The 72,089-nt window shown below is 33.0% G+C and overlaps 5 protein-coding genes and 1 long non-coding RNA gene across 9 annotated transcripts; 2 read left to right on the forward strand and 4 right to left on the reverse strand.

Annotated features, from left to right (window-relative positions):
* The first annotated feature begins 1,412 nt into the window (after positions 1-1,412).
* LOC126969782 (uncharacterized) lies at positions 1,413-4,981 on the forward strand. The gene is made up of 3 exons (XM_050815348.1): positions 1,413-1,574; positions 1,688-2,054; positions 2,169-4,981. The coding sequence occupies exons 1-3, from the start codon at positions 1,572-1,574 to the stop codon at positions 2,330-2,332; spliced, it is 534 nt and encodes a 177-aa protein (XP_050671305.1). The 5' UTR covers positions 1,413-1,571; the 3' UTR covers positions 2,333-4,981.
* Positions 3,068-10,458, reverse strand: LOC126969780 (uncharacterized). The gene is made up of 4 exons (XM_050815346.1): positions 10,088-10,458; positions 9,517-9,650; positions 7,544-7,953; positions 3,068-3,203 (listed from the first exon to the last, which is right to left on the reverse strand). The coding sequence occupies exons 1-4, from the start codon at positions 10,183-10,185 to the stop codon at positions 3,150-3,152; spliced, it is 696 nt and encodes a 231-aa protein (XP_050671303.1). The 5' UTR covers positions 10,186-10,458; the 3' UTR covers positions 3,068-3,149.
* On the reverse strand, positions 5,853-6,850 carry LOC126969779 (ribose-5-phosphate isomerase). Its single transcript, XM_050815345.1, has one exon. It carries the CDS (start codon positions 6,704-6,706, stop codon positions 5,915-5,917), a length of 792 nt encoding a protein of 263 aa, XP_050671302.1. The 5' UTR covers positions 6,707-6,850; the 3' UTR covers positions 5,853-5,914.
* A 13,313-nt stretch (positions 10,459-23,771) lies between the features above and the next one.
* LOC126969787 (uncharacterized) lies at positions 23,772-26,702 on the reverse strand. Its single transcript, XR_007730447.1, has 3 exons — positions 26,514-26,702; positions 24,745-24,766; positions 23,772-24,653 (listed from the first exon to the last, which is right to left on the reverse strand). It is a non-coding gene; the product is annotated as an uncharacterized LOC126969787 (long non-coding RNA).
* A 3,965-nt stretch (positions 26,703-30,667) lies between these two features.
* LOC126969778 (uncharacterized PPE family protein PPE40-like) lies at positions 30,668-37,233 on the forward strand. Of its 4 annotated transcripts, XM_050815344.1 has the most exons (6): positions 30,668-30,987; positions 31,309-31,380; positions 31,787-31,835; positions 34,481-34,523; positions 36,510-36,708; positions 36,942-37,233. In XM_050815344.1, the coding sequence occupies exons 1-6, from the start codon at positions 30,906-30,908 to the stop codon at positions 36,950-36,952; spliced, it is 456 nt and encodes a 151-aa protein (XP_050671301.1). In that variant the 5' UTR covers positions 30,668-30,905; the 3' UTR covers positions 36,953-37,233. The 4 variants fall into 4 exon arrangements, with proteins under 4 accessions (XP_050671301.1, XP_050671298.1, XP_050671299.1 ...); XM_050815341.1 differs by having other exon boundaries at positions 30,671-30,987; positions 36,510-37,233; XM_050815342.1 differs by lacking the exon at positions 31,309-31,380 and having other exon boundaries at positions 30,671-30,987; positions 36,510-37,233.
* Positions 37,234-43,517: 6,284 nt separating this feature from the next.
* Positions 43,518-54,245, reverse strand: LOC126969786 (putative uncharacterized protein DDB_G0271974). Its single transcript, XM_050815350.1, has 5 exons — positions 54,109-54,245; positions 50,959-50,989; positions 48,606-48,707; positions 46,984-47,088; positions 43,518-43,682 (listed from the first exon to the last, which is right to left on the reverse strand). The coding sequence occupies exons 1-5, from the start codon at positions 54,177-54,179 to the stop codon at positions 43,626-43,628; spliced, it is 366 nt and encodes a 121-aa protein (XP_050671307.1). The 5' UTR covers positions 54,180-54,245; the 3' UTR covers positions 43,518-43,625.
* Between the last annotated feature and the right edge of the window lie 17,844 nt (positions 54,246-72,089).

Raw genomic sequence — 72,089 nt, forward strand, 5'->3', positions numbered from 1 at the left:
TAGATGTCGCTTGGTGACAGACACAACATTAAAGGCTGACTTGTGCCTTGATGATGATGAATGAGCGTTAGTGATGAGGATTGGTTCATTATTTCTTTATTGTGTGCAGAAGAAGAACCAACTATGGAAGAAGAGAAAAACAACGGTCACTCTTTTCAATCAATAGAGTATTTTACAATGGCTGTATATCCAAAATAAATTAGTTTGTAAGGGTATGCATCCAATATATTAATAAATAAAATAAATAATAAATTAAATTAAACTAAAAATTGAATAAGTAATTAAATTATCTTTATTTAATTAATTAAATTAATATACTTATAAGATTAAATTCAATAATCTTAACAATTAACGGTATTCACACAGTAGCGAAGCGCCGCATGCTGTATCCGCACTGAGCATCTATAATTAATCTAAATAAGCTAATAAATTAATCGTCTAATATTGTCTAGTCCATACAAAATGATTGAAATAATATTTTGATGCTTTGTGCAGAGCTGCGCAGCGTCGCGGTAATGCATTCCGGCCTTTAATGTTTCCAAGTAACCACAACGATAGATGGATTCGTTGCAAGCTTGCAGCTCTAGGCTCTGTGTATCTATATTCGTATGTACATAAAGCAATTTATTTATTGCTTTTGAGTAATTAATTAAAAATACATTACTAAACGATGGTATCGTTCCTTATCGTACTATAACTCCATACTTACAGCTGGCAACATTGATCCCTCTTTTCAGGATAGCTGAATTTATATAACTATGTACATAAATTACATATATATATATATATATATATATATATATATATGTATAATAGTTGAACATATAATATATATAAAAATACTGTAAATTATATATATATAATAGTTGAATAATAAGGTTATCGAAATTTATTTATGTTTTCCCATTAAAGGAAATTCTATACGTAGCTTAACAAATATAATCAACTTGTACACCATTTTAAAATTGCTAGTGTGACACAATTTGATAGTCGATAACTATCGATATATTTTGTTCTGCCAAAACGTGTCAAAACTATACACGTTATTTTTATCGTTACTTAATATCCATGGTTTCTTTAACCATTGCTTTAATCTCTATAACGAAACTAAAATTACAAAACAGACAGCTTTTTTTTATTCATTGAGCAGATTCAAAATTATTGGAGATAGAAGGCTATTTGAGAACAGCGCCTAGCTGTTCTATTTAACTGGACAAGAAGGTGCTGTTCCGATCACGGGAATTTGTAAGCTGTTCAGTGTTTACTGCTATCGTTTTTCATGGCAACTGGTAGTTAGTAGCCTTGTAAAGTATTCTCAATTTTGAATTAAAAATATTGTTATTATTTATACGACACCAAATTGTTGACAAGTAATAGGTAAACCTAAGGCGCAACAAATTGTCAAATGTCAATGTCACATTAAATTAGACCATTTTCCATTAGAAAGCTATAACCGCGGCCCGCGATCAATATAAATATTTAAAATTTTATTGTTCATAAGTTTGTAACTATTGATTGAGAAAATCAATAAGAAGGCACATATTTTCAGAACGCCATTAGAAATAGTTAGCATGGTCGGTAATATATATGATATCTACATATGCTCGCGAATTATATTTATAATATTATGTCTTAAAAAACAAACTATGTTTTCTGTAAATTAAATATGAATGTTAATATTTTTCAGGCTACTGCTATAAGTAACACCACAAAAAAAGTGTCCAACAGCAATACTAATCAAACTGTTCGTAAGAAATCAGGACCCAAATTTGAGCTTTCAGATGAACAAAAAAGAGACATTAAGGAGGCATTTGATCTATTTGATACAGAAAACACGGGGAAAATTGATACCAAGGAGTTGAAAGTTGCAATTAGAGCTTTAGGCTTTGAGCCTAGAAAGGAGGAAATTAAAAAGATGATAGCAGAAATAGATAAAGGAGATGGCAAAGTTTCTTATGAGGACTTTCTTGATTTGATGACAGTAAAAATGGCTGAAAAAGATACTAAGGAGGAAATTATGAAAGCATTTAAATTATTTGATGATGATGGAACAGGTTTGCTAAATAATTTATTGAGCTGATAATATACTAAATAAACTAACAATATATTGTTTTAGCCAATTAATAACTCTCAATATAGGTTTAATATTTTATTATTTGCATTTGCAGGAAAAATATCATTCAAAAATCTAAAAAGGGTTGCTAAAGAGCTTGGTGAAAATTTAACAGATGAAGAATTACATGAAATGATAGACGAAGCAGATAGAGATGGTGATGGAGAAATAAATCAAGAAGAGTTTTTACGTATAATGAAGAAAACTAGTTTGTATTAATTTAATCAACTGATAAAATCACTGCACAACACTATTGAAACTGACTATTATTAAATAATATTTTTTGTATTTAATTAACTATCAGTATATTATGTATACTAAAAAGTAAAACATGTAGACTCAGAAATAAATAAGTCATTCCAGTCTAGCATAAGCTGATAAATGTTTTATTGTAATAAGGGTTATGGGTTAAACTAAAGTACTTCATATATTATCACAGTGAACTGAACTAACAAATTTTATATTCAACAGGGTTTGTATTATATCATTTTGTTTTGTGACTATTTTATACAGTTGGTTCCATAAAACCACTCATTTTCCTCTATTGAAATTATATTATATTTTTACAATATAAAAGTAACTATAACAGGGGTTTATAAAACTCGATTTTAAAACAGGATTAATGAATTAAAAGTTATTAGATTAGTTTTTCGAGGTTTATGATGTTTAAAGTAACAATTCTCTTGAAACTAATAACTAATAAGGTTGTTTTTGTAGAGTTGGTTATGTGTCAATATTTAAATTCATCAAATTTCCATGGATCTCATTATCAATATATCACCATCTGAATCTACTACTATTTTGGAAGTACAAGGTCTCTTGATGTTGGTCCATATTGGTCAGAAAATCTTCTAAAGCGAGTGCTTTAGAGTTTTGTGAGTACAAAAGAGAACAACTTTTGTTCCAGCTCTTTGTTAAGATCATAATTTTATGCAGAGACAATCATTTTTTTATTTCTCCTTATGCCAACCTTGCATTGGCTAAAAGCTGTATATCATTAGAAAGGTGTCTGTACTTTCTTTCTTGAATATAATATTCATGATAGTATGTAACACAACAACCATGGAAGCAGGGTGATTGCAGTAGTGTCCTGTAATATAATATTTATTTACTTTAGCTAAAAGAACAAAAATATGTTTATATATCATTGCAACATTATGGTGGTTTTAGCATGCCGTGCATACAATGCCAAAGATAAAAACATTGTTTTTGGAAGATATTTGTTTTCAAGATATTATGTTTGATTTTGTTCACGTGATTTGTGACACTTAATAGGTTTTTATATTATTATAATGAACAAATGAAATATAATAAGTTTTTAATAATCATAAACTTAGTACACTAGCATAATAGACAAACACTCTCCTAATTATCACGAGACTAAATTTAAAATGTTGCAAGTGTGTAGTATTTTACTTTTGGTCAGTCCCTATGACAATATTGATAAAGAGTGTTATATTCATTAAATTAATATCTTCTAATATATAAAATTTTCGTGTCATGGTGTTAAACTTTGAACTCCTCCGAAGCGGCTTGACCGATTCTCATGAAATTTTGAGTGCATATTGGGTAGGTCTGAGAATCGGACATCTATTTTTCATCCCCCTAAATGCTAAGAGTGGTCCACACGATTTTTTTTTTAATTTGTTTGACTTTTTTTTTATTTGTTTGATTATGAGTCAGCATTAAAAAATACATACAACTTCAAATTTTCACCCATCTACAATCAACAGTTACTTTTGTATCGCGATTTTAATATCAGCAATACAACATTTGTTGGGTCAGCTAGTAATCTATAGAAAATAGACTGTTTACTGCATAAATTTAAAATGTAATTCAAAATATTTTAGTTTATATTATGTTCTATGAAAATAAACACCAAGAAGTATTGAAGAATCAGTATTAACCAATGAAATGTTTCTTTATTTGGATTGTCACTGTAAATTACAATACAATCTAATATGGAACACTACACCATTATATTTATTTATTTATATATCTGTTAAAACACAGTATAGTTAAACACTAAAATTAAATCACGGTCCAATTTGACAGGAGACTAATGGACACGAAATTGTTTAAAAACGGTTTCACTGTCCATCTATTCCATTTGTTTCTCACACTCAGGTTTTGGTGTAGGAGTAGTTATCTCACTCTCACGCAGGGTTTCTCTATTATGCTAGTATACTAAGTTTATGATCATAATTATTGATGTACAGTGATTTGTAATAAGGATACAGTACATAGGAGTCTAATAATTAACTGGTACATTTATGATCTCTGGAAGTAAGCTAGATATTACTTGGTATATTTGTATTTTCTGGATTCTCATGAAAATGCCGCATAATATGTATCCACTATTGCATTCTTTGAATCCATCACACAACACACTTAGTCGCCTGATTCATAAACATCATGGTGCGAATATTTTCTGGGGTTAAGTACATTTTGCACTCACACAATTTTCCAAATGCCATACCATAATTGGATGTAATTCCAGAAAAATATTCCAAACCACAATCATGCCAAAATTGAGTTAAGAACACAAAACTGGTCAAGTGATTCATTATAATGGACTGACAAAAAATGGCAGCTCACTGTCACTCTTTAAATGATATCATAACCTAGTAGCCCACCCCACATGTAAGGAATACACTAATATTTATTAAACTTTAAACAGGAATTCCTTAAAATGTGATGTTTGTGGCTTGGAATGTTTTTCAGGAACTATGTCCCATTACACAAACTAAAATGTAACCTATTTTTGGAGTGTTCCATTTTCAAATTCTGTACTTTTGTAAATAATTGTATTACAAATGGCAAATCAAGTAACTTTCAGCATGGCCTAAATATATTGTCTGCACAAAATAGTATATATTATTTTGTAAATCCTTCCTTATCTTTTCTAATATAGAAAGAAATTTTATCATGAATTACTATAACAGCTTTATAAAAAAATAAGTAAATTAATATTGATGTCTCAGGTACATTACCTAATCAATATAGTTTGAAATAAATGATTAAAGAAAGTTTTTTTCACAAAACCAAGGCCTCAACAAATTTGTAAAATATGTTATTATTTATAAATACTAAATTATTATCTACCCAAAAACAGCTTAGGTTTTGTAAGTAATTAAGGCAAAATACATACCAAAAAAGGGACAGGGCAGGTTTGAATTTGAAAATATATAAACAAGTGTTTGATGAAGGACAGTAGTGAAGACTTTTGTTTTGTACCTTTACATGTCAAACATGTATTTATTAAAACAAAATCAAAAGTAAAGGCAAATAATTTTATTGAAAATGAGAATATCAAGTTGTATTTATAAGTTTTGTTTATAAACTATGTCCTATATGTTTTGTCATAAAAGGCCATCAACACTGTTGCAACAGAGTATGGTGATGACTATTACTAACTAGCAACATCCTATTCCCTTTTTCAATAGCATTCAACCATTACAATATAAAGAAAACGACATGGGTACCTTCAAAAAAAGCGTGTACACCTTCCTTAAAGGCCCGCAACGCTCCTGTGATTCCTCTGGTGCTGCAAGAGAGTATGGGCGGCGGTGATCACTTAACAACAGGTGACCCGTACACTCATTTGTCCTCCTATTCCATAAAAAAAAAAAGAAAAAATGTCTTAATGATTTCTCATTACAATAAGTAGACACAAAAAAATTGTTTAATTAATATTGATTGAATTTATAATCTAGCTACAAGGCTTTAATAAAAGATGTTTTCTATAAAAATACACTATATTTCAACTTAAAAAAGTAACAAAAAATAAATTCATGATAACTAAACAGATCTTTCAATAACAGAACCCTCTGGTTGTCCAAAATATGCTTTATGGCACATATTTACAAACAGTCCAATTTCAACAACACCAGGTATCAACTTTATGATGTTGCTAACTTTCTCCCAGTCCAAATCCTGATTTGTAAACATCCAATCCAATATAAAATTACCATTGTCAGTCACAACTGGGCCTGCTTTCGCAATTGCATTGCGCAGTTTGATGTCCCCTCCATATATAGAGATAATTTTATTCTTTATAGGCATATAAGCCATGGGAATAACTTCTATAGGAATTCCTTTCTTATATCTATCACCTAGTTTCTGTGAATCTTTTGTATAGTCTGCTATAATAATAAGTTTCTTTGAACAAGAAGCAACAATTTTTTCCTGAAGTAAACAACCTCCACCTCCTTTGATTAGTGTCATATTCCTATCAACCTCATCTGCACCATCAATTGTTACATCTATGACCGGGTTAGTTTCAAGTTCGCCTAGGATAAGGTTATGTTTTATGATCAGCTGTTTAGCTTGAAAGGAAGTAGGAATACACACCACTTTTAAATTTTCAGTTTCGACTCTCTCAGCTAATCGCTGCACTGCGTAAACAACCGTTGAACCACTTCCAACACCAAATATGCTATCATTTTTAACAAACTCGTCCACTGCTCTGTACGCAGCCACTTGTTTAGCTTGCTCTAAGGACATTTCGTTGAACTGATGCCGAGCCCTTAATGCAATTTTTTTATTACGACAAAAGTGTTGTTGCACCTTGACCAATGTACTCGATATCATCCAGCAATTATTTATAGAGTTTGTATACGAGCCAAAATACTACTAATACTATCTATAAACAAACTATTTGTATACTCAACTCAAGTCAATACATTCCAATTTTAGCATTGGGCATGCGCGGCACATGTTCATAAATATTGACAATTGACGTTGACAAATGAAAATTTAATTATCATTTGACAGCTGACAAACATTATTCTAAGTTGTAATAATTGTACTATTTATATTTAATACTAGCTGACCCGACAGACGTTGTTACTGTTCATAATAAAAAAAAACTTGGAATTTCGTAAAATCCTTTTCTAGCTGACCTCTACTCGGTGAAAAGGAATAATCCTACCAAATTTCAAGTCTTTAGCTCTAATGGTTCCAGAGATATCGTGATGAGTGACTTTAAAACGTGGAAGTCTCTTTTATATATATATAGATAGATAATATATTCTTTGGCCGTGCATACTTACGTACTTATACGTACTTGTAATTTTGTAAACCAAAAAATTCGTGAAAGATCCAATAAGATATTTCACTTTAATAATTAATCAACTTCCAATATTCTGTACTAAATTGATGATAGTGTGCTGTATTTGACCATTGATATTACAATTTTATCCTTTACTAATTTTGTTTTTCAATTTCACTAGATAACAATTTTAACTCTTTCAGCATTTCTGTTTGGTCTAGTAATAAGGATTGCACGCTGGCCAAATGAGGCTTAAGGTAGTTATTATTACAATCATTGCATCCCACAAATGAAACAGTCATTGTCTGGTCATATTTTATGTATTGTTTTTTGTATTCACTGCAATTATTATGTAGTAATTTCTGTTTTAATATTACCTTTTCATTATTTAATCTATCCCTCTCATTCCGAATACTCTCCAAATTTTTTGTAACATGCTCCAAGCTATTTTCCGTTATTCTTAATTTAGTTGTAAGGAAATTATTCTTCCTTTCGAGATTTTTTATTTTCATATTTTTTTCAAAGATACAAGTACATTTTTCATTACAAATTCTTAGTATTTCATGTAACATTTCCATTTCATTTAATTCTGATGTATTAGCATTGTTCGAAAATAAACTTTTGTATGTTTGACTTATTAGGGTTTTAATATTTTTTAAGCTCATAGCTGATGAACTTTCCAATGATTCCTTGTTGTCCTGTTTAAGCAGTTTACTTTTCGATTGTAACTCTCTCTCTAATTCTTGAATTCTTTCTTCTTTTGCTCTCAAGATATTTTGAGCTAATTCTAAAATGTGACAAACCTAATATGTATTATGTCTATTTAATCTTACTTACATAACAATAAGGTTATGTTATTACTTTTGAATCGCTATGATTTAGTATCGTTTTACACGATCTTTAAAAATTAGTATTGGTAGAACATTTGGAATGTAAGTAATCATTCTATTTTTTGAAGCAAAAACATCTAACTGTAAATTTTAATCGGATCTGTTGACTGAATATACATGGGTATATATTTTTATTGTTAGTTAAATGTTATTATTATTGGCAAATATATAAATTTCAATCCAATATCTTCATTGGCAAATAATAAAACAATTTTAATGTACAACTCAGGCGATTTTTTTTAGTTAATTTAACATCTATTTACATAAGTTATTTTGTGTTAATGGATCGATTCCTGGGAGGTGGGATTCCTAGCCAGTCTCTACCTATCTATAACGTGTTGAATACCTACTAAATTATTATATAGATGTGTACTTGTGCGTGCGTTGATTCAGGCGCTCTAGTTAAAGTACTGTTTTATTACTGTGTAGTCTAGTGGCACTTTCATAAAATATTTAGTATTTCCAAATCGAACTCTCTATCGAGTATATTAGTAGGAAGTATCAATTTGTAATAGACATCACTGATCACAGATCTTGTTGACATTGTTACGTTTGGACGTTTTTTCTTGAATGCTATTTTTAATAGATAACAATGATAGCGATAATTATGATGATGTAGTTATGTATGATCAAGAATATTAGAATTTGATGAAAGTTACGATTCAGCGTGATAGTAAAAATATAACATTTTAACAACAGTAAATAAATAAACCCAACATAAAAAGACGAATAACTAGGTATTTATTTTTGTTTTTTTTTCCTTAATATAAATAAAATGGCTACTAGAAATTTACTACCTATAACCGATACATATATTACGTAATTCAATAATATACATAATAAAGACGTTTAAATTTTTTTTAATATTATTCGTTTTCTGCACACTGTACTTGCATAAATGACATTTCAGTCAGGTGTCATATTGATTCGCCCTAGTTGTACCTACTAAAATTTATCGCGAGATATTTGAACTATTGACATGGCCACTATTTTAGATAGGTACCTACTGTTTTGTGACGTGCGATTCTGACTATGATTTCTGTTCTCTACTGTTTTGGTTGCTAAGTGAATGTTCTCTATTGTGTTTTATATATATCTTCTAACTTTGAGGGTATAATATAAAAGATCCTAACTCGAAACTAAAAGCTTCCTGGGAGTAGAGGTACTTCACTCCCCTTTCCACACCTCACCTGCGTCAAATTCGTGCAAATGGATCCAAAATTAACAAAAGATAACCCAGTTTTGTATTGAAAGATACCTACCCCAGGTACTAACATCTAAGTCACAATAAATAAGTAGCTCGAAATTCGCTTGAACATACATTTCCCATGTAACTGTTATCATTTTACTAGACACCCGTTTTTATTATATTAAAAGAATTATCAGCAAAGTGGGTCATGAATCAATTTTGTTGATGGTACACGACATTGTAATACAAGATAACTCGAGGGTTCACTTACCACAAGCCAGGTTGAGTTTATTCGTTAAAATTTTGATTATATTCTTTTTTGATTTTATATTAATCTTGAATTTTCTTATCTTTCTAAATATTGAATAACTGGTATCTCTCTGCACTGAAGAACCGTCATTAAATCTAAAATAGATTTCCAAAGGTTTATTTTATAATTATACAACCTTGGATTAAGGCTTGGTCTCCGCTGCGCTCAAACTAGATATAGCAGGCGTAGTCGCAAAGTGAACAACTAAGCCACTGGGATTACATATCATCAGTATGTATTTTATATTATATTAATTTCAATGTGAAATAACACGAAGAGTATGTTACAAAATTTAAAAGATGCCATTGAGTGTCTTGACACTCAATGGCATCAATCAAAGGCATCTTGATGCCTTGCACACAAGCATCCAATAGTTGCCGTAGTAAAAAATCTATTGTTCTTCGGTAGTGCGGTATCTAGTTGGAGCTTAACAGAGACCAATCCTAATCCTTCACCGATAGGTAAGGTGAGGAACGTAAGATAAGTAAATATTCACACATAACATAAACATTCATTAATAAAAACAAATTACCGTTCTATTTCTTTGGCAATACAAATTAGTGCGGATTCATTCAGTGTTTCCTGTTTGTCACATACTTGTACTTCTTTATCCGCAGATATGTTATCCATAGCGCTATAATTTTGCTTCGTACAACTATTTGAATTAGTTCAAATATTATAATGCATTAAATACTCAAAGAAGTCTCGTCAAACTACTGTCAAATCTAGGAACATTTAAATATTTTTATAAGTTGTTCAAATATTAAAATTTTGTAAAGAGGTTAGTTAGAAATTTTATTTGGTATGGATATTATATACGTGCGTCAATTTTACACAAAAATGACCCTGCAATACATTTGAAAATAACTACCACGGTACGAAGTAATATAAATGTGTAATACAAATCTAGACGTTCAAAAATTTATTCGATAGATACTTAGATACGTTCGCTTAAATTGAGTCTCAGAGAAACTGTCACATCTTTGTTCAAAATTATGATAAAACTAAAGAACTATTAGTACTATTATATATTTTTTGGTATTGCTGCAAAAAAATAGGTTTTATATTCCGAACTGTGTGTCAATCACCAAGTCTAAGTGAGCCTTAAAAAAAGATGGTGTGACTTATCATCGGTAAGTTTATTTAATTTATATGAGATGGATTGGCAAAAAGCGTAAATAATTTAGTGAAAATGAATATTTTTTCATTAAATACGGTACAATTATATACAAGTATTCACATCCCTTTCTCTCCCGCTTGTCAAAATGAGACACATGAAAGGACGCCACACGCACACAATCAGTAATGAAAACTATAGAGTCGCTTTTTTTAAAGGCCCAGTGAACAATGATTTGCAAAATTATTGTTTTTTGTAAACGGAAAGTTATTACCGATAGGATCGCTTTTTAAGTTCCCGCTTAGAAATTTGAAAATTTCGAAAATCGAGTTTTTATCAGATCTCGACGTTTTAAGGTTCTAGGAAGCTTCCCGGACTATTACCACGATGGTGTCCGTACGTCTGTATGTGTGTGTAAAAACGTAAACCTCTTATATTTTTTGAACGGCTTGACCAATTTCATCGCGGTTGGCACCATTCGAAAGGGCTTGACCAAACTTAGATTTCCAATACAATTTATATCAGTCCGAGCCTGCAGATTTTGAGAAATCTCAAAAAATCTACTAGGTACTACTATTGTGTTTCTTTTTGGATTAATTTTTTAACTACTTCACCGATCGATTCCAAAAACTAATCAGCTCTTAACATTAGAAACCACGTCAATCGGCACCAAGCCGGTCAAATCGGTTGATTCGTCCGTGAGTTATCATTCACGAAAGAAAACCGAAATTCCGAGTTCGATCAATTGAAATTAAAAAAATATGAGACTTAAAAACCTGCGTCGAATACCACCATTTGCGTGAAAATCGTTCATTTATTCAAAAGTTATTGCCGTTCAGAGTCCGTAAGAGCTCAAAATTATCATAAGTACAATTTGAAGGATTTAGGTATGGAATTAGCGGGATGTTGCAGGGCTGTTGTTGGCCTTTTATGGTCAAGCGTTTTACTAAGTCTAAAAGACAAAATTTAACAAATTAAATTTATTGCACGGAACTTAACATTTTAATAACGAATTATTTTATGTAAATAATAATATGATATTTGAGTGGTTCTCTCTCTCATGATTTATTACAGTTAAAGCGTTAAGTTTTAACAAATACACGCACAAACCAATAAATAAACATATGAACTTTATAATATGAGTGTGATTTTTTATTAAAAACGTAAAAAACCTCTGACTGAACAGATCTTAATCAGAAAAAAGGGACAGACTGACAAACGTAAAACTTATAGCAACCCTCGTTTTCGTCAGAGTTTAAGAAATACCAGCTACTCCACTAATGTCACTGTCCAAATCGGGTTCTTAATTCAAAATACGCAGCTTAAACTGAAAAAGTGTTTACATTGCTGCCTATTGACCAAAAATATTTTAAACAACTGGAGTAAACGCAGAAATTAATAGACATAGCAGTTGAACCTTATTATGGTGTCATTTGTGGCATGTATATTTCGGCTTTGATTTTATATGAAGTGCATTATCTATATGTATAGAACGTCATTGGTTACAATTCATGAATGATTTACATGATGAATATATTAGATTTTTGTGTATGTACATTGGTTAGAGCGAGAGAGGAGGAGCCTGCCTACAGCTGCCGTATGCGTGGGAGAAAGGAAAGCCAGACAGATTGGCGCCGTAACGTGTTACGTTTCGAAGTGGTTTACCGTACCATAAGAAGTCAGGAAATCCTAAGATTTACCAGTAAATATTAAAGGTGCAACAATATACAGACTAAAAAAATCGTATTATCACGGACCTATCATCAATGGTAGGTGATATATTATGCACCGAGCATCAAAAACGTTTCAGTAGAAAGGATTTTTTTTCAATTTATCAAAGCCACAGTTTTAGCCGGTCTAGAAACTAATCAGTTTTGTGATTAGGAATTCAATTAGCAGTTGTGTTCAGTTTTGTCCCACTTTGACTAACTACTTAGTGTGGAATAGAAGGCATCACCTATCAAGGAACTGACACTACGAAATGGGCTAGCACTGCTGTTATGAACATTTAATAATTTGATGACTTCCATTTGTTGCACCAGTATTTCTTCAAACTTTGTTTTCAGATTTACTCTAACATGTTTCACCTATGTATTTCTACTAGTTGGTCGCCCAGAGGTCAAAATTCGACCATAATTCATTGAACTTTATTAGGGTTTATTTGTCAAAGACTTATAGGTTATTACCTCTAGTATGTATGTGTGTGTGTATGTTATGTGTCATTTAGGCAATAGTGTGTGTAATATTTATTTTAATTAATTTCGTGTATTTATAAAGCATTTTATATAAGAAAAATCGCTTTATGCATTTCTTCTCCATATTTACCTTATTATGTTAAATTTCACGTTCATCCGTTCACGCAATTATTTATAAAAGGGGTACAAAGTTATCGCTTCACGTATTAATATATAGAAAATAATAATTAAGAACTACCCAAAAATCGAACAATGTTTATGTTATTATAACATGTTTCTCATATACAGAATATTGCCTTACAAATACAGAAATAAAATTATCTTTCTAGAAATAAAGCTCTTTTAGACGACATAAACACGCGTCTCGATAATCCAGGTATATCTACCGCTCAAATAAATAAATATAATATACTCTATATATAAAATTATACCTTTAAAAAACAAGCATTAGTCATTAGATATTTTAATAATTGATGATCCAACAACATATTCCATAAAGGATCCCAATTTTCCTACTTAGCTGTTATCCGCACGGTCGGTTTATTTCAATTTCCTTCATAAAAGACGCTATTCTCGGATTTGAAGTAGATTTATCATGCTCGGATAAAGCGGGCACTTTTTGTGCTTTTCTTCTGCCTGGATCTGACCCGAGATCTGTCCACTTAATGTGAATAATGGTGTGCGATGGAAAACGAATGCGAGCCTCAACACAAAAGACAACAATACGAAACGATTTCAAGATTTGATACAAGGATTTCGAGAAGATAATGTGGGAGACTTCTCTAAGCACGAAATATGTTTTGTGTTTTGGTTTTAGGAGTTAAAAATTAAAAGGTTTTCAAATTAAAAAACAATATGATTTTGTTTATGTAATTTTTAAATTGTTATTTAATTTCCTGTATATTTTACAAAAGTAATTCTATTTTCCGGAAGTGCAGATCGGTCAGAAGTCGGAAGCTATGCCTTATTTACGTAATTATTGTTATCTATAGTGATAAAAACATCGATAAATTTAATTGAGCGAAGCTGGGCGGAGCTCCCACCGGGTGACTCCAATCGATTTCTGTGTTAAACTTTTTCTCGGCCATTTCTGGACCGATTTTAAAAATTTTTGAACTGATAGAAAGCTTTAGAAATTTTCTAGGTCATTGTCGAGACAGAATTTTGAATTTCGACTTGATTCAATTATTATAATTAAAAACAAACATGATTTACAAAATATTCTAATTAGCACGCGCTATTTATATTTATTTAAAAATTGAGCTAATTGATCAAATCTTGTTTGATTAATTTTGTTTGGTTTTTGTATACAGACTAGGTTTACCTCGCTTCGCTCAATTATACGCCGCAGCGAAGCGGTACGACAAGCGACTACGGCATCCTAGTAGTTAGATATCCTGATTCTTACATTTACAAGAACACTTAGTGTCCATAATATTTAATCGAATACGTTATTTGATTAATTTAATTGGTAATTGTTGAAAGTAGTCGAATTCCGTACGTATTTTATTAAGGCTATGTCATAATTGAATTTGTCTCCGGGTATAAGAAAGACAAAATCTATAGAATAGAGAAGTCTAAGTAAGTTATAATTTTTAATAGTTTATCTTAGTTTTGTTTTATTTAATTTTATATATTTTGTTTAAATAAGACCTATATAAAATTAGAAAAAAATATATTCGTTACTGTAAAAATATATTTTTAATAGTTGAAATTATAAAAAATAGCTCTTAATTATAACGGGTACTGTGTGCAGTACTTGCTAACTTCACTGCTAGATGTAGTAAGACTGTGAGAGAATTGCGTTTTAAATGTCACAGTCCATGGGAATGGAAACAAATTAATTTAGTATTAATAAGTGTAAAGACATCTTCCCATTACAGTAACCTTTAATTACAATAAAATACAAAATAATACAACACACGGGGGTCTCCTTTATGTATGAGTTGCCTGTAGTAGGAGGCCCCGCTCCTCCGTAGCAAAAACATATGATATATTATATAAACAAGTATACCTAAACATAAATAATATAAACTAAGAGAAAGGAATAATAAGACTAACATAATAAAAGTTGATTTGTATGTGTATCAGAACTTTGTGCGTGTGTGTGTTTGTACTACAACACTATATTAATTTAATGATTTACTTAGGTAATATAAGTGGGTTTTCTGCATTCTAGTAATTATAAGTCTTTTTTCCACAAAGTTATATTTTGAAGTGAAAATCGTTGTGAGAAATCAAACGGGATGTAACGGAAAAAACGACAGGTAAGAGACACAAAATATACAAATGTGTAGGATGAAGCCGGCAAAGAATGAGACAGAAATATGCATACTATTGAAGTGAAAACTTCTTTATCATCGTTGTGATTTGAAAGTCGATGAAACGAAAAAGCGACAGTAAAAAGAGCAGTCACATCAATACATAATTTTAACATGGGAGATAATGAGATAGGAAGCATAATACAATGTTTTGGTACCAGGCGATCATAGTTAAAGAAGAGATTTTCTTAAGTATGGCACGAGTATACCTTAATATATTCTGACTTCAAGCGCACGACGTATTACTACATAGACACCAGGAGAACATATTATTATATATATGAGTGGTGGTAGGAATGTCTTTCGTAGAGGTTGAAATCATGTGTCATTATATATACCAGGAATTCATATGCAGTTTAAAGGTTCATGCACCATGCAGGTTTCACTTCTGACATGTGTACTTTGTACGCACGCAATGTTTTTTATTTGCATTTATAGTACGAATTTGCATATACGAGGGTGGTGTTAAAAGCTTCCGACCTAACAAGACAAATTTTCAGTGTTTTTTTCCAAATTAGTCTCCTTGTAACACACAGCGATGCTCCCATCTCTGTAGCCCTTCCAAATAGTACCTACTCGCCGTTTTTCTCTGCAAAATAATTGGACGTAGTTCCTGAAAAATGTTCCAACCCACAAACATCACATTCGTGTTTAAAGTTTAATAAGTATTATTGTATTCCATACATAATAGCTTTAAGGGCAAATGTATACACTTCTATAATAAAGTCCCGGCCACTGTTCAGGCATTATCTATAAATAAATTTAAATATTTTATAAAATAAATGGCTCTGTCGTAAATCCTATTTTTCCACATCTGAATATCTAAATGATCGGACAGCCTGGGACTAGATTGTGATTATTTTATAGCGATAGAAATGACTGTAAAATATTGTATAATTTTATTGAAAAGAGCGCAAAAAAAGAATGCTGGGAGAGTATCTTGCGCCGCTTCTTCTCTCTCAGAGCGCCATTTGTTTCCGAAGCGGTAGTAGTATCTAGTATATTAGAAATGACATCAAAACGAATTCTAAAGGAATCAATTTTGAGAAAATAAATGCCTTTTATGCCATGTGGGTTGGGCTACCAAGTCATGATGTCATTTAAAGAGTGACAGTAGGGCTGCCATTTTTGCCAGTCCGTTAATATGAATCACGTGACCAGTTTTGTGTTCTTAACTCAATTTCGACATGATTGTGGTTTGGAACGTTTTTCTGGAATTACGTCCAATTGCTCACGAAGGTTCTCTTCATTTGACGAGAATATCTGTCCTCCGAGCGCAATTTTTAGATGAGGGAACAAAAAGGAGTCGCTTGGGTCTAGATCTGGTGAGTAAGGGGATCATCAAGCAATTCAATCCCTAATTCGTGGATTTTCGCCCTGGCAACCGCTGATGTGTTAGCAGTTAGACGATGCGATGTCTTGGTGAAACAGGATTTTCTTTTTCTGCAAATTTGGCCGTGTTTCCGCAAGTTCTACCTTCAGCTTGTCAAGTAATGATGTGTAATATGCTCCTGTAATACTTTTTTTTCTTTTTGTCGCCATCATTTTTCCAGCCAAAAGTTCAGTTTTTGCTTTTTAAGAGCCGTTTCGCCTTTTGCAATCCACTGTTTTGACTATATTTTTGTTTCGGGCATATGCATAATGTATATCCTAGTTTCATCTGCAGTTATTAATCGGTGCCAAAACTCGGATTAATTGCGCCTAAACTATGCCAACAGAGCGTTGGAAATGTTCATTCGAATACGTTTTTCGTCTAAGGTGAGCAACAACGGCACGCAACGCGCGGACGTCTTTCTCATGTAGGTATAAATGTTGATATAAATGTTGATTGTACATGACTAGCTTTTATGTACTAACCTCAACATGAAGATAGCAGCATCTTCGGAAACTTTTCAGACCACCTTCGTATATTGTTGATATTATTTATTTTATTATAAAGAAAGCTCGCGCGTTTTCCATACAGTATACTTGAAATTGCCATTACACAACACCGTAGAATAAATTATGATATATTCAAAACCTTACAAAATTATTTTTAAAAATATAAAAAAGACGTGTGGCACTCGGGGTCTGCCGCGGTAAAGCTATTGCATAGCATTTTTTATCAACTTATGCAATTATAATTATTTATTTATTTTATTTATGCAGTATTTTTTTCCTTTGTTTTATGTTCTTTGATATTAATTCAAGTTACACTTTTTGAGCGTATAAGAAAACATTTTTTTCTTTTATTAAATAAATGAGAAGTTAATATTGTTCAAAATATTTTTATTATCTTACAATACATGTAGGTTATTCAGGAATATTTGTCATTGAAACTATAGATTTATGGTAACTGAAATAAGAAACATAAGTTTCAGACTTAATATCTTCTAAATATCTGGAAAATACCGCGTCAATGGTGGTCCCATATTTTGTTGTGGATTCTTGTGGATCATTATTCATTTTCAAATTCAATATTTTCGAAAGAAAAGTTGTCAACCGCTCTGATTTTTTATCAGCGAAGTTGATGTTGAAATCGCCAGCCAAAATAAGTGGAAATTTATTACCATTTGTACCAAGTATTTTCGACCCTTCTTCAGTGTACTCCAGTTGCTCGGATTATTTTTTGGATATACTAAGTGATCCAAAATAGTGAAAAGAAACAGATAAATTTATTTATCATAGTTTTATATTTTAACACAAGATGGAACTCGTTTCCCATTGAATGGACCACAACTGTCGACTGACACATTTTCATATTATTAATATTTTAAAAACAACAATGAAAATAAAAAAGTAGTAATATTGACGTTAGTTTTGATAAAATTAATTAAAAAAAAAAGCAAACGGGGAAGTGAGTAAAATTTAACTTGCAAGATTTGATTACAGACAGACAACAGGTGAAACTAAATAAAAATGCTTGTCATAATAAAAAAAATTTAAAAAAGTGATAAAAAAAATAAAGAAATAAAAAAAAAATCAAGACGTACCCCAGTCTCGAACCTGGGACCTTCTGCACAAAAAGCATACATGATAACCGCTGTTCCATGGCAACTATAATAACCGTGGCAAAATATCTATGTACATCTAGTGGGGGGTGTTAGGTTATTTTTGTTACGGAATTTCTGGATTCGGTCTCCTTAGCTAGAGCTAGAGCTTAAAAAATATTTAAATATGAAGAAAATTAAGGTACAACAAAAAAGTAGTGGTTAAGTGTGTTCTATTTGTGTTAGGAATTAAGTATTTGTATGTGAACTGAAGACGAACTTGTACTGCATATGTTTATTTATAAAACTCATAGGTAAGGATGAAAGAAGTATGAAATGTTCTGAACGTCTGTATAATACTAGGAATATCTCGTACGTTACAGAATGCACTCAATAAGAGCTTACCTTTAATATATTTATCCAATATTGTAAATTGTAGTGCCTGATGTTTTGTAGTATAAGTACACACTGAAGCAGTATGAAATATCTCGAGGTTTCAGGCGCAATTGTGATGAAGAATAGTGAGTATTTTGGCTTTTTTAAGAATTCTGAGCAGCATTGGATTAGAAGACGCAAAAAAACAGCAAAGTATCAACACTTCTAAACCAGGTTTTATTTCCTGTAGGGAGCATAATAATATAGTTATTACAATGTGGGCAACATTTGCACTTGCATTAAATTCTAGCCTTAACTTAGGCTAATAAGTAATTCTATTTTAACTTAAACTGCTATATAGATAAAACTAAAAATGTGTCCATTAACACATCTCTTAATGGCTCTATTAAGGGGATGTCACTCTGTTCATGTGTTTGAACTGTCTTTAAACCAGGTGAATATCTTCATCTTCTCGTCACTTCTTCTTATTAGAGATGCTTAACTGATGTATGTATAATGGCGAAGAAGAAATAGAGGATGATTAGGGCTAAAGTCAGAAAACACAGACCTAGCCAATATTTTGTAAGTACATTTCATTAGTATAAATGATCAAGTCTATATACATAATACACATAAACTCGTTCTAACATATAATATTTTCTATTCTAAAAGGAATGGAATGGGTTTTGCAATGTTCGCAATTCTGAATGTATCTATGATAATAGACTCTGGGCGTGGAATCTCTCATATATCACAGAATGCATTCAATAATAGCTTCTTATCTTTAATATATTTATCCAATATTCTGAATTATTTTGAAGTGAGCTGTTAGAATAAAAATTTAAATCTAAATGAACATGTACATACCAGTGGGAGACACCTTTGCACAGGATCCCGGCTAGATTATAGGTACCACAACGGTGCCGATTTCTGCCGTGAAGCAGTAATATGTAAGCATTATCGTGTTTCGGTCAGAAGGGCTCTGTAGCTAGTGAAATTACTGGGCAAATGATACTTAACAACTTATGTCTCGAGCTGACGAGTGCAATTGTAGTACCACCCAGAATTAAAGCGGTTTTTCAAGAATCCTGAGCGGCACTGCACTGTAATGGGCAGGGCGTTTCAATTACTATCAGCTGAACGTCCTGCCCGTCTCTCGTCCCTTATATTCATTAAAAACAATATTATATTGCTGGTGTTCTCAACCAATCATCAGTATTGTAAATCAGTTTGTAGTTCCCCAAAAAACGCATTAATAAATATATTACCGATCGTGAAAAATCGTAAAGATCGTCAAGTTGTATTTGTAATTACTCTAATATTATATCAAGGTATAGTAACATGCATGCGATTAGTATAAAGAGATAAAAAGCTTCACAATATTATGTGATACCGTGCAAAGGAACGACACATTTAACGTCTTTTGTGAAGTATGTTTGTGACGCCTGAAGGCAGGTTTTCCATTTGATAAGAGTTTCGAAAACTTCGTCCTTCCAATATTTCACGTAGGCACTTTTATCTAGCAAATAACTTATTGACAGCAGTGATGGGTGTTTTAATTCGTAAAATATATACAAAACTAGTGGACCCGACTGACGTTGTCCTGTACACACGTCTTAAATTTGAAAAATCGGTCCAGCCGTTAGGAGGATATCACTAACATACACATGAGAAGGAGAATTAAATTATATGGACGGAATTGAGAATCTAAACCAATCTTAAATTGACTGGAACACACAAAAAAAACATCAAAACCGGTCCAGCCGTTTAGGAGGTAGTTCAATTGTGAATCTAAACCATTCTCAAAACCACCTGAAGACACACGTCTTTATTATAAATATTTATCTACAAATACTTGTCTACGTAATTCTCAGACAAGAATTACTTCCTATAAATAGATCATTAAAGACAAACCATTAAAAATTATATGACTATATATTATGTAATATGCAAATCTATAATAACTATGATCTTTATATTATTATTAATTATTCTTTTATCTACTTCTCCCTGTTATGTAATTCTGTAATTACGTCTGTAAGATAAAGAAAAGCTAAACATAATTAACGGCTTAACTTTATTTCACGTTAATTAATAACACAGATTAAGCATAGCCTATGCTACGGGTGCTTGACAACGATATATTTAAACAATAAACATACATAACCCTACAAATATCTTCCCTTTCTTGGCGTGCGTCCGCGCAGAATGGGATGTCTCTATGCCAACTTAATGGCTGACAGGCATGCTCTGCATGTTTCAGTATGCCAACTCTCTCTGTTATCCCTACTTAAACATTTTATTGAGAAAAAACCTTTTGTTGCGAATGCAACGGGCAACTACTAGAATAAACATCCGTGACTTGAAAAGAAGCATTAATATTTAATCATGCAAACAATTGCACCTACCCGGTTCCACCGATCAGCTGTTGTCATCGTCACTAACCTTAAATTTATTAACCTTTCTTTACTATATAAGCAAGGAGACCATTCACAAATTTCTAAATTCTTCCCGAGTCACGCTTCTTTCATCATCATCAGCCGGAACACGTCCACTGCTGGACAAAGGCCCTCCCCCAAAGATTTCCAAGACGCACGCTGCCCTCATCCTACGTATTCCGGCAATCTTGACCAGATCGTCTGTCTCTTTTCCTTGACGAAATGCGGGGAAATTTGATTTTTAAATATTCTTAACACGAGATAAATACTTGTAGGGAATATTCGAATAACAGCAACAATACACACAAATGGAAGAAATATTGATCATAGCGGAGATCAAACTCGCAAATCGTAGCATGGCAGGCACGTCCTTGTGGACCACTTACCAAATGCCATTCAATTTGTTAGTCATACATTAAACATAATTATTGTATATTTAACCGCCTTTGACTTGTCAGACCAGGGGTCAGAACACTAAGGTGCCGAAGCCCTTAAAAAATAGGTATAACAAGGCTAAGCGAACAATATTGATGCGGTCAAACTTATCAACGAATTCTTAGCTACCCTACTATGAACTACGCCTCGCAATTTTAAAAAGATAAGATTTTAAAACTTTTAACTCAACTTGATATTTACCATTTTCCTCAATAATATTCCCGCTTATCATGATTTATTTAATATCACAAATGGATATAATAAAATAGGTATTAATCTGATAAATGCTAATTTATTTAATTGAATGCCATGTTGAGCATTGAATCGGTTCAATGTTCATAAAATACAACATGGATGTCCATAATTACGTTAAATGTTTTTACTGTATTGTTGGCGGACCTCGTCGCATCGTTCGAATCACCTGGCATTATCATTGCGAAAATATTTCGATAAATGAGACCATTTACTCGAAAGCCTAACGTAACAACTTTCGTAATTACTACAATCACCGAAAATTCAAATAACCGTCATTACTATCTGAACAAAATAGGGCTGGAATCTGGACATTCGAGTTGTGGAGATTTAATGGTCCTATCTGGGTATGTATACCTACACGACACAACCGAAATGATTTCAGCAGGTTTTGATATCGACATTTTGTTGATATATTTAAATTTTTAAATGAAAATAAGGGATGAGACGAGCAGGACGTTCAGCTGATGGTAATCGATACGCTCTGCTCATTACAATGCAGTGCCGCTCAGGGTTCTTGAAAAACCCAAAAAATTCAGAGCGGCACTACAATTGCGCACGTCACCTTGAGACAAGATGTTTTGTCTCATTTTCCCAGTAATTTACATACGGCGCACTTCAGATCGTAACACAATTAAATATGATTACACATGCTTCACGGCAAAAATTAGCACCGTTGTGATACCCATAATCTAGCCAGCATACTGCAGAAAGGAGCCTCTCACAGGAAATTGACTACAAAAAAGGAAAAATTCAACGAAATACGCGAAAAAAAATTGAAGTTTGTGGATATAATGCAGTGTCAGTATGAGTAGCACAAAGTTTCAACCATTTTCAATCCAGGAGTTTTGATGTCAAATATGCACCTTGCTTTAGTCGCCCTTTTACGCATAAAATTGTGAAAAAGTGGAGCAAGTTTGGCATGTGAGTAGTAACGGCGTAACTGAAGAACTGGTAATTGACAACAAAACAGTTTTGAGTTTTTGAAAAAAGCTAGGTTCATAATGTAATATTGATATATGGATGCCAGACGAGCTCTCTGAACGAACCCAACGAACGAACGTGTCTCATTAATAAAAATGCAATAGAAAGGAGTATTCTAGGTATGAAAAGAAAAGATAGAGTGAAATTACAAGAAATTAAAATGAAAACAAAATTTAAAAATGCAAACACAGCCGAGAGAAAGTAAAGAGAAATGGACTAAGTTAGTAACCGAATGGTATTCAAGAGATAGCAAAGGAAATTGAGGCTGATAAACCAAAAGATTGAAGATGAATTCAAGAAAATAGCTGATTCGGTGTTGACCCGATTAGCAACACGCAGGAATACGTAGAAATCCTTACAGGAAGCCTTTGTCGACAGACAAGCTGTTCCTCACATTCTTTCAGTTGCCGATAATTCATATGCAAGTTAGAAAAGATTTTCCTAATTAATAAAAAAAACCTAATTAAGTTTAATAATTATTTAAAGCGTTACAAGGCAATTTTATTTTATTTATTTTATAATGAATCCGGACTATTTTTGAGGTGATTTATCAGCCTAGCGCAACTCTCTAAGAAAAAAGCGATTGTATAAAAATGCAGTCATTGATAGATTGACACATATTGCAAAAAACAGAGATAGCCGAAACCCACAACGTTTAAAGTAACTGTTCGCTTTCTAACTTAGCCGGATTATACTTTGTCGCCTTAATATGGTAATTTTCAACAAGTAATTACTATTTAAAAGTTGTTTTGACTTAGGCAATCCCGCCTCTTATTAAGCAGTTTTTACATTCTGTTTGTGATTGATAAATGATAATGAAAAGTGGATCACGTACGAGAATAACTTCAAAAAACGTCGTGATAAAATATCGGTCTCGCTTTTGTAGCAAACTATGTGTTAACTCTCAATATGGTGATAATGTGTGTATGGTGGGAAAGGAACAGCATTGTTCATTACAGCTTTTACCGCCTGAAACATCGATTAGGGTATCCTAATCGTTGATTCAGGCGAGATACTGATGAGATATTTCATAGATATGTTTTTTTACAAGTATAATTTAAATTTAGAAACTTATTTCTAAAGAAAAATTCCATTTTGAAATGTATAGACTGATTATAAAAAAATATTAATAAACAATAAAAAATTTATTTATTTATGTACAAACACAAACAAAGTAAGAAGCCGGATAGTTGGCGTTTTTTGTCGAATAATCGGTGACTAGTGGCCGACTACTCTACAGTAATAATACCTTTATTTACTGTGTTTACTTCTTCACTGTACTTTATTACAGTATATGTGGAAAGATATATATTTTTAATACTATTCTCAATATCTGTTCTATTTCTTTTTATAATTACATTACATTTGTTATTTTGAACTAACTCGAATGAGTCTTTGAGTGAAATTTTTTAAATGTATTTGCTACTAGCGAGTTTGTTCGTGTAATTAGTGAAGTGATCTATTCATTCATAATCTATTCGATCTATTAACACGAGAGTGAGGAATATTTTATTAATAACAAAAAAATGAAAAATTCCGCAGAGGCAAAAAGGCAATCTTGGAGAATCTTGTCAGCAGTTTTCCTCCTCGACCGTCTAATTAACATAAAACTGCAATACTTATTAATATAGACAATAAAAGATACAATGATAAGAATAAATACAATAAAAAAGATACTTTTGGTATAGTTTTGGATAAATGGTTGTAAAAAAATAAATGCATGTTACATAGACCGTCTCTCGTATATACAGACTACTTTATATTAAGTTAAATATACTGACAAAATAAAAAACACAACAACTGTACCTTTATATTACAAATAAAAAATATTTCATATTAACTTAATGCACATATATACTTTTAATACAATATATTGCTTAAAAATAAATGACTCTCTTATGTTACTTGTCAGATTTTATATAAACTGTATTCGTGTTTTCTCGTCCATTTCCTATAATTTTGCAATTATTACAGTTTTTAAAGTCCCAACCTTTCGGAAAGTCATCATCACTCTAAAAGCAAAAAAAATAACATTATTACATAATCAGCATAGTGATGTTAAAGTGATTGACAGTGATTTAAAAAAACGTTAAATTACTTTACCTTAAAAAAGTCATTATCGAATCTGAAACCATAAAATTTTGTATCAGTAAAGAATTCTGTAAATAAAGTAGGTACCTAGTCAGTGGAGTTTTAAGACAAATAAGTACTGGGTTTCTTATCATACCAAAGTTACGAGGTTAAGTAACCAAATAAATTGCTCTCAAAATTGATTGAATAAGGCAATGCAGATCAAATCAAATCACATAGGTCGAAAAATATCACTTATACATCAAGTGTACATTTTACCATTAACAACCACTTCAGAAATTAAAAACTTAAACATAACTTAAATTAAAAACTAGTTGCTTTTAATAATTTTTGATTTATCCTTTGGTATTTACGATAAAAATTATACATTTTAGCAGAGTTATGTTAGCATTATATGTAGTGAGTGCCGGTTGTATTCTGATATATAACTTCCGCGATAATTTTATCATTCATAGTTCTAATCTGCCAATTTTTTTGGTATTTCGTGGTTTGGATGTACGTAGAAGAAAATTACAGTAGATGAATTTTGCGTAGGTATGCATCCATATGGTGATGAATCATCACTGATGATATAATTTATGTTTGTTATTATTGCAATGATCAGGGAAAATGACAAGCAAAGACACAATCGCGTATCATCGATGCGTCAAACAAGGTACCAAGACATCCACAATCCAATTACATTGTAGGAGATGTGACGACGTCGTTAACGATACCATAGTTCAATTTAATACTGATGTACACCAGACCATACTATAATTGTTTCCAAATAAGATTTTGGCCGTGATTTGCAGAGCAGCCGTTTGGTCAGAACCATAATTTAAAATTAAAGAGCTATTGAAGCTCAAAGTCAATTAAACTTTATACAAATAGAAATTAAATAAGCGCTTTTGTATCGTCATTATCAATATTTAATTTAAATTATTGAACTTACCATAAGTAGAGTGACTCAAAGTGAGTATTTTACTAACATAACAAATTACTTTGTAAGGTGCTGCATCTAATATATGAAGTAGGTTCAAAGGTAAAAAGCGTATAAATATCAAATAAGACAAAGAAATAAAAAATTATCTGTATAAATATAAATAATCGTATATTGTATGCATTAACCTTTAGAATTTTGATTTATTTTTGTACATATTGAGTTTGTTATCTTATATATAAAAATCATTAAAAAACTCTATTTTTATTTCTGAAAGAAAGCCTCAATCTCTTAGATATCTAATCTCTTATGTAACTGCATAATGCAAATGACAAAATGATGAAACGATAGAACACAGTACAAAGCGTCAGTCGCGATAATGAACCGTTGACTCTCACCACGGAGCCCCGGCTCGATTCTCGCCCGCCACGTACCAAAGTGTGTTTTGTTTTCTTATTTATTCTATTTATCTCTTGTGATTCCTCTGCCTGCAAGAAGAATGGGCCGTGGTGATAACACACCACCATGTCATCCGTATACAGGCTGTAACCGATAAGTGTAACCAGGTAAAGTTTTCTGGTATCAGGTATATGGAAAAATCGCCTGGTCACACTTAAATATTGCACACTGTATATTCTCGTTTGTCATCCTCTTCCATAAAAACCTAACTCAACCAATAACTTTGTCGTCGTATCAGTCAATAACTTTATGTATTAACTTACATCAACAAAAGGTCAAGTCTATTTATTTTTAATCTTTCATATACTTTGAATTAACATTATTTTAATTCCGTTGACAATCTAATTCGGTATATTAGTTAGTATTAATAAAAAAATATAATTAGCAACTAGTGACTTACTGTGGTAACGCTTTCGAGTTTACTAGGGTGCCGAAAGCCAAGAAAATAAATAAAAGTAATATTACTTGCTTCATGACTGCTTTGACTAAACCTTGCTCGTGAATAAACTGTAATTATGATCGTCTTGAGACGACTAAAACACGTTTTCAATAAGACGTATACTCTTTGACTACTCGTGTCTGTTGATTAGGTATTCGTTGTATTTGTATGTTGTATCGCAAAAAGTGTTGCCAGCCTACTTAAATACTTCCATTTGTACAATTTTGTTAGGAAATACTTTTGTGAAGTTTAACGTTTTAGTAGAATTATGCTCCTTTTAGTAGTCACTTCTAAAAAGCGTATTGTAATCTGATATGCAATAAATACTGCAATCATTAGATATAACTATGGGCCTAACGGTTTATGGTTTAATTTACTGTAATAATATAATCTATGTTCGAGAAAGGTTGGCGCAATTCAAATTTGAACAGTCTGTGGTTCGAGATATAACCCATTCAAGCCATTTGTATTTGTCTCAAGTATAACTGCCCAGCCAAAAAACGACTTAAATATCAAATTAGTTCAATGGTTCTCGGTTTTTTTTTATCACAGAGCTGTACTATCATATACTTTGGGCATCATTATAATTCAAGTAAGTAAAAGTGCCTGACACGGAAAATATAATAATTGAGTCCAATTATAGATCTATAATCTGGAGTTCTGGTCGTACATCTCCTGATCCTCTCATCCTCAGGATATTATTGTTATCATAATTGAAGGTTAGTTTGGTAGTCCTGAGCAGATCTTAGATGATATTCATTGCTTTAGATTGCATTTGTAATGAATAAGTACATCAATATGCCTTTGTCTAGTGGACGTCTTACGGCTGATGATGATAAAGTACATAAATGTCCAATGGAAAGGGTTAAACTAAGTAAATCACGCGGACTTAAAGTTAAGTATCGAGGAAGATACAGGATAGTCTATAATAAAATTCTCTTTCAAAGAATAAATAAAAAAATATAGGGTTTCCTTGGGGCTTACTTTTATTAACTACAGTTAGACGAGATTTTTAACATCTACACTAATCTACAGTTTGCACCTGCAAACTTGACGTAAATGTTTAGGTAATTCTTATCATATAAATCAGCACCTCAGATTGGCATAAATTCACACGAAATAATTTTTTTCGGACCCTCAGACCCTATTGATTTTTCTTATTTTTTATTAAATATCAATGCAATTCATCCCAAAACTATCAGCAGATGTGTTGGAAATGTTGGAAGAATCCATCCTTCTTTCTTTTACTTCAAGTTCAATTTCTCTTCGAGTCTCTTTCGATGATTTAGGTATAGTATGTAACTCCACTGCCATTGGGTGGTTTGTAATTTCAAGAGTATTGTTTGATTTCTTCCTTTACTATTTTTTTCAGTTCTTCATAAAGTTCATTGTTTTTTGACCCCATTGAAATAATTACACTGCTTTTGTTTGAACAACAAAAGTTAACTTTATTATGGCCCATCCTGTATTTCCATTTACAATAATCTCTAACGTGACAATGACGATCGCAGCTTTTTTTGCAGGTATGCTGTGTAACAGAAGTGTGCAAGAATAATTATTGTGATAAAATTATTGGTCAAAAGGTGACAAGCGTAATTGCGATGTTGCTCAAAATTTTGGGTTTTATCGAAATTTGGGAGTGGCACTGTATTGTTATGCGCAAACATTTACCATTAAGTAAGCTTTCGTTTTCTTTATCAATATAATGCCTGCAGTTTGTGTTAAAAGATGCAAAATCTGCAATATTTGAGATCTTTTATAAAGATCCCTTTTTTTTTTGGTGGCTGAGTCGTGGGGCGGGTCATTCTGGTCCATGTGGATGAAGGTTGCTTCTTTGTTTGACTTGTCAATCCTGTCATAGCTAACTTTACTTTTATTGCTATTAAAAAGCGTGATGTTAAGTATTTTTTTATTAATTGAAACGGTGACTTAACGTAGATGGACCTATTGTACTCAATAGCTTTTTTGAGGTTTAAGTAATTAGGTCATTTAACTACCCTTGTTTCACTTAATCATATTTACCAGTGGGAGACTCCTTTGCACAGGAAGCCGGCTAAATTATAGGTACCACAACGGCGCATATTTCTGCCGTGAAGCAGTTATTTGTAAACATTACTGTGTTTCGGGGTCTGAAGGGCGCCGTAGCTAGTGAAATTACTGGGCAAATGAATTGTATATTTCGACATTCTCAAGGGAATCAAAATTTATAGGGTGTAGCTGTTTCCCGCAACGTCGTCCGCGTACATCTTATAAGGCAGGCCCTATTTCATATTATGTATTCATGCAAAATAAAAATTTTTGTAGTTTTTTTTGTTTAACACGGACATACACACAGACATTCATTAAAATACCTTTTTTGCTTCCGTGCTGTTTACGAAAGCGAGTTTTCTTTTAAGAAAAATTAATGTACAGTTTTTTATTTTTACGATTTTATTATAGGTGTAAAATAGTTTTTCAGGAAAAATTTATTCACTTGAATAAAAGAAACATTTAAAAATTATTTCTCAAAAGTTTTTTTTGTTGGAAAGCCATAACATCCAAAATTATTTATCAAATTAGTTGGTTCAAACACCAATATGAAGTTTGCCGCTATTGACGACAAATTGAGATATCATTGTGTCAATTAAAAAGATGCGTTTTGTAGCGACAGCCCTCAGGCTATTTAAAAAAAATATTATAACGAAATTTTATTGTAAAATAAAGGAAAGAGCTGAGTTTCTTGCGCATTATTCTCAGTTCTGAGGCATACAGTGTCGAATGGGATATAGTTGGTATATATCGATGTACCTATTTATTATGTCTGACCTAAATAACTTGTCGCTCTTAGTCTTTGCCTCGTGAGGAAATGACGTCCGTCACACACAATTGATTTAATATGAATGAAGCTATTCTGGGCTATGTTTTTGTAATATTTTACTTTCCCGCGGGAAACCGTCACTTTTATGGGATTTTTAAATTTTATAATACACATTGTTTTACCGGCAATATAAGGTATCAACTTGACAAATTTTACAAAATTATGCATATGTTGTTGTGTACTAAGCTATATCAGAAACTATAGTTTTTAACTTTCGCACGGGAACTCGTGAATTTTCCAGGATGAAAAGTAACCAAGATGTTGACCCGCAATATACGGTATCAACATGGCAAATTTTATTAAAGTATATACATAACTTGTTGTTTACCACGCTATATAAGTAACTATAGGTTTTTAACTGTCCCACGGGAACTCTTTAATTATCTGGGTTGTAAAGTATTTAAAATGTTGACCGGCAACATAAGTTATCAATCAACATGGACAATTTTATTAAATTATATATGCGTTGTTGTGTACCACTCTATATAAGTAACTATAGGTTTTAAACTGTCCCACGGGAACCTTTAAATTTTTCGGGATGACAACTATCTAAAATGTATATTATTATGTATTATTAATTATAGTATTATGTATAAATATTATTAAATTATGTGCATAAGTTGTTGTATATTCTGTCCCACGGGAACTCTTTTATTTGCAGGAATGGAAAGTATCTAAGATGTTGACTGGCAATATAAGGTACCAGCATGCAAAATTTTATTAAATTATGTGCATAAGTCGTTGTGTACCACGCTATATAAGTAACTATAGGTTTTTAGCTGTCCCACGGGAACCTTTTCATTTTTCGGGATTAAATGTATCTAAAATACCGACCGGTAATATACGGTATCAACATGGCAAATATTATTAAATTATGTGCATAAGTTGTTGTATACTACGCTATATAAGTAAGTATATTTTTTTTCTGTCCCACGGGAACTCTCTTATATTCCGGAATGGCAAGTATCTAAAGTAAATATGTTTACCGGCTAAATAAGGTACCAGCATGCAAAATTTTATTAAATTATGTGCATAAGTCGTTGTGTACCACGCTATATAAGTAACTATAGGTTTTTAACTGTCCCACGGGAACCTTTTAATTTTTCAGGATGAAAAGGAATCAATACAGAAATTTGATCCTTTCAGATTTATTATAAGTATAGATTACACTTCAAAAGAGTTGGCAATTTCTTCTAAGAAGGTCATACTAAAATGTGTGACGTAAGTATTAGGGTAAACTTGAATATTAACCTCTCAGAAGATACATATGTATTTTCTGAGAGGATGTACATAATAAGTTGTCCTTATTTTGCGGTTTCATACATAAGCAGAATATAAAAGCAGCTATAAAATATAAAGTTTCGTGGAACAAAGAGGACAACTAACTTCGAACGATCAAACCGGTTGCCTTAAGCTTGTTGAGGAAAAAGATTCATTTATTTAGACTCCAATCGTTCTATAATCGGATCGTACAACAAGAGGTTACACTATTCATAATGATTCTAAAAAATATCTGTGTATTATTATTCGGTGTCATTCTAATTAATAAAATAGATGCCGCTAGGACTACTGAAAAAGGTAAGCTTATATAATTAAATTTATAGCATAATTTGAATTTCTTTATATTAAATAATTTGACATACAAACAATATCAAAACAGTGCATTTAATATTTTCCCGAAATTTTTACGTGAATTACAATGTTAACTTGATTTAACAAAATAAGAAAAATATTAAAAAAAGATTGTGTACTTTTTTTTAACATAATTTTAAACTCCGGCTTTAGATAGATTCACTTATGAATGAAACACTAATTATATTAATGCTTTCCATTTCTTTTGGGTTAGATTTTGTATGTAACAGCAATGAGATCTTATTAACTTATTGTTCTTAATACCAGGGCATGGTGTTAGGAATACAGACGCTTTGGTGCATAGAAGACCAATCAGACAATTGTATCCTTATGCCTATGGCGAGTATTAAAAATAATTGTTCCTTCATTATGGTGGTGGGATAGTTAACTAATCATGAAACTAATATCCAATTAACATTAATCATTAACATCTGGATCTGTGGCGTTCCTTCACAGTACGGTTTTCAAGGAACTGTCTTTCACATATTACAAAGCTGTGGAATGACCTTCCTTATGCGGTGTTTCCGAAACGGTACGACATGGGTACCTTCAAAAAAAGCTCGTACACCTTCAATGAAGGCCGGCAACGCTCCTGTGATTCTTCTGGTGATGCGGTAATAACTTTTATACCAGCTGACCCGTACGGTGCTTTGTCCTCCTTTTCTACAAAATTAAAATTAAATTTTAACATTTTTGCCAATGAACCTGGTCTCTCAATGATCTTGATTATATTTTCATGTTTTAGACCCATATAACACACAAGGATATCAGCAGGGATACAATACTCAACAACAGTATGTACAAATACTTTTTTAATATTATAATTCTCATTCACTCTTAGTCTTTCAGTCCATGGAAATCTAAATAAGGTACTAGAAATGAACTAGACGCGCTAAGCATGTCTATAAGTATCGGAAGACGAAAAACAACGCGTAAACAATAAAATCTGCAAATATACCAATCTAAATTTTACATTTCAGTTTGTTTTTTAAAGAAAACTGCTGCTTTTTTAAATAAAATATATGGTGATCTATTTTTTCCTATCAGATTCCTAATTTATTCGAATTAACGCCTTTTTGCACACCATTGCTACAATATCTGGAGCGTTGCAAGTGTATGTAGAATTGTAATATATAGAGTCGGCCTTTTCTATGACCTTATTAAGATTTCTATGGTGTTTACTCCACTTGAGAGAAGTAAAAATTTCATCAAGGCGAGGATAATGATATCAAAGACAACATTTTCTTGTTCTTTATTAAAAAAATAATAATATTGGTGTGAATAACTGACTAAATGACTGATCACCCTTTCCAACAAGCGAGACAAGTTAGTCTCAAAAAAATAAACTGCTCAGAGCGCCTAACAGTGTAAACTTCAAAAATGCAAGCTCAATTTTTACGGTGCAACATGTCAAATATTACGGCTTTCGAAATTATAAAAGATGGTGATTTGGTTTGTTCTTCTTCAAATCATGTCTACGTTTACTATTAATAATAGAAAAAATAAGCAAATCGAAAATCTTCTTGCAGAATTATTGATGGGTTCGTAAATGATCATTCGTTCTCTGCATACGATTTCCCTGTATTTATTTACTCTTTTTAAAAACTTTCCTTGATAAAGAAATATAAACATTTAGGAGAACAATTTAAACAGTAACAAAAGTCTTCGATTAGGTATCAAATACTGTTAAGTAAATACGGTAGTATTGTAATAATACTGTAATACTGTTTAGTTAGTAAAATTACCAAAGTCGGGGTAAATACCCCAAAGTTAGCAACATTTGTCGTATAGAGATATTATTGCCTATGGACTTGCATCCTGTGCCACTAATTAAATTAAAAAAATAGTTATTATTTCCTAGATGCAGAATATTTAGTAGTATTTGGCATGGTCATGTTACTCTTCGGTCCAGTTCTAAATTAGATCTATTTTGTAGCTACTAAGGGTGTGGGTGGGTTGACGATATACATTGAACGATTAAGTTAGTTCTGTATATTACAAATAGGAGGGGTCCAAAAACAGATCCCTGGGCTACTCCACTTAACACGGGTCTTTAAGAAGAGAAACTCACTAAGCTATTAGGATTGTTATGTTGCTATTCTGAAATGCGTTATAATTCAAATCGTTTAACATCAGATGGACTGCCTACTCGGCTCGTTATGCGATCCCATATGACGTTGATACCAACTGAGTTCAAGATACGAGACACAGCCCTAGGTCTTGCCTAGGTACAGCCGCACTGATAATACATTCTGATCTCATACATCAACATCACGTCGCGTAAAATACTCTTGTATGTTAGCGACGCTTGTATTGGTTTTGTAATAATAATTTATTAATATGAATAACCTTTGTTTTAAATTCTGTTTCTTGTGCGTTGTGTTTTGTTTTATCACCGTCGCAGGCGCACGTCGATATTCTAGCTATGGGTATGTTTATATTTCTTTGTCCAGACAGTTGATATGCAATAAAGACTAAAATTTTCCTCCAATTTGTACTGGTTTCTTGATATCTTTGAGGAAAATTGATAAAGAAATCCACTTTGTCTTGTTTATCACAACAACTGCTTAACTATAGAATATTGTTTTGATAAACTTCTGACCTACAAGATAACACATTAATTAGGTAAAACAGATATGACGATGGCTGAAAGTTTTAATACCTATTAAATACATTGTACTTTTGGTAAATCAATGTCTATGGGGTTTAAATTGCTGAATTATACGATACTGAATGATAGAATACATTCGTATTATGCTTTTATTTCATTTTAAAGATTTGAAAATGGAAACCGTAACATCAAACGATGAAAAGAAAAAGGAGAAAACGAAAATGGTCGCCATGAAAATTTAAAAAATATTTTACAAAAATAATTAAAACGTACGTAGCGTTGTCTCATAGAACGAGGCATACTTTCTACACTCTACAGTATAGGTTTTGGAAAATGCTCTACCTTACAAGCCCAGACCAACCGCTGCATTTTTCTAATAAGGGTTCAAATTTCCAAACCTATGGTATTATTAAGAAAGTAATTTATGTTATAGTAACCTTAACCACATTAACGTCTTTTTACAATTCTTTTGAATTTCGCAATTCATCCGGTTGTAGAATCACATACACACAAAAGACTTCGGAACTCGACTTAGGCGAGCAGGAAGCATAATAAAATTATGTTTGTTCCTGGTGTAATCATTATGGTTCTGACAGTTTCTCGCAAATTCACTTATGTGCACATGTACATACACTATTATATATTATCAAGAATGTATTGAGAGGCTGCAATGATTCTTTCAAATGTGCGATCTTCATATCGAGGACTAGTCAAATAAATACACAATATAGTAATAAAAAAATATTCTATTTCTGAATATTAAATGACTAACCCTTATTCTTGCTTGTCTTAATTCCATTTTATTTATGTGTCTATGTTAATTTTCAGAAACGGTTATGGACCAGCGGATGATCCCTACAATTATAATTCGGTTTGTATTCGACTTTAATATTCTTTCAACAGTGTTCAATCACTGAAGAATACTTGAATATATTTTAATGAAATTTTGCACATAGAGATAATTTTTAGCCTGGATCAACGCATAGGATCTAGACAACGCATTTAGGGTTCCTATTGTGTACAAAAATAATGGATTATTATTTATTGTCAGATATAATGCCATCAGAAACATAACTCAGTTCTTCTACCGGCAAAAGTTGTGAGTTCCCTGTAATCCTAAGTCCACCAATTTAATGAGTCCCTACCTAAGGATCCTTCTGTCTTAAGTTATACTAGTGGGACGCTCCTTTGCTCAGGATGCCGGCTAGATTACGGGTACAACAACGGCGCCTATTTCTGCCATGAAGCAGGAATGTGTAAGCCTTATTGTGTTTCGGTCTGAAGGGAGCCGTAGCTAGTGAAATTACTGGGCAAATGAGACTTAACATTTTATCAGCGCAATTGTAGTGGCGTTCAGAGTTTTTGGGTTTTATTCGCAGATCAGAAAAGTCAATGCATAAATACATATCCATCAGAATGTGTTTGAATTAGTGAAATCTATTAATTTAATAAATTATATGATCTGACTGACTGACTCACTGATTCATCTCTGAGTTTAAACCGATATAAGTGATATTTTCATGTTTTTAAGGTTGTCTGTAATTTTCATAGTGCTTCTGGTTAGGAATAAATGTATCCACACAATTTTACCCCTACGTATTAGAGGAATGTCATTTTAAGGAATAAGTCTATCTAGCGCAGAACACAGTGTTTTAGATAAATTCCAAAAAAAGGGGAAGAAACAAGACCAATCATTGCAACCAACTTTGGAGGAATACTCTGTCCAACATTAGTCGTTTTTCGGCTGATGATATTGTATGATGATGAAGAAGTTAATGATGATAATGTAATGAAATGAAATTATTGCTAATTCATCATATTTAAAAAAAATATAATTAATAAATGAGTTTTCTGGTCAATCAAAATAGACATTACTTGTCAATTGATCAAATTATCATTCAGAAAATTTTAAGGAAAAACTTTTAACTATTTTTTTCAATTTTTTGTGTTTATTTCATTTATGTTAACAATGTTTGCTACTCAAAAAAATCACTGAAACAATAACCTAATTTTTGATATGAATTTTAAGAATAAAAGAGTCACATATTAACATAGAAATAGAAATACATTTATTTACCATATGACATTGACACAACACTTGGCAAACAACTTGGTTGTTGGTGACAATTCTGTTTGCAGAATCTAGACTAGAGTCTGCCAATTTTTTATTGATATCTTTTAAACGCTTACGATTTCGACAACGACCAGTAATATTAATATATTAAGACAGAGATCATTCTAAAGATAGATGAAAGTTATATAAAAAAAAACTGAATTTGAATCTGATTTATCCTCATATTCGATCAACCGATGGCGGTACAAAGTATTATTTAAATGTAGCATTTGGTATAGGCATTATATCTATTATAATAGTATACACAGTAACATTATTTGATACACTAACTAGCTATGGAAACGAGATACAGCAAAGTATTCACATATTGTATTTATGCTTTGTTTTAATATTTTTTTCATGGAAAAGGAGGACAAACGAGCGTACGGGTCGCATGGTTTTAAGTGATCACCCCTGTCCACATTATCTTGCAACACCAGAGGAATCACAGGAGCGATGCCGGCCTTTAATGAACGCGGTGTATGCATTTTTTTGAAGGTAGCCATGTCGTATCTCCCAGACACTGTACAAGGAAGCTCATTCCACAGCTTTGTAGTACGTGGAAGAAAGCTCCTTGAAAACCGCACTTGTCTCTTCATGACACTGCAATTTAACAATGAATAAGAGAGCTAGTTTGCGTAATTTTTTTATCTAGTTTTCATGCATCTTACGACATGGTAGTAGCAGGGTTTAGGCATAGCCGTACAATGAAATTATACTTATATATCTGTACTTATGTTTTAGCATTCATCGAAACATAACGTAGTGACTGGCCGAATCCCTGCAGGGCAACCTATTAACATAGGAAATGGTCGTGGAAATACCAACATAGTGGCAATAACTGACGCTGACCCAAACACAGATGTCTATATTGGACACAAAAATTCTGGAGACAGGGGAAATAATGGATATGCAAATGATGGATATGGAAATAATGGCTATGGTAATGATGGATATGGTAATAATGGCAATGGAAATAATGGCTATAAAAATGATGGATATGATTCCACCGATAGGTTGCAAGGTCCGAACAGTGGCATATTGGTAACCAAAAGAAAAGATGGTACCGATAATGTTTATTTATATAACAAAAATACAAAACCGAAAGGGGGTAATAATAACATTGTTGTGATCAACGAAAACAGAAATGGTGATGCAGATTTCGTTGCATTGCAGGGTGGCGGTAGATCTGGTGAATCTTATATCGCAATATCTAACAATCCAAATAAGCATCAAAGACCAAGTCACAATGAGCAATCTAAACTGAGCAGCAGGTCTGGATACTACGGAGAATCGCAGTATAGATATTGAATTCATTTATATATACATAGAGTTTTGTCACTGTACGTTTGTAATACTGTCTTTTAAATTTCCTAGAATTTCGTTTTGTATTTATGTGTTTGTAATGTTAGTTTTTTTCCTATAAAAATTTTCTAAATCGTACTTTAATAATAAAGTTTAGAGAAATGTGTGTTTTTTTTACAATTATACATTTGGTTATATTTTTAGTACTAAACGAGTCGAAAGATACATTATTTCTATTCAAGTACTTGGCTATTAGGATAGATATTATTATGAATGTGGTAATTCTGAGACTTATATGGGTCATAACCCAATATTACCTGTTATTAAGTCATTCCTCTTGTATCGTAAATACTACTTACTATAATTTAATTTTCATCACATTTAAGTCTCAAAATTTTGATTACTTGAAAGCATGACTTTAGTTACTATTGAGATATGAATTTAATTGATGCAATTTTTACTAAAAGAAAATAGTGCTTGCAGAATTAACAGTATAGGTGTAAAACACGGACTAGTAAAAAAAGAAGGACTCCGGGCCGTGATATTAGCAAGTGAAGCACACACCTTTATGCTAGTGTGTGTGCGGTTACGGGGTATACCAGATACACATTTTTTTCTCCCTTAAATAATCATATATCCATAAATATTTTTATAGTATTGTTTTTACACTTTTTCACAACGCACGACGGCATTTTTAAAATATTTTATTGCGACGCAAACTGATCTGTGACAGACGATGGCAAATCTCTTGCGCCACTTCTTCTCTCTCAGAGCGCCATTTGTTTCCGAAGCGGTAGTAGTATCTAGTATATTAGAAATGACATCAAAAATAATTCTAAAGGAATCAATTTTGAGAAAATAAATACCTTTTATGCCTCATGAGGCTTAAGGTAGCTAAAATATGATACAAATGGTCTAGTTGGATAACTCATGTCAGGGTGTCGAATTTGTGTGACGGTATGCACGCACTAAATTTCCATGTGATCATTTTTCCCTAACGCTCCAAAAGAAGTATGACTTCAAAAAGGGAAAATGATTCAATTCGTATTAATGCAGACATTTATTTTAAGTTTTTTTTTGCTTAATTTTTTATAACTATTAAATATTGGGGAAAGTAGAACTGTCTCGGTCGCACGCCCTAATGATAACCATACTCATTGTGATGAGGAAGTTCAGTCAAACGTTTAGAGAAGCTCTGTCTTAAATGATTGGAGTTCTTAATTCTATCTAAATCATATCCTGTGCTATCTCAATCCACAATATAATTCGTTCGAAGTTACTAAACATATTGATTCTGGTAATTGGTATGGTGTTAACGATGATATATTTAATTAATTTTAATGGAAGAGGAGACGAACGAGCTAAAGAGTCACCTTATGTTAAATTATCACAGTTGATACGCCCTGCCCATTACAGTGCAGTGCCGCTCAGGATTCGGGAAAAACCCAAAAATCTGAGCGGCACTACAATTATTGCGCACGTCACCTTGAGACATGAGATGTTAAGTCTAATTTGCCCAGTAATATCACTAGCTATGGTTTAATACAATACTTTTCTGATCTGGGAATAAAACCCAAAAACTCTGAACGCCACTACAGTTGCGCTGATAAAATGTTAAGTCTCATTTGCCCAGTAATTTCACTAGCTATGGTGCCTTTCAGCCCGAAACACAATAATGCTTACACATTACTGCTTCACGGCAGAAATAGGTGCCGTTGTGGTACCCATAAGCTAGTCGGCATCATGTGGAAAGAAGCCTCCCACATATAAAGGCCCTTTAGAAGAGTGTACTCCCGTTTATACACCCATGATCACATTCAAATCCCCGATATGGACAATACATCCATATTCATCGTGTTAAAAACTCAAACATCAAGATGATTAAAAAAATTATGTATATAAATATACAGGTGTCTCCTTAGATTTGGACCAAGGGCTTTTTTTATACTTTTTAACTTCTCGTTCCTAAATCACCCGAGCTTAGGTATGGATTTAGTTTAGATTCGAAAAACGAATATTAAAATTTTACTAAATATGATTAGTATTTTTGAACATCAATTTCTTTGTACACAGTATGAAATTTTCAGTTAAAAAAAATTACCATAACTTTAAAATCACTAGATATTGGATTTCTGGTGTTAGTAGTTGGTAGGTATTAGGTACCACCATTTTGTTATTCTACTCTTTTCGTTTGTAATGTTGCATGAAATATACAAATAGATTCAACGGTTAAAGCATGTTTTAAATTAAATATTTGATGGATATTCAAATAATAAATGAGATACATATTTTAAGAACCCATAGCTGACTAATTGAGGAAATAGCCATCTTTTTTCAATGAAAGCACTGAAGCATGTTTGTATTGCGAGAGCTTGTAAACAGATTTCCACAGCAACAACCTGAGAAGAGTTCTCATAGCAAGGTTTTATGACATTCAAAAATGTGAAATACAAAAATCTTTATTCAAGTAACAATTTCAGTATCTTGTAAACATACTGGGAATATTTAACTAAAGTCTTCCTACGATTATTCGTTTAGAAATGTAAGTGTCATAGGACTAACCCTTAATTAGGCACGTTAAGAAAATCACACAAGTAGTCGCGTGGGGTCACATCTGACCCCAAAGGTATGAATGAAAATGGAGTAGAAGGAACTAATACAATAAAATATGTAATATCATAAATATTTAAATGGCTTGTAGAAATCATAATATAAATATAAAACATAATTTTATCTAACTGACAGATTGTCCGTTTTCGCTTTGAGAGTTCGAAGAAGATGATAAAATATTTGGCCGTCTTTTAGTCCTTTTCATGACTTTAGTCCTCAGCGGATAGTTGATCATTGCAGTCGACACCTCCTTTGGTATTATTTGGTAGTTTAGATCACTTTACTTTTCCTTGAGTATGTCTAGATATAAAACAGTTATCCTCCGATGATCCAGACACATTTTAGCTATTTTCGGAATCTTGGATCTCAGTTACCGATTCATGGCCACTATATACAGGAATATCATTTGCAATTTCATCTTACAAGATAAACTCCGCGACATCTTGCTCTTCATCCGACAACTCTTACAGCCATTGCCGTATTTGTCGTTCTTGATTAACAATGACAACAAAAAGAGAAAAAGTATATAAATGATATTATACAAAAAAAAATTACACTATAATTAGTTAAAATAAATTAACTAAAAATTGTAAAAACACAAAAATTAAAACTTACCTTCTGCCAAAAATGTAACGTTATTGGTCGCGTGGGGTGAGAACAGCGACGTGTATGTACGGGTTGGTAGTCTGTTGGCAGCTAATTTGGGTACCCCGCGGGAAGTTAGGAGGCTAGAAAGAGCGCTGTCGCGGTCTAAACACTCAAACTTATTTTTTTTTTCGTTTAGAATTTGTCTTAACCCCATGCGCCTAATTAAGGGTTAATAGTTTAGGAGGTAATGGCGGACAAACAATGTGACACGAGATTTTTATAATATGTAACTTAGCTTAGTGACATAATATGAATCAATTTTGTCTATCAACTACTATTATTGGGAAATAATAATAAGGGATAATATAACAGTCATTCAATCATAAAGCTTGAGACTTATTTTACTGCTGCAGGCTAAATGGTTTACGAGTTAATGACAATAGGATTCCGGATCGAGGACAAAGAGTTAACAGTTGCCGGCCAAATGTTTTTACAGAGATAATAAACGGATCAATCTAAAATGTGCGATTCGGTTCATACGTAACAACACGATTTGATGGATTTATTTACAGGCCTCCATTTTACTGTTACGGACTAATTACATAAATTGACACTTGCTGATAATTCAAATTCAATATTTTTATTCAAAATAACGCGTCTAACCAATTTAACTGGTGACCCAAGATCTGGTACGTACCTCTGTCAAAGGATAAGTTTGGTATACAAAGAGGTAACGTTGCCAGCTTCATGGGCACCTTACCTGCCGATAGCGATCTTAATGATATTTTGTATTTGTAATTAATTAATTTTATTAGATTACTTAAGTTTTATTTTATTATTTTTTATATAAATAGCGTTATGAATTATTAAGTCATATTATTATTAATATAATATTATTTTTTAATAATTAAATTATAAATAAAATTTATGTTATATTAATGAATTTATCTGTGTCAATTAAAATTAAATTTTCATAAAAAAAAATCAAAATAGCAATTCGAAATAGTATGCCTCAGACCTGAGAAGCACGGGTGCTAGAAACTCCGCGGGCTTCTTCTATTTTTTTTAAATATAATTTTTATACAATCAAAATTATAATTTAAATAGCCTTAGGGTGGTCGGTTCATTCCCAATCGTTGATATCATAAAGAAAATCATTTATGTTTTAGTAACCATTACCACACATTTTTTTTTATTCGTAACACTTTTTTTTGTACATTTTCTGGGATTATGTTATAAAAGAATAAACATCGGTCAATAAAAGACTTACTTCCTCGACTTAACTGAGTAGTAGACATTACAAATTTATGTTTGTTTCTCGTGTTAACATTATATGATTGTCGCAGTTTCATTTGAAATTCTTTAGGTTCCAATTAGTGAGAATAAGTTATTACCGAAGAATTTTAAGAACATAGCGGTCATTTGATCCCAAGTGATAATGGCTACGTAGATTACAATCACTTCTGAGGAGTGGTTGGACTTTGGTCTTTTGAATTGTTCTATTGCTGTTTCAATTAAAAGATCATCAGCATCCCTCCTTACACGATCAATGAAATAACTGGCATTGTTACTAATGATTACAGACTACTTATATTTTAAAATACTCATTCAATATGTACAAGCTTTAGGCTGGGGTTGCAGCATGTTCGCTGTTATAGTAGAGGTTTAAGTTAAATTTAGCGGAATGTGTTGCGCCATCGTATTCCTTAGCATAGCTAAAGCTAAAGTTATATAGTAACATATCATAGTATAAGATCCCACTGCTCATTGTTGATAAAACAAGTATTAAATTGGAATTTTTTGTCTAAGATTATCAAGTCAACATCGAATATTTATTTTAAACAGTTGACATGTCGCTGTTAAATATTAAAAAAAAAATTCAACCGGCGAAGATTGGACGGTGATGGTTAAAGCTATGACGTCATCTAAAAGTTGTCAAATGATCCAACACATTTTTTACTAAATCGGTACTTTAACATGTTTGTTATTGCTAAAGTTAGTTGGTTACCACCCAGTTAGTTGCATCTCAGCCTTAGTGGGTTATAATACTTTCTTATTAATAATTATTGTATTCAACGTTCGATGACGTATACGGGCTGAATGTAGTATAAATGTAAGTAGCATAGTATGAATTTTTAATTTTTTTAGAAAGTTTCTTATCAATTTTTCTATAGAATTGTATGACTGATAACTTATTTTTACAATAAAACCTACCGTTTTCTGAAAAAACGAAAACAAAACCTGTATTTTTTACACTTGACATTGAACAATTTTTTTTCAATCGTTTGATATTTGATCTTTGATATTTCATATATTATGTAGAATGGCAAATTAAGCGTCTTTAGCAATTTTTCGAGTACTTAAGATATCTAGTTTGACTGGACTATAACAAATAAAGTTCAATTTGTAACACGTATTACCTAAAACAATTAGAACTTACTTCAGCTATCAATCGGCGGAGACCGCGCCATTTTAGCGGTACTGTGATTTGTCAAAATTATTAATTTTGGTAATACATTTTCGACGTCATTTTATTAATATCCGCTCATTGTTATATACCAAAATATCTATCTATCTTATATCTTTTGTAATACTAACCAGCCTAGCAAAACTCTCTAAGAAAAAAGCGATTGACTCGATTGTATGAAACGTGCCATCATTGATAGATTGAAAGATGACGGGTATAATCTTGTAAAAAATTGGATGTGTGGCGGTCCTCCACAGTACGGTTTTCAAGGAGCTTTCTTTCACGCACAGCTTTGTAAGCTGTGGAATGAGCTTCCTTGTGCGGTGTTTCCGCGCCGATACGACATGGGTACCTTAAAAAAAAGCGCGTCCTTAAAGGCCGGCACCGCTCCTGTCATCCTGTGATTCCTCTGGTGTTGCAAGAGAATGTGGGCGGCGGTCATCACTTAACACCAGGTGACCCGTACGCTCGTTTGTCCTCTTTTCCCATAAAATAAGACGGAGATATCCGAAAACTGTTCGCTTTCAAACTTAGCCGGATACTGCGTCACCAATTACCAAACTGTAATTACTTCTATTTCAAACGTATGTCAAATGACTGCACGCTTCCATACTAAATACTAGAATAAATTGTAATTTTATTCAGGCAGTACCGCCTCTTATTACGTAGTATTTACATCCTCTTTGATACTAACTACAAGACGTTACGTTCATTAACTCGTTTATCGTCATATTCAGAAGAAACACAAAAATAATATGACAAGAAAGAAATAAAACAAAACATTTTAAAACGAAATATATTTCATTATTGTCCATTATAATAATAGATAAAATTGTGTTATTAAATTAAGAAACGATTAATCCATTTTGAACGCTGCAGAATTTTCCTTTTCAATGCTTTCGATTGCCACAATCTTTCTTGTTCCTAAGATGCCTGCTTTTTTTAACCTGTGTAATTTAAATAAAATAATAAAATCTTATATTTTATAACCTTCATAATATTGTACGAAGTTACTCTGGCTCATGCGTCATGTTCGAAAAGCGTAGCATGGGGTCTCATCGCGAACTCTGGTTATGATGGTATTAAGTTTAAAGGATACATATTGCTTATTATTATTTTAATTCAAGTAGTACTTCAAATTAAATTTGTTACCAAATTTATGAACAATGGGTTACTCGAACCCGCGTCTTCGGTTCCGTCCGAGCGCTCATACCAACTGAGCCAACGAGTTCGAGTGACGCATGTTTAGAAAATCTTGTTATATCATGTTCAACTCTCAGGTTGTGGCTCCATCTACATACCAAGGTTTACGATCAATCCGTGAATCAATGAAATTTTTCGAAGTCATAGAAATTGGCAAAATACCTAACTATAATAAATTTTATCTACTAAAATTACCATAAAAATACCTTATATTTGTATTAAATTAATAAATAATAACAATAAAAAATATTCTCATGAAAGTCAAATTATCGATAATAAGGTCATGACAAAATATCACCATACCGGACTTGCAAACGCGTAACATCGTATGATTTACTGCTATTATATTAAAAACTCGTTTAACACGAGGAAAATGCACATCGGGCCAATACGACTCAGCTCTTGCAATTTAAATATCAACGATATAATATTTCAACATATCAGGTTTACTCGGGTGTTTGTGTGATGTTCATGTTGTTCTGCCAAAACTGGAAATAGCATAAACAAAATCAACTTTCATGAATTTCAACAATCTCTGAATCTGCTTCAAAGTATCAATTACGCCATACAAGGAATACTGAGGCTGAGATCTATAAAGCGTACTTATACTTTGCTCAGACTTTACTTACGTAAAACTTAGTTGAGTGTGATAAAACGAAAACTTTGTTTTTGCATTGGGCTGGCTCAGCATAATATCAGATGTAAATAAAGGCATAAAAGGCATTTATTTTCTCAAAATTGATTCCTTTAGAATTCTTTTTGATGTCATTTCTAATAACGACTAGATACTACTACCGCTTCGGAAAGAAATGGCACTCTGAGAGAGAAGAAGCGGCGCAAGAAACTCTCCCAGCATTCTTTTTTTGCGCTCTTTTCAATAAAAATATACAATATTGTACAGGCATTTTTATCGCTATAGAATAATCACAATCTAATCGCAGGCTGTCCGATCATTTAGATATTCAGCAGTGGAGTAATAGGATTTACGATAGAGCGATTTTTTTATAAAACATTTAAATTTATTTATAGATAATGCCTGAACAGTGGCTGGGACTTTATTATAGAAGTGTATACATTTACCCTTAAAGCTATTATGTATCTTATGAAGCCTACTAGAATTAGTTACAAGCAATCCCTTATTTCTAGTGTTATAAAAAGGTGACGATTTTTGTGAACGTATATTAAATTTTCATAAATGTACTGACAATGAAGAGTCATAATATTTATTTCTTTAAATTTTTCTTTGAGAGACTGTCTATAACCAAGCTGATATATAGCACAAACAGCTCTCTTTTGCAGAGCAAACACTATATCAATGTCGGCAGCATGACCCCATAGTAAAATACCGTACGTCATAATGCTGTGAAAATAACTGAAGTACACTAATCTAGCGGTCGCGGTCGCAACATTCGTGTACTCTCTAATCTTTCTAACTGCCTAATAATAAATTGACTATAAAAACGTTATCATAGATTACGCTACACTTAAACTCAGCTAGGTTTTACGTGAGTAAAGTCTAAGTATAGATAAGCCTAAGAATTCAAAAATAAATAAAAAAATATGCAAACTATCAACCTATGGTTAGTTTCCCTAAATTAATTGACTTTTCTGAAATGTTTTGAATACATTATACGACGGTAATCTATCCATCTCCGATCTATACAAATCTAAAAGAATGGCTATGAAATTTCTATCACTTATTGTTGAGTTTAGAAATATCAGGAATTTCTTACAACTTTACGAAATATTTTTTAAAGAGCATACATATTATGTGATTTTGTAGGACGATAGAAAGTGTGCTGGATTGAAGAATTGCCGTTCTCTAGTATGACCCCCAATTTGAATTGGTAATGGCTTGAGATTTTGAGACCCAGTATTCCGATATTAGACGAGGCATTAAGGGACGTGTTGTTGAAGAGCGGTAACACGATAAATATTTTTTTCTGTGGTTAGCGAGCAAACTTGAGTCTTCTGGGTGCTAAAATGAATAAGGTTCATGTTACCCCATCATGCGACTTTCTCAAAAGAGGACTCGATAGAAGTCGACTCCGCCTATGGATATCCTATATGCTATAGGCAAAGAGATGGGTTGCCGGTCTTTAAGGTTCATCAGGCTCTAAAAGGTCTTTAATGTGCTCGTGTGATATATATGTGGGAGAAGATGCAGAAAGATCCTACATTTCTACGCAACTCCAAAGAATTAGACCAATCGGAGATGACTTGATCGTCGATGATTCGAGCCGCTCTTCGTTGTATGCGGTCAAATGGATGAAGCTGGTACTGGAAAGCATCCGCCCAGAGGTGAGAACAGTACTCAATGTGGTACTCAACTACGTACTTGGCGACATTAACGTAGGAACAATATTGGCGCCTTATATAATTACATGCCGTGGCTTGACGTGGTTTTACCAGTGGGAGGCTCCTTTGCACAGGGTGCCGGCTAGATTATGGGTACCACAACGGTGCCTATTTCGGTCTGAAGGGCGCCGTAGGTAGTGAAATTACAGGAGACTTAACATCTTATGTCTCAAGGTGACGAGCGCAATTGTAGTGTCGCTCAAAATTTTGGATTTTTCAAGAATCATGAGCAGCACTGCATTGTAATGGGAAGGGCGTATCAATTACCATCAGCTCAACGTCTCGGCCCTTATTATCATAAAAAAAGAAATACTATCTCTTCTTACTGAGTACAATAAGCTTTTTACAGACTAATAAAGGCTTCTAGCATGGATTCATCAATTTAAACACACTGTAAATATATAAATGTATTATACGAACATCCAATATTTATATTTGTTTCATTAAAGGGAAATATATCTTTTCTAATGCAAATGTCTCTTCTCTTCTTTTCTCTCGGGTTCTCGATCGATGGAGGATCATCCAACCACTTGTAGTCGCACCCATGCATATTGCTCAATCATCTCATAGACCAGTCAACACTTCCCTCGAATATATTTAAGGGAAGAATTTTGTTTACACGTCGTTCACAAACCATTTTAAAATTTGGATAGATAGAGAACAACACGTTATATAACGTTAACTTACATGGTACCCAGAATCGTTGTCTACTTCATTATCACAGTCATCTCTGTCTTCTTCTGAGGATGATGAGGAAGATGAGGAGGTATCATGTTTGCCCCTTTTATTCGACTGTAAAAAAGTGAGAAAAAAAAAGTTTGACATATTCAAATTCAAATTTAAATATTTTTATTCAAAATAGGATGTTAAATCCAATTATTGAAAGACAAAAAACTACCACCCATTTCAAAATGAATGCCTCAGGCCTGAGAAGAATGGGCGCAACAAACTCAGCGGGCTTTTTTTTTCATTAAAAATATGTTTCACAATTAAAGTAACACTTACAGGTCGCTCCATTCCCAATCTGTGGTATCATTAAGAAAGTCATGTATGCTATAGCAACCTTTACCACACAAGCAATATCGCAAAGGAATTATTGTAAAGTGTAGTCGGTCTTAGATTAGGGATTGGTCTCCGCTTCGCTCCAACTAGATTACGCAGGCGTAGTAATAATTGTAATAAATGAAACTAAAATGCCGGGTTGAGTAGTAAAGCTTTGTAAAAATAGTACTTCAAGAAATAAGAAAGACACTGGGATCACATATCATCAGTAAGTATTTTGTATTTTATTAATATCAACGTAAATTAACACGAAGCGTATGTTACAAAATTAACTAATTTTAAATTTTGAAGGTTATTGGTAACTTGCATGTATGTGGGTATCGTAGTTCCACGTCATAATAAGAAAACAGACCTTTAGCTTATACTATTATTTCTTTCCACTTTGCTCTTCTAATAGCATTTTTAAAGATGCTCGATTATAATGTACTAACAGTAGCGGTGTATTAGTAGTTATGTGAATTTAATCAACAATAATTCTCGTAAAACAAGAACAAAACGTGACACAAAAATCAGCATATTACGGAATTATCGCGTAAAAATGGTTGGAAATTGTTCTCAAGTTTTAATTTTTTTTACTGGCGTTTTTCAAGATTACAGAATCGTATATGGCGAATATATAAGAGTTACTTGTTTCCTACGGGACCCAAACAACGTATCGTCAACTTTGTTCCTTAATTCGCACGAGTCGAAACAGAATTTTCAAGCAGGTATAAGTTGTGAGGCAGTTTCATCATTATTACTCATTAGGGTCGCAATCCATCCTCGCTCCAAGGAACTCGGCGTACCGTTAACACTCAAAAGTCTAAACAAAATTTGAGTGTTTTTCTGCTGTGTAATACTAATGCTCGATGGATAAATTTTGAATTTATAAAATAGAACCAATATTATACTTATGTTTTACACGTATGTATGTATTTAAACATCACACAAACATGATTACATTAAAATTAAACTATCATTACGGGGAAGCGTACCAAGAATACTGGCAGCATTTCCGCGTTGGATAGCTAGACTGATCCGTTGACCGAAATAGCTGCCAGCGCTTGGGTTTCCAGTAGCCTTATTGAGGCACGAAGATAATGCTTTGTACATTCTCCGCGCATCTGGGCCCCACGGGCCAAGTGTCTCGACACCAAACGGCACAAAGATGTATGACTCACTGAGACCGACATATTTACGACACTTGCTGTCTTCGGTAGTCCAAGCACCAGCCAGTATGTATGTATAGTTAAATATATTATTTGTACCTTGTTGCAATCATTATCTTCTTCGGATGATGAAGATGATGACGAAGACGATGATGAAGAGGAAGATGACTCATCGGACTTGCAATTTTGCTTGCTGTTACTCTAAAACAATAAAAGTGCCAATATTATTGAATATGTGAGGTAAAAAGGTGTGAGAACTGAAAGTGAATATAACCCCCCATCTTCTTCTTCTTCGGCGTTACACTCTTGTCAGAGTGGTCGTGGTCGTCACGTCCTGTTTCACAATGCGACGCCACTCGTCGCGAACTGCCGCTCTTCTCGTGCATTCATGCAGAGTACCGTCGACAGCTTGCCTCACTAGGTCCGTCCACCTCATCGGGGACCTGCCTCGTGGTCTATTGCCCTCGACTTTACCCTGCACTACTAAGCGTTCTATGGAGTCGCTTCCACGTCGCGATACATGCCCGGAGAAAGTGAGAATGCGAGCTTGTACGGTAGTGGACAGTCTCTGTTCGATGCCGAGCTCCCGAAGAATGGACTCATTGGTTCGGAATTCCCCCCATCTGCCCACTTTTAAATCTCTTCGACAACCGCGCCTCTACATTATTTCGTTACCAGCTGTAGTGAACACCATAAGCAAAAGTTTATTTCTCCCTCATAGTTCTATTCCCCTAATTCATAGGTTCTCAACGTGGGCGATAACGCCCCCTTGTGGGCGTTTGAGACTTTCGGGGGGGCAGTAGAAGACCCAGAAAAAATTAGGGGGCATTGAGATGGCGCAGATTGAGGGCGTGGGTAGATTAAAAAATATAGTCTAAAAAGGCAAAAAAATGCATGAAAATACTCTAGAAAAAAACATTTTCTCAAAGTAGGCGGTGAGCAAAATAAGGTTGAGAAACTATGCCCTAATTGTTTAGAACAGTATAGTTTTGGTCAATATTCTTAAAGTTAAAAGGGTCAGTCCGTCATTCAGTGATCAATTACTGTTATCTTACGACTTAAGCTTTAACCTTTTTATTACGATTATTATCGTATTAATGTATCATGTTTAACTAAAGTATGTCAGAACTCTCATGTTTATTATATTATGTAGGTAATCATTTACTTATACTTGACATTATTACCACTTAATATAACTTATATACTTATTTAAGTTGGATTTAATTTTTTATGTTAAAAAGTCCAGGTGCAACTAGCACCTGAACGACCGAGTCTTGCTCGAATTTTAAAGAATGTATAAAAATTGAACAAAAATAAACTAATAAGACATCTGGGTTCGAATTGGGGTTTTCTGCTAAAATAATATCCCATCTGAGCTATTATAGTCTTGTATATGGTGGCGAAATTTACCTTTGTATTCTAATGTTATTGCAGTTTCTCATTAAAACACGGATAAAACTACATTTTTTAAAATTGAAACCTAAGTAGATCGATTTCTCGCCCCCGAAACTACCTGTATACTAAATTTCATTAAAATCGTTGGTACCATTTCCGAGATTCAGATTATATACATATATATACATATTTATTATAACGAAAGGGCGCTACTTGTGGTAGATGGATCAAACTGACAATAAGGGACGAGATGAGAATGACGTTCATCTGATGGTAATTGATACGCCCTGCACATTACAATGCAGTGCTGCTCAGGATACTTGAAAGACCCAAAAAGTCTGAGCGGCACTACAATTGTGCTCTCCTTCCCATATGCAATGGTAGTTAGAACAAACCAATTTGTTAAAAATGGTCATTGTTGGCTCGCTCTAGTGAACAAACCTCATCTTCAATAATACTCTATGGGTAACGTTTGAACCTAAATAGCTTTTTATCACGATCCCCAAACTAAACTTTCTCATCAAGATCTTTCCAACTATCTATTATGGATGTCTCTACAGCTTTATATAAAGACGTAAAATCGTTTACGTTTTTAAACTCTCACTCAGCAGAAACAAAATTTTATAATTAAAAAAAAAATATAACATATTGTTTATATTTGCAAGAGTTTATATTCTCAAGTCAATTTCCTAATATGCAAATACTAGGGTTCAGCAGGTTGTCAACTGTAAAGTAGATCCTGTAGATGGAGCCACAACCTGAGAGTTGACCAAAGCATACAAGATTTTATGACGATACGTCACTCGAACGGTTAGCTCAGTTGGGAAATCACTCGCACAGAACGCGAGAGGTCGAGGGTTCGAGTCCCGCATCGTTCATAAAAAATATTTTTCAGATTTATTTGTATAGATTATTCAAATATATTTAATTATCATTTTTTTTCAATGTAGTCTCTAGATAAGCTTTCTTATTTTGTATTATTCGCTATCGAGATATATGATATGTGATGTTATGTGAGAATGTGTGCACATGATAATTAAAGGGAAAAAATAATTACCTCGTCGCTATCATGCCGTCGAGAGCTTTTTCTGTAAAAAAATAATTTAACATATTATTAAAAATGTATTGCGTTATAACAATATAAATCTTCTAATATATAAAATTCTCATGTCGCGGTGTTTGTAGTTAAAGTCCTTCGAAACGGCTTGACCGATTCTCATGAAATTTTGAGTGCATATTGGGTAGGTCTGAGAATCGGACAACATCTATTTTTCATCCCCCTAAATGTTAAGGGTGGTCCACGCCATTTTTTTTGCCATTTTTTTTAAATTTGTTTGATTATGAGTCAGTAGTAAAAAATACATACAACTTCAAATTTTCACCCATCTACGATCAACAGTTACTTTTGTATCGCGATTTTAATATCGGCAATACAACGTTTGCTGGGTCAGCTAGTAGCATATATATTATAATCATTTAAATTAATTAAAAACATATAGATACAAATTTTCAATATAATTTTTTTTCAAACATGCTTAAATAAATTAGCATTATTTTGACAATCTTCATCGAGATTAGAAATTAAAATTGCTATATCTGCTGGCCAAAAACAGGCGAGCAGTGGCTGTCAAAATTTGTATGAATATACTAGCTGACTCACCACCCTTAACATTTAGGGGGATGAAAAATTTCATGAGAATCGGTCTAGCCGTTTCGGCGGAGTTCAATGTTTAGCACTATGACACGAGAATAATTTTATATATTTAGATGTCGTGGTTTAGCGGCCAACTAAGCGGTAAATTCATATCTATCGTAATTTAAAAATGGAACAAATTATCACAAGGAGGTAAATAATTATCAAAGGTTTTATTAAAATTTCGAACAGTCTTGCAAATAGAAAGTTGTATTTTTGCCATGTAATTGGGCAAAAAATACGTTTCATCCAGCCGATGGCTGAAGATCGTTAAACAATCGGTCCTTCCATTTTGTTCATTATATAGCTATTATTATTAAATTCGTTAGATATAAGACTTTATTTCGATATTTTTAATAAAAGGCATAAAAGGCATTTATTTTCTCAAAATTGATTCCTTTAGAATTCTTTTTGATGTCATTTCTAATAGCTACTAGATACTACTACCGCTTCGGAAACAAATGGCGCTCTGAGAGTGAACAAGCGGCGCAAGAAACTCTCCCAGCATTCTCTTATTGCGCTCTTTTCAATAAAAATATACAATATTGTACAGTCATTTCTATCGCTATAAAATAATCACAATCTAGTCCCAGGCTGTCCGATCATTTAGATATTCAGCAGTGGAGTAATAGGATTTACAGTTGGAGTAAGAGATACACAGCGAAAATATTTATTTTTTCAGTTATCTACCACTCTTATGCATTAATGTAATGTAGACGCTTATACTTAGTACTTTTGTGAGTTAATATTGTGACATTATGGTAATTTCCATTGCTTAAAAGGATAAGTAAACAAATCCGTTAGTTAGGATATCATCCCCACCGTCTGGATGTGTGGCGGTCCTCCACAGTGCGGTTTTCAAGGAGCTTTGTTCCTCGTAATACAAAGCTGTGAAATGAGCTTCCTTGTGCGGTGTTTCTGGGACGACACGACATGGGTACCTTCAAAAAAAGCACGTACACCTTCCTTAAAATCTGTCAACGCTCTTGTGATTCCTCTGGTGTGGCAAGAGAATGTGGGCGGCGGTGATCACCTGGTGTTAAGACACCAGGTGACCCGTACGCTCGTTTGTCCTCCTATTCCATAAAAAAAATCCTAGTTCTCGCATCAATTTGGGGATGCTTTCACAGCGCAAAATAATAAGGTATTGTACTCTTTATGAAAAAATCAAATTTTATATAACTGAGTTAGCCTAGGCAATAAGTAGTCGGAATTTATTAAGTTTCAGTCTATAAAATAAAAAAAATATATTGATTCATTTCAAAGTTTTCACTATTTTACCATATTACATCACTAAGCCATGAAAACAACTCCAAAGATGAAGACAAAAAAAAATATTTTACAGTACATATTTAACCGACTTCAAAAAGGAGGAGGTTATCAATTCGATCGGTATTTTTTTTATGTATGTACGCCGATTACTTTCGTTTTAGTTCGATGTAGTAGAGATGCCATTTGGTTCCATAAAAATTTTACATAGTTTGGCCCAGTAGTTTTCATTTTATGAATATTTTTTTGTGAAAATTTTTGCTTACCTCGATGATATAATTGTTGTACGGTTTTTTAAGAGTTTTCATTCAGGTTGATTATATATTATAATTATTAACTGACACTAAAAAGTTAAAAAATAAAAAAAAAATATACTACGTTTAAAAAAACCGACTTCATAAACTGAAAAGTATCAAAAAACTAAAAATTTAAGGTGTTATTTAAGGTTAAAATTTAAAATTTAAGGTTAAAAATTAACCTTTACCTTTAGTATAAATAAATTACTATTATTTGTATGTGCTACATATTGACAGCTTTGAAGTCGGTGCCAAGCCAAATGTAACAGTAAGTACCTACACTCGCCACGCGTGACTTTGAGCGGGATAGCTTCGTCTAGAACAAAACAACGCAGCGGACACACGTGGCCATACAACCTAAATAATTACAGTAAGTAAGCTGCTTATAATATTAGGTTTTATTTTGTTTAGGGCTTGGTACCGACTTAAAATCTATCAATAGGTAGCACATATAAATAATAGCATTTTATTAATATTAAAGGTAAAAGTGTTTTAATTAAATTTTAAATGATTTGATAGGTACTTTTCAGTTTTTGAAGTAGGTTTTTTAAACGTAGTTTTTTTCATTTGTTTACATAATCAACTGACAGTTTTCGTCAAATTACGCGCGAAAGTTTAACAAGTAATATTTAAATGCATTTTTACGCCCACGACGATTAAATAAAAATAATTAAAACTTTTTCCAAAAACTGTGGCTGACAAAAAGCCGGCACCAAATAACGGAAATGTACACCTTCCTTAAAGGCTGGCAACGCTCCTGTGATGCCTCTGGTGTTGTAAGAGAATGTGGGCGGCGGATCACTTATAACCAGGTGCCCAGTAAGCTCGTTTGTCCTCCTTTTCCATAAAAAAAAATGTATCATATAATTCTCCTTCTTTTTTGTAGTTTTCATGCAATTCAACGATTATATTAATTATGATGACAATAATTATTAATCAATTTACTTACCTATTTGATCTACTTTCTGCCAATGCAGCTATGGCCAAAACAAAGAGTAGTAACAGAAATACCTTTCGCATTCTTAAGTACTAGATTTTCAACCACAGTCTAATACAAGTATTTACAATGATATCACAACCAAAACTGATTGATCAGTTTATTTTGTAAGCCTATATTTTAAGACCATAATAAGGTCGTTTTGATAAATAAACGCATTTGCCCCAGTTTACTCAATAACAAATTTATCTGGTGTCAATTAAGATTACATCAAATAATACATAACAGAATATCAGCAACTAAATTTGATATTAGTTTAAAGTTAAATCAAGTATCAAATTTATTTATTGCATTTTACATTGACACAATTTGTATTCAAGATAATATCTTATTATGTCATTTCAAAATAGCATCTTATGTCGTTATACTCACTACATATTATAAAACAAAGTTCTCCGCAGCGTCTGTCTGTCTTTTCGCGATAAACATAAAAACTACTGCACCGATTTTCAAGATGAATTCACCGTTGGATAGCGTCGTTCTCGAGGAAGGTCTTACTATATAGTTTGTTAAGTTTTTGTATATATTGACGGTATTTGATGGAAAAAATAAGCCATCTGGGAGCTTTGAACGAAGACGCTGCTTAAACCCTTCGAGATATAACAAAGTAATGTACCTATAGTGGAATCGTGTATTTTATATAGGTCTACAGACAAAAAAAGTCCACGGTGGCAATTTCTATCTATAAGGATAACATACTATATCCATTAAGTATAAGACTTTTTAAATCTAAAAGCTGTTTACACAATAACGATATTAATCCTTATCATTTTATTACTACATACTATACAATAATTAAAAAATACGTTTTTGTTTCATTTTTAACTCATTAAATTTGATTACACAATTCCGATGGCTTTAGACTACATTATCCCGAATATTTACACCATATTTTTTTCTGTCAACAGGACAGCGTCTGTCGGGTCAGCTAGTATACCTATAAAATATTATTCTTGTATTGTACAGTCTAAATTTGTTTCATTGTGTGAGTTCCACCGCATCTATTACGGGGATTGTTTCGAAGAATGTATTAGCATACGACTACTTAACCCGTTCGTGTGATGTCGTACCAGAATAGCACCACCCCATCTCATCCGTGGGTGTCGTAAGAGGCGACAAAGGGATACAAACAACAGATGATTGGCAGCAGCAACCTTCGTCAAGAGCCCACCACTTACTGCGATCGCCAACCCGCCTGCCAAGCGTGGCGATTACGGCAAAAAAAAACCCTCCAAGAAATATGAAAGACACAATAAGGCCCCGGCTCCCAGTCCCCGGTGGCCCCGCTCGTGGTGGCCACGGTAGCAGCCATATAAGCGACGGGGTGCTAAGAATTCCCGGGTGCGGCATCGCTACCACAAACGAAGACCATTGGCCCTGGCAACATACAATGTCAAGACACTGCGGACCGACGAGAAGTTGGAGGAACTGGAGGAAACTGTGAGCAGATTACGATGGGATGTCGTGGGGTTATCTGAGATCCGAAGACAGGGTGAGGACTCGATAATCCTAAGTTCCGGACACATGCTCTACTTCCGGGAGGGTGATCAACTGTCTCAGGGTGGTGTCGGGTTCCTCGTTCACAAATCTCTCGTCAACAACGTAACTGAGGTGTGGAGCGTGTCGACTAGGGTAGCGAACCTAATACTAGAATTACTGAACGGTATTCATTGAAGGTCATTCAGGTTTACGCTCCGACTTCGACACACTCAGACGACGAGGTGGAGGCCATGTATGAGGACATCTCCACAGTCATTCACACTCCGAAGACCCACTTTAACGTTGTCATGGGAGACTTCAATGCAAAACTGAGCAAATGTAGCGGTGATGAGTTGTGAGTGGGGAAATTTGGTTATGGAAATCGGAACGCCCGAGGCCAGATGCAGGCTGACTTCATGCAGAAGGAGGATTTCTATATAATGAACTCCTTCTTCATAAAGGCAGAACAACGCAAACGGACTTGGATGAGCCCCGATCGACTTCCATATGTCGACCAAAAGACATATATTCAATGATGTCTCCGTGATCATCTCAGTGAAAACTGGGAGTGATTACCGCATAGTAAGAGGCACATTGAATATCAATCCAAAACTAGAGCGGTCTCGACTGGTGAAGTCTACCCTCTGACCCGCACCCATCCAGATCCAAAACCCCGAAAACTTTCAACTCGAATCGCAAACCCGCTACAAATGCCTCGGTGACTGCGTATACGTGGACGATTATAACAACAGGTTCGTGGCAACTGTCCAAACGGCTGGGTTGTTCAAGGCCAGCCGTTCAAAAAGAACCGGAAAAATCTCAGACTATACCCTGAAATTGATGGATGTAAGACGCCAAATGACCCTTCAGTCCCCGGACGATGCTTCCCAGTATAGGCAGCTTAATAGACAGATCTCCAAGTCATTGACTCGCGATATACGCCTCCACAATACCGATTGTGTGAAGGCGGCCATAGAGCGTAACAAAGGTTCAAAAGTATTTGCACGAGATTTGTCTATCGGGCAGAGCCAACTGACTAAGCTAAAGACCGGTGACGGCAGGGTCGTTTCGTCTAAACCCGAACTTTTGAGGGAAGTCGAGAAGTTATACGTGACCGTGCGGTCACCTGTTACCAACAAGGCTGAAGACCCAAGAGCCAAATTAACCGGACACTATACCGAAGATATCCCAGACGTCAGCCTGTACGAGATGTCTTTAAGCTTCTGGACTGGAACGGACTGGGCATCAACATCAACGGCGAATACATCACTCACCTTCGATTCGCAGACGATATCGTTATCATGGCAGAGACCATGGAAGACTTAAGCCATATGCTAGATGGCCTCAATACAGCCTCCCAAGGAGTAGGGCTCAAAATGAACATGGACAAGACGAAGATCATGTCAAATGTCCATGTCGCACCTACTCCCATAACAATTGGGAACTGTACTCTCGAAATTGTTGACGAGTACGTCTACCTCGGACAATCCAGTTAGGCAGGTCCAATTTCCAGAAGGAGGTCACTCGTCGAATACAACTCGGATGGGCAGCGTTCGGGAACCTCCGTAAAATCTTCTCGTCCCAAATACCGCAGTGTCTGAAGAAGAAGGTTTTCAACCAGTGTGTGTTGCCAGTGATGACTTACGGTACAAAGACGTGGTCGCTAACTATGGGCCTTATGAGAAAGCTCATGGTCGCTCAGAGGGCAATGGAGAGGGCTATGCTCGGAGTTTCCCTGCGAGATTGAATCAGAAATGAGGAGACGTTTTTCGGCTGATGACTTAACCCGATGCCAAATACGACATGCCACAAACAAAAGACCACTACAACAAAATAATTTATTTACTTAAGTAATTTAATAAGAAATAATAATTATTATGCATTGCAAAACGCATAAGAGATGAGTAATTTAACCATGTGTTTTCCTTGTTATAATATAGAAGTGACTGACCCAGTACGTATAATAATTAATGCCTATTAAGTCAAAGGTTACGATTATTTCCTTGTCTTTATGATTGATTAATCATCTACATGATTGATTTTTACATCACTCTGTTTGTTTTTATAGAATTTAGCGAAATACTTTTTAAAGGATTAAAACGTTTTCGTGAAACTATAATGAGACGCTGAACAAACAACTGATGTAAGGCGACGACTCTAGCCGGAACTTAGGGATACAGAATAAATTAGAAATGAATTCCATCAATAATTATTATATTATTAATTAATTGGACAAATTTAATTTGTACCAAAATTTATGGAAGATGCGGGACTTGAACCTGCGTCTTCTTAGTTGCGTCCGAGCGCTCTTATCAACTGAGACAACCGTCCGAGTGACTAAATCTTGGTTTGTCTTGTTCAACTCTCATGTTGTGGCTCCATCTCCAGGATCTACTTTATAGTTGATAACCTAGGGATTAAATAATAATATTAAAGCCTCATTTATTCCATAACTCTTTTTACACAAAACCAATTTTTAGTGGTATTAGTAAATTAAAATTCTGATTGTTTGGTGTTAATAAGATTAGTTGCTTATGCTTCTATTTCTTTGAGTTGTGGATCTCGTTAGAGTAAAGGCCTCCTCCAGTTTTTTCCATTCTATTCTATTTTTGCTTTTATGCATCCAGTCTTTTCCTGCAATCTCATTATGTCATCAATCTGGGATTATTTAATCATCATTAACATAACAATGTTTAGTAAATTTTATTACAATTTTTTTTCAAAATAAAATTGTTATAAAATTTATTAAACATTGTTATGTTACTACTGCTTTTACTACTTGTACTGTATACACTTTAAAAAATTTAAGTGTCTTTCACGCTCTAACGAAACATCTTAAGTCGTAATAATATTGAAATACTAATGATTTTCTTAACTATCGATTCAGAATTGCCAAAAGTATGCAAAAAATTCGAGAAAATAAGAGAAATCTCTAAACAGATTCGCACAATCTATTAGGATAATTCTATAAATCGTTTTCCTTAGCAAGAAAACAAGCTCTTTAAACACGAATAGAAAGGATTTTAATATCTTTAAGTAGTGATGATACTGATTTTCTCTCCTATAAAAGACTTGCAAAGTAATCCTCTGAAGGCGTATAGATATCTTGCAAATCTGCTTGAGTCATCGCATCCTTTACAAATAAATAGGGTCCGAGAAATGTTTCAACATCTTCTTAATACGCTTTTACTGTTGAATTACATTTAATTTTGATTTCATTCGTTTTTTGTGGGTTGTATATTTCATTTTGACGAGCATATTATCTTAATATTTACATAAATCCAAAGTCCTAATGTTTGTTACCAGTGAACTCCTAAACTAATGAACGGATTTTAATTTCAATTTGGCACCCATAATTATTTTTATTTCCAATATTTGTTTTGTATGGACATAATATTTTCTATGAGAGAATTTATTGACGCACGGTTTCACAGTTCTGCTGTGAAACAATATCGTTATAATAATAGGGAGCATATTTTACAAATTAATTTTTGATGTTATGAAATATTATTGACAAATTCATAAAAAAACATTTATTTATTATGTACAGAACATCGTTTGTCGGGTCGGCTAGTATAATATACTTTGTCTGACTATCGACTCTATTGATACTGCACCCATTGCACTTTTTTATGTATGTATGTGATGATTTGAGTAAATTAGAATTAGAATCTTGCCCTAAAACTCTCTTTTGTTTCATTACGTGAAATGAACTCTGCTTAGTTCAGCTACACTCACAGAAATATAGCTATTTCTTTGAGGACCTCATAGGCTTAGAACAACCTCACTGTTGTTACGAGTATTTTCTAACGTTGTCAGACGACAGCTACATATCTATTCTCTATGTAGAGTACCTACTTACTGCCAATGGCACGCATTACAAACAAATTTTTGTTTAGCCCATTACCTTCGCGTCATTCTTTGCTTCTACAAAAGCTCGACTATCTCAATATGGCTAGATGCCAGGTATGTATATTCCGAGGGTGATATTTTTTAGTAAAACTCCCGTGCGTTGGAATACGGAAGGAACCCTGTCAAACTAACGTGTGCATGACGTGAGTATACAGTCGTTAGCTTGCAAATGTTGATTTTTGAACTGTTTGCCTTGACCTCTCGGCATTTTAACATAACTATGATTGCAGTGTCTAATTCTAAACGCTTGGGGATTATAAATAAATTTGAAATGTCAAAGCCGTGAATATGAGTCGATTAAGTAGAGGTATACAAAATAAGTTTAACTATTTCCCCGGTACTTAAACTTAAAAAAAAAACGATCACTTTCTAATTATTAATAAAGTAAAAGAAGTATGTATGTCAAGTTGTATCTATGCTAATGAGTGAAATAATAAAATAACTCAATAAGATTCAAATCATTATATAATTTACAATTTTTTTTTATTAAGTATAACATTCATGTTCGAAAGAAAAAATATAATATTAAGCTTATTAAATGTTTAAGCAATTTAAAAGTGGTTCATGGGTACTACATGTGGCGGGGACGCGGGGCGGGTAGTTCCCTTCCCAAAAATATAGTCAAGGCGATGGCGATGGCTGATCCATGCGTCATGCTCGTGAACGGGCAGTACTAGCGGTGACTAGATGATCCTGAGTCCAACAGATAATCTCTAATAATATAATATTATAAATGTGAAAGTAAGTTTGTTTGTTACTCTTTCATGACTAACCCACTGAATCGATTCTGATGAAATTTGGTACGGGGATAGAGTATAGATTGGAAAAGGACATATGCTACCAATTTTTCTTAAAAAAGACCATGAACGGGTTGAAATAATAGATGAAAGTTGGCATGGGAATTCTGAATTTTGAATAAAACCATAAAAATTTGTATTTAGGTACTTGATAAAAAGTATTTTAATTTAGTAAACATTTGTTCGATTTCCGAAACTTTGACCTACATGGGGATAAAATAGGAGATTTAAATTACCAGGGAAATACTATTAAAGAGACTGTCCACAATGAGAAGGAATATGCGCTGTATCATAGAAGAGCGCTGCCAGCAGCGGAAAGAGCAGTTTGTATGTGTCTTATTTGAAAAGTATCCTAAAAATTAATTGCCCAAAGTAACTATTCAATGCGGACGAAGTCGCGGGTAAAAGTTAGTTATAATATAGTAGTAATAAACTGTGAATGAGGAAAAATGTGTGAATTTCGAGACTAAGTCTCGTACAAAACCCAAACAACCAGTTTCTAAATCATAATAAAAACGACGGCCTTACTGAGGATATTGAACAGTTTTTATAATATATTTTTTATTTACATAATCCGAGATGATTGGCGAGTTTTGAAATCGAGGAAAAAACGCACGAATATTATGTGTAAATTTTAGCGGTAAACTATTTGATTTAGTGTTTTATACGATTTTTTAAACCAATCAGTTGTAACTATTTCATAAACAGATTTCGATTAATTAAAACTAATTTACAGTGCATCTTGACATTTTGATTTCATTGAAAAGTGATTTATTTTTATGGCATCCAACATGTAAACTAACCTTAAATACATTTTTACAAAACATTATTTCTCACTGTGCCCTTGAAATGGATTCTAAAAGGTACATAATGACAAATGATTTTTTTATTATTATATTTTACTAGCTGAGTTTCTTGCGCTCTTCTCAGGTCTGAGGCAGTCTATTTTGAATGGGTGGTTGTTTTTGACAATCAATATGTGATTTTGAATCCTATTTTTAATAAAAATATTAGAATTTGATTTTAACCGGACAGTCGCTGTTGTGTAAATATATAAAAAAATGTAAGTTTGTACCTATTCGGGTATAATGTAGTCTAAAGCTATCGGAAATATATAATCAAAGTTAATGAGTTAAAAATGAAACAAAAACGCATTTCTGAATGATTTTATAATATGTAGTAATAAAATGAAAAGGATTAATATCGTATTTGTCTAAACAGCTTTTACATTAACACTTTATAATTGACACTTTTTTAAAGTATTAAAATGGATATAGTATGTTATCCTTAAGAGATATAAATATGCTATCGGGGATTTTTCTGTAGACCTACATAAGATACATAATTCCACCATACATTATTTTATTTTATCTCAAAGAGTTTAGACAGTGTTTTCGTTGAAAGCTCCCAGGTGGCTTACTTTTTTCCGACATCTCTAACGAATATCGTTAATGTATTTAAATATCTATAGAAAAAAATTAACAAATGACATACTGATTCTACCTCCAAAAAAAAACGCAATCCATTGGTAAAGACAGATTGAAAATCGGTGTAGTGGTTTTTGAGTTTATCGCGAACAAACAGAGGGACAGAAACAAAAAATTAACAACAGAAAACTATTAATATTGAGTAATGTATATGTACGTGCAAGTGTTTGTGTGTATGGGGTAAAATAAATAAATACGTTATATTATTATAATTATGATGCATTCTAGCGTGACGAAGGTTTTTGTCTTTGGTATGATTCAACTTTGTAAATAAAAACAGGAATATACAGAGTATAATATATGCGTCATCGTTAGCATACGTCATACATACTCCGATGTTGAAGCATATGTTGGCATTATAAAGAATATTAATATCTTGATAAATTATAGTAATGAATATCAAGATAACGTCATCATCTATAAATCTATTTTTAACGGTTAAATGAGTGTCGTGTGTGTGTGTGTGTATGTGTAAGTTAGGGTTCGTTTACAAACTTTTTATACGCTTTGAACTTTCGCTTTTACTAAGCTACTATTCCAGTGGGAGGTTCCTATGCACAGGATGCTGGCAAGATTGTGGGTACCACAACGGCGGCTATTTCTGTCGTGAAGCAGTAATGTGTCAGAAGGGCGCCAAGGTCAACGTCAAGGAGACGAGCGCAATTGTAGTGCTGCTCGGAATTTTTGGGTTTTTCGAGAATCCTGAGCGGCAATGCATTGTAATGGGCAGGGCGTATCAATTTTGCGCTCGTCACCCTGAGACATAAGATGTTAAGTCTCAATTGCCCAGTAATTTCACTAGCTACGGCGCCGGCCAGGCAAATAGGAGCCTTTGTGGTACCCATACCCATAATTTAGCCGACATTCTGTGTAAAAAAAGTAAATACCTTTACAACACAAGCGTTTTGTAACAATTCTTTTGATTTCGGTAACACATTTGTCTTGTACATTAAACGTAAACCTATTAGCTTAGTATGAGTAGAAATGACTCAATAGTTGTAGGAAACTTTTATATCTATAAAGTTAAAACGGTTATAAATTCAATGGTATACAATGAAAGACGTTGGAAGTAGAGTGAAACTCGTTCCAACTTTTCCTATTTTTCTGCGTTAATTTCACCTAAGCCCATTACACTTTGCAACAAATCTTAGTGCGAACGAATCTATTAGGATGCTTAAATTGCATTTTAAATTACTTTATTATAACTTGAGATTTAAGGTAGCTTCTAGGTTGATTTTCAAAGTTCATAAATTACTTTTGAATTGAGGCTGTTTAAGGGTTTTTCTTTTAAAACTTTACGATTTTATTTGATCTAAAATACCTTGAGTTCGTTCATTTTCTTTTAAAAAACGATACCTTTATCAGTATGTCACAGTAAACTATAACTTATTAGCTATTGTTATTCATAAGAAGTGACGATCTTAGTCCTTTTACAAATCGTTGCGCTATAAAAAAGTTTTATTCAGTAATATTTGTTATAAATTTAAACCACCCAGGACCCAGTAAAACACAAACTTTCATTGAAAAATGTGTTAAACCTTTCATGAGTTCAGTCACAAACACACATATCAACAAACACAATATTGCCGATCTAAAGATAATTAATTTAATTTGTAAACTTAGATAATATATTATGTATGTATATAATATATTATACGTAGTCTCTTGCTGCTAGACAACCGATGAAAACAGGCCAGGCTTGATACTTTAGTTGTGCGTGAAGCTAAGTCAAGTCAAGCTACGTCTTACACTCGCGATTTCTTTGTCACTTTGTGTGTGCATTGCTCAAAATAGAGGTTTACTGTCAATCTCATTAATTGACAACTGGTAGAGTCTATCTAAACGTATATATAATCTAACTCTATAACTGTCACCTCAAGGAAAATAAAACATAGATTTAATGTTTATCAAGAATTTATTGAAACATGATTTTATAGAATAGTTATATTTGCAAAGTTTCGTATTTTAGCACTGAAACAACTAAGTTTAGAAAATATCGAATCTCACCTCTTGGCCAAGATTTCCATTCTATAATTATGTTTTGTATGCTAAAAGTCGACACGACTATTAAAAAGAATAAAATTGAAAACAAACGAGTCTAAGGTACAGTATAGTATGTATACCTTACATACTGATATCAATTTTTTCTACATTAATTATTCTTCTTTTCAATGTCAAATCCCTTCAAATTGTAAATTTATGTAGGTCAAGGAAATGACACTTAGAATGTCACTAGTTTCGTTTTTTAACATTTACCACCACACACACCGTAAATAAATAAATAGTACTAGCTGACCCGACAGACGTTGTTCTGCATTTAACAAATAAAATAATGTTTTTACATGAATTTGTCAATAATAACATCAAAAATTACTTCGTAAAATATGCACCCTGTTGTCGCAATGAAATTGTTTCACAGCAGAACTGTCAAACCGTGCGTCAATAAATTCTCTCATAGAAATTATGTATGGACACATCAAAGGAAAAACAAATTTGTTGTTTTTATTTAATTTAGCAGCATTTTCCTATTTATTTTTACCTTTTAAACCTTCTCTGGAATTCCACAAATAATTCAAGACCAAAATTAGCCAAATCGGTCCAGTCGTTCTCGAGTTTTAGCGAGACTAACGAACAGCAATTCATTTTTATATATATAGATTACGTATTGAAATTCAACACTTAAAGGTTGGATTAAAAAAACTTGGGTGTTTCAAAAGTATAATGAAATGAAACACTCTTCCTTAAACAAGATCGAACTATAAAGTCAATTTGTATATCGTTCCAATGAAGAAAATAATTTGAGATCGGTATTAAAGTTGAGCAATGAAATGTTAAGGATGAATAAGTTAATTGGCCCCGGGAGCGTATTGACGGCTCTCTTGTGGTACAGAGGAATGCATTTAAATTGGATTTTAAGAGTAGAAATCACCAGAGCACTCCGCCTCTCCCAGCCTTGTTAGAGTCAATCTCAAAGTTCACGTAAACGAAGAAAGCTTTGCTGTGGAAATGAATTTATTGGTATCTGGTGTATTTACATACAGATGAGCACTTACAAAGCTATTAGTGTTTATTACGATATTATTGACATGCTAATAATTAACCATGAGATGCAGTTCTTCTGGGAAGTCATATTGATACAAAGGTTTATGTTAAATTCTTAAGATTATCCTTATATTGCTCATAGCTCTAAGTATTGGTATTAAATGTTAATGAAAATTATGTATATATATATATATATTTTTTATTTTTTATTTTATTATATTTTGAAATTACATGGGAAAGATAATTATTCACTATTTTCTCTAATGTTACTTTGTTCAGGCCCTATTGTGCATCATTTTACACATACTGTTGTAATTATTAGTAATCAATCACTTTATTCATCTAGGTCAAGGAAATGATACCTACTTATGAATTTTCCATTGTTTTTAAATCAATATTTACAACTTTTCCTTCAAATTTAATTACAATATAAATGTAAAGAGCCAATGCATTACACGAATAAGAAAAAAAAATATATAAAATATAAATAAAAACACAAGAGTTATTGAGTACAGTAGATGTACATCAATCTACACACAGGGTAAAAAATGAATGTCACAATGTATGTCAGCATTTTATTAGCTATTTTAAAAATACTTGAAGCAGGAGTAATATTCTAAACATAGACAAAATAAGCTTAAGCTCATACATAATATAGATGTCAGTAGTTGGTGTGCGTAAGCATAACCCTATAGAAAGGAAATCGTTTTCTTTACGAGCCATTCCGCTGAGCCAATATTTCGCCGCGACAGTGCGAGCTATCATAAAATAAAACGAAAAATTCCAGTACGCTCCTCAAGCCGACATCGCAATGAAAATCATAAGAGGGCGAGATTTTATAGCCTTCGTGGACAATACTCATAGATAATAAATACAATAAACGTTTATATCTAATATGTGATCATATCGAGTATTATGACGGGGTGATGGCTGTGATAAAACTTAAATAAGTTATCGGAGCGTAAAGGTATTGGCTAAAACTATATGATTTTACACTGTCACAAAAGAAAGATCCATTTCATCACTCAAACTTTAAACGAAAGGTCAGTTGACAGAAGAAGGTCAGAAAGAACGAAGTTTGATTAGATAGACAAAATATTTAACAGTTTATTTACTACACAGATTTTTTAATTTTCATTGCAGTAACAAAAAATCCACGTTCTTCCATATCAACCGCAACTGTGTAGTGTATCTTCTGGTGTCCCACAGGGCTCAATCTTAGGCCCTTTCCTATTTGTTGTATATATATATGAAATTGGTAATATTATAAAAAAATCTGTATTCTTGATGTATGCTAATGATTTAAAAATTTATACAATTACAAGGAATAATAATGACTGTTATTTTCTGCAATCTGATTTAGCCAGTATAGCTTAATTCGTAGAAGGTGTTGTAGATATAACGAATACTTTACTAATTTAGATATTTTTCATGACAATCAGTCCACTTTTAAATCCCAGGTGATAAGTATATCAAGAAAGAAACATGACGATTAGAAGAAGACGATTACAAAATTAAAAAATGAACTATACGTAGAATACAGGCACCCAAAATGTGTACAGCTTCTTTGCTATAGGTAAATGTGAATAATATAGATAGTTACTAACTACTAAATTTTAACGTATGACTATATATACTGTATACATATTTATTAGTTTATTGAATTATTTATATTTTAGGGAATTAATATTTTAGATGTATATATGTCACTAGGTAATTCATTCAAATAAAACAAATTTTATATGTATATTTACAATACTATGACTACATAAAATTAAAACTATCTACGTGGAAGCGTACCAAGTAATGTCAGTAATGCAATAATAGTATTAAGCATAGGTAACGCAAAATTTCAAAAATCAGCATATGGTCTGTAATACATATATTAATATTTTCAAAACTCGTTGTCTACTCATGTATTTATAATTCTGTTTGTATTTTTCTCATAAAATAATATTATAACTTCATCAATAGAGTAAATAATCCATATTGAATCCATTATAAAAGAGGTTTTAATAATTTGCGAATATTACTGGCAGGCTAACAGAGCGTTGTGATGCAGAAAAAAGTTTATTCCAAATTAAAATTTAAGACATTGTCGGAATTAACAAACAATGCGAATCTTGGCGGGAATCGTTCTACTTCTTTGATATTTTTAAGTCTTGATACCATATTTTTAGCGGTCTCTAAAATAGTTTATAGAACGATAACAGTGACTAAAATTATATTTTTTTTATTATAGCGCTACTTGAGTAATGGTGTAGTCAATGTTATGTGTCCCAAAGGCTAAATACGAGTCGTTCGACTGTCCAGAGCACTTGGCAACGAAATCCAGAGACTGGTTCCGTCAGTAGAATGCCTGGGTCTGGAAGAAAACCATGCACAGAAGCTCGTGATGACCGCTTTCTGGTGAATCACGCTTTGAGAAATGGTGTGCAAATGTTGAGGTGTGCAAACGTCCATATGGACTGTCAGGAGGAGGCCTCTCGCTGCCAATATATGCAGTCGCCGTTCAACCCGGGCCACACTCTATTAATATAGAGTTCTTCACTAATTAATACTTTTTGCTTATTTATTTAAGGTATTATGATAATACAAATAAATAATAAGATAATACTTCTTCTAAATATGGAATAATATGAAGATGCTAGTGAAACATATTATTTACCTAGGTGCTCGTTTTGTTTTGCAAAAACGAGTGTAATTATAGTGACGATCCCAACCCGTTTCGCTTAAGCCTAATTAAATAAAGTTTATTTGACTTTCACTTTGACTAATAAATTGAAGAATCCGTTACTCTATATGTATTGGTTTGTTAGATTTCTATTTAAATAATCATGTTCACATTTTTATCATAAATAAAATAAGATCTAAGCCAGTACACCATTTGTCCTGTTGTGCCACTGTAAGTACCGCCTCCAATTGTTTCAGATGAAAAATTACCTGTTCGAATTGTTCGCGAACAAATGCGTACCACACAGGTCATTAAGCATTGTTTTAAGAGTAAGTACGACAAAAAACCGGTAGTAAAAAGCTGAAATATTCGCTTCCGCCCTCATTCACTAAGGATAAGAGAGAGATGTATTGTAAACTCTATTTAATTGTTCCTAAGCCCCGATTTTTTACAGTCTTTAATTTTATGTAAAGAAAATCTCGGTGAAACAATGTTCGTCCGTTACACAAAAGATTTCTTGCAGTCAAGTTTGTCGGAATGAAAAATTGAACAAGTTGTCGCAGAAATGACAACAGCAATTCATAACAATCACATTTTTATGCTATTCATTTTGCAAATATTTGCTAAATGCAGTTCTAGTTCAGTATACAACAAATGAATGGATTTCTTTATTCCTATATAATTTTTCTGAACTATTACAATAATTATAATAAAATTTTTAATTCGTAGGAGTTTGAGTTTATTTATTACACCTTTTCATAAAAAAGGATCCATAAACAATATTGAAAATTACCGTCCTAGTTCCAAATTATTTATATTAGGTATCCAACGTTTTCCAACAAATAATTTACTCTCAGCTCTCCTTAAAAGAATCTCTCAACTCTCAACAATATGGATAAAAAAAAACTACTACAACAAATTTAATGCTATGGCTCATGGTTTCCAGTTGGATGTAGTTTACATTGTATGTATGTAGCCTCTGACAGGATACAGCATCGTATACTTAATGATAAACTTAAAAAGATAGGCATCAGTGGTGGTTCATAACCAAACTCAAGTAGTGGTCATTAACAATTATATATCTAGTTGCGTTCCTAAAAATTACAAAGTAGGCTTTTGAGCGTTTTTACCTATTTACTAGTAAATTGACTATTACTAATACTACCAATTAAAATATGTTCGAATGGCGCTTTGTGAAATGCTTTTAGACTATTTTCCCCTTTTCTATTTCTTTAAAATGGTATTGAGGTAAAATGCGTTTTAATACTAAATCTTTCAATTGAATTATACTACACTGGCCTTCAAAAGTAAGTATCACACTTTCAAAATTGGGATAAAGTTTTAAGTTCACAAGATATACTTTCGAAATAAAAAGGACTCCAAAGAGAATTTAATTTTGTACATAAAAACTTTATAGTCGGTAACCTTCTTTTATGAATTGGCTGAAAAAAAACATCAAAAACAAAACCATTCCTTTTTCAAAGTGGACGTTTCCGAATTACAATTTTACCATTCACATTTTTCTTTCTGTTTTAAATTTTTTTCAAGATCGATGGGTCTTGTTTTAAAAATTTATGCTAAAAAGCACATAACATTTATTTATCATGCCTCTTTCAGTAGAAGAATGTGCTAGGATCATGGCTTTTCTGGAACTAGGCATCAGTATGCATCGCACTGCAAGAATGGTGGGTGTGACGGTACGAACGGTCCAGAAGGTAAAGCGAAGGTACGAAGAGACTGGACACCATCTGAGGAGACTTTGTAATGGCAGACCCAGGTGTACCAGTGCCCGAGAAGATCGTTATATTATTTCCACTGTGTTAAGAAATCGCCACCAAAATGCAGTTGAAGTCCAGCAACAGCTACTTCAGACCCGGAGGGACTACATTAGTGACAGTACAGTGCTTAGTAAGACTTGCTAAAGCAAATTTGAAACCCCGAAGACCAGCGAGTGGCCCAAAACTCGAGAGACAGCATCGACTAGCGAGACTACGATACGCCCGTGAACACATGCAGTGGGATGAAGAAGAATGGTCAAGAATTTTGTTTGCAGATGAGTCTCGATTCTCCCTTTACACTTCTGATGGAAGGCGAAGTATTTACAGGCGACCTGGTGAGCGATACCTTCAAGCCTGCATCTCAGAAAGAGTCCAATACGGTGGAGACAGTGTACATGTATGGGCTGGCATATCTTCAGACGGTCGCACAGAGCTAGTAGCCATAGAAAATGGCACCCTCACTGGGCAAAGATATGCTCAAGAGATTCTCAATGAGTATGCAGGGCCGCATTTAGCAAATATGGGTGATGGATCGATGCTGATGCATGATAATGCCCGGCCACACACGGCTCATATCGTTCAAGAGTATATTCAGGAGGTCGGTATCAGCGTGATGGCTTGGCCATCAAGAAGTCCTGATCTCAACCCGATTGAACACGCCTGGGATGAGCTTGGGAGGCTAGTCAGAAATCGCAGACCACCACCTACTACCCTCAGGGCACTAAAGCAGGCCCTGGTAGAAGAATGGGAGAATATTCCCCAACATCGGCTCCGAAACCTAGTGTTCAGTATGCCAAACCGGCTCGAAGCTGTAATCAGAATTCGAGGAGGCAATACCAGTTATTAAAAATTAAATAACATGTAATACATTTTAGTTGAATTTTTTTACACTAAACTAAAAATGTCTATTTTCATTGTTTTATCTTTTTTAAGTTAAAAATGTTACCAATGTATAATTTTAGTTTCTAAGAATTAAAGCCTATAAAATTTGCAACAAAACGTTTTTAATCTTAAATCTCTACCTTCTACAGTTAAGAAAATAATTAAATTTGAAAAGTTACTTTTGCAGGCCAGTGTTTTATGAAATTACGTTAGTTGCATTTGGATGATTTTGCTTTCAACCTAGTATTGATGTAAAGTGAATCTAATATCATGTGGACAACTAACGCCCTTGCTATTTGATTCTTCTCTAAACGCATGCCCTTTACTCACACTTATATATATATATTTATATACTTACATATAATATGTATTTTTATTGCGGGACTGGAACCCACGATTTTGTTTTCAAATTTTATTTGTGTAATAATACTAGAAGTGATATATCACTCTAAAAACATAAGAAATTGTTTATATTATTACTAATTCAGTTTGGTTTAGTATTATAAAAAATTTAAATAAAGTTTGATACAGTATTTTTTATTGGAGTATTAGTTTCGAGAATCTAATAAAAAGCTAAGCCTTAGAAAGTTTAAGAATGTTTTGAAAAAACATTAATCAAAACCAGTCAGGTTAAAACTAGAGGAACAGAAGTTAGAAGGAGAGATGTAAGGCCATTAATTAATTAATCCGAGCCCTTCATGATAACTCCCAAAGGATCCATTACTTAATTACCATTAGTCATGTGCTGAATTGAGCAGCTTTCAATTCAGTTTGTAAAAAGTAAATCATATTATGTTTTTTTTTAATTATACCACATGTTTAATTATAATTTAATAAAGCAAGTAACTTATACAAGTACGTTTTTTCAGAAACAATTATGGCTCAAATTTACAACAACAAAATTATACAACAGTAAATATATATAAATAAATAATTATATATATATAAATAAGTAATATATATAAATAAATAATTAAATAAATAAATCCTTTATTTTGCTAGAAAACATGTAACAATGGGTGTAAATAGTTTTAATGTATCAATGTTATCGGCCATTTCTGGCATACAAAATTATTATTAACAAAATTCTAGTTATTATAATAATTGATTTAACATTAACAAACTCTATATTTTAAGCACTTAGGTCAATTTAAATTATAATTATTATTTTTAAATGTCATTATTTAAAGACTAGATTTAATATATATTTTACAGTCAATTCAATTTAACCTAATGTGTCAACATTTCATTTATGGTATAAAAACATTTTTCTTTGAGCCATGTAAAACGATCCTTTTTAAATCGTTGGACGGGTAATACGCGTAAGCTTGGAGGGAGTTTATTAAATATTTTTATACACATGACATAGCTACATTTTCCGTAGGATGCATTACGAAATTTGTGTGCAATCACCAGTCTGTCACCGTTTCTTGTATTTCTCGGATAAATATCTCTTGCTTTTGTAAATAAATGGTCATATTATTTGACAAAGATACATATTTCGTATATATACATACAGGGAAATAGAAGAATACGTAATTCTTTAAACAGTGGTTCACACGAATCTAAGTAAAAAGCTCCTGTCATAGCTCTTAAGCATCTCTTTTGGGCTATGAAAGCTCTATTAGCCTCGCTAGAGTTTCCCCACAAGAGGAGTCCAAATCGAAGTACTGATGTGACATAACCATGATAAGCTGCCAAGACTGTACTTGGTAAAGCCGTTTTACGCAATCTATATAACACATAAACGTATCTATAAATTTTTTGGCATACCATGTCTACATGCTCTTTCCATTTTAGATTTTTATCTAGAAGTACTCCTAAAAATTTAACATGCAGAGCTTCTTCTATTTGGGTATTTGTATAATTTATCTTAAGGCTT

The sequence above is a fragment of the Leptidea sinapis genome, chromosome 19, assembly GCF_905404315.1.
Source record: "Leptidea sinapis chromosome 19, ilLepSina1.1, whole genome shotgun sequence".
NCBI classification, from domain to species: Eukaryota; Metazoa; Arthropoda; class Insecta; order Lepidoptera; family Pieridae; genus Leptidea; species Leptidea sinapis.

Excerpts from the sequence above, each read along its gene's own strand:
- LOC126969782 (XM_050815348.1), top strand. Across the intron at positions 2,055-2,168 it reads ATTTGATGATGATGGAACAG|GAAAAATATCATTCAAAAAT; the intron begins GTTTGCTAAATA and ends TTGCATTTGCAG.
- LOC126969779 (XM_050815345.1), bottom strand. The coding sequence starts at position 6,706 with ATGATATCGAGTACATTGGTCAAGGTGCAACAACACTTTTGTCGTAAT.
- LOC126969780 (XM_050815346.1), bottom strand. The coding sequence starts at position 10,185 with ATGGATAACATATCTGCGGATAAAGAAGTACAAGTATGTGACAAACAG. Across the intron at positions 9,651-10,087 it reads ATTGCCAAAGAAATAGAACG|ATTTAATGACGGTTCTTCAG; the intron begins GTAATTTGTTTT and ends AATCTATTTTAG. Across the intron at positions 7,954-9,516 it reads TAAACTCAACCTGGCTTGTG|AATTAGCTCAAAATATCTTG; the intron begins GTAAGTGAACCC and ends GTCACATTTTAG.
- LOC126969778 (XM_050815341.1), top strand. The coding sequence starts at position 30,906 with ATGATTCTAAAAAATATCTGTGTATTATTATTCGGTGTCATTCTAATT. Across the intron at positions 31,381-31,786 it reads ATTGTATCCTTATGCCTATG|ACCCATATAACACACAAGGA; the intron begins GCGAGTATTAAA and ends TTCATGTTTTAG. Across the intron at positions 34,524-36,509 it reads ATCCCTACAATTATAATTCG|CATTCATCGAAACATAACGT; the intron begins GTTTGTATTCGA and ends CTTATGTTTTAG.
- LOC126969786 (XM_050815350.1), bottom strand. The coding sequence starts at position 54,179 with ATGCGAAAGGTATTTCTGTTACTACTCTTTGTTTTGGCCATAGCTGCA. Across the intron at positions 48,708-50,958 it reads GACGGCATGATAGCGACGAG|AGTAACAGCAAGCAAAATTG; the intron begins GTAATTATTTTT and ends TTATTGTTTTAG. Across the intron at positions 47,089-48,605 it reads AAGATAATGATTGCAACAAG|TCGAATAAAAGGGGCAAACA; the intron begins GTACAAATAATA and ends ACTTTTTTACAG.